Source organism: Silurus meridionalis, chromosome 15, assembly GCF_014805685.1.
Source record: "Silurus meridionalis isolate SWU-2019-XX chromosome 15, ASM1480568v1, whole genome shotgun sequence".
Lineage (NCBI taxonomy): Eukaryota > Metazoa > Chordata > Actinopteri > Siluriformes > Siluridae > Silurus > Silurus meridionalis.
In genome coordinates, this window is record NC_060898.1 from 20,564,498 (window position 1) to 20,635,762 (window position 71,265).

Below are 71,265 nucleotides of genomic sequence, written 5' to 3' on the forward strand. Positions count from 1 at the left end.
TTTGTAAACCATAATTAAATAATCATTACTCATTATTATACGCATTCAATATATATATATATCTCTCTATCGTCAATAAGCCCCGCCCACATGGCAGTAAGCCCCGCCCACACGGACGCGCCCCCTCCCATAAACCGCTAGTATCTTGGTGATGAAAAACATGACGAAAACCTCGTGAAATGTAATAAAACACTACTACTACTACTAGTAGTAATAATAATAATAATAATAATAATAATTTAAAAAATTATCATAATTATAATAATATTTAAAGTTTTGCGAGTTAACGTACAAACCGCAAACTTTTCTGATAAACAGAACTCGCTAAAAACATTTTATCTGTCCCGAACACATCCTGAATTTAATTTCATCGTAACAAACACTATATTCATATTCCAAGCTTTTTTTGTATTACAATTATTCTTCCGAGTGTGTAGGTGCTGCCAGTGTGTTGGGAGTCATGTGAGCGGTGATGCATATGGTAGACTGTGATGTAACAAAGAGCTATGTAAATGTGCCTCTATTTAACCATGGACGCCTGCATTCTCATCAGTTTATCGATAACCACCGCTGTGAACGGACACAATAGTCCAGAGAAGCAGTGACTGGCAGTGAATAAGAGTGATTATTATCTTGTCTGTTTTACTTTGGTTCATTATACACTAGTAAGTAGCCTTTCACACTTTCACACAAAGTTTCACACTTAGTGTTTCTGATTTATGAGAAAAAAAAATTATTTTAAAGTTTAGTCTCATCATACTGATTTTTTTTCTTCACTACAGAGAGTTAAATCTTTTAAAATATTTTTTTTAGGTGGGATGAATTTCTGTCTTTCAACACTGTACGTGGGTGATCTACACCCCGAAGTGACAGAGTCCATGCTGAAAGATATATTCAGCCATGCTGGTGATGTTCACTCCATCTGGGTCTGCAGAGACTGGAACACCGACACTTCACATGGCCATGCATATGTCAACTTTTACAACCAATTCGATGGTAATTCAAATCATACAAAACTCCATACAATATTACTGCATTTTATATAGTTTACAGCCTAGTCAGTGCTGCAGGTGTAATTTATTTATATTGTATTATGTTACTGTTTAATTACATTCTATGAGTTATTTCTTTCCTTTGAATCAATATTTCAGTCAAAGATGAGATTCATTTAAAAAACCCAACCCAACTACCAAACCCCTTTTTATTACCCATCTTTACCAAGGGTGCCAATAATTCTGAATCTGACCAGGCTTTTTTTTTATTGAATTAAATTATCTGTAATGAATTTCGTTCCCACAGCTGAGCGAGCGTTGGCAACACTTAATAGTGAGCTCCTTATGGGGCAACCGATGAAAGTCATGCAGTGTCAGAGGGATTCCATCATGCCTATGAATAACGACACAAGCTTATTCATCAAAAACTTGGACATGGAGACAATTGACAGCATGGCCGTTTACGACCTCTTTTCGTGTTTTGGGAAAATCCTGTCATGCAAGGTTTGAGCTTTGTTTCGAATGTGTTTGTTTGAATAACATCGGTATAGCATGATTAGCATGTTTTTTTTTAAATACTAACGTCCTGTATTAGATCTGTTTGATATAAATTGTGTGTGTTAACATGACGTGTCTTTCCTGAAGGTTGTCGCCTATAAGACAGGGACAAAAGGGTACGGTTGTGTCCAGTTTGAGTCTCAAGAAGCGGCGAATTTGGCAAAGGAGAGGCTCAATGGCAAATACTTCAACGACAATAAAGTGTAAGCTTTCGATAGAAAGGGTGTTTTTGGTCATATTGGGGGTGTTTCTGTCAATATCAGGAGGTCATTTTGTTGGTTAGGCATAAAGACAAACAGCAGTGTCTAAGAGCAGTGTCTCTGTTGTGTTGCAGGCTCATCGAACACTTCAAGTCCCTTGAGGAGCGCCAGGCTGAGGCGAACGGCCGCTTACAGGTCTTACACACACACACACACACACACACACACACACACACACACACACACTTACAGTGCCCTGCGAAAGTATTCGGCCCCCTTGAACTTTGTGACCTTTTGCCACATTTCAGGCTTCAAACATAAAGATACAAAACTGTATTTTTTTGTGAAGAATCAACAACAAGTGGGACACAATCATGAAGTGGAATGAAATTTATTGGATATTTCAAACTTTAACAAATAAAAAACTGAAAAATTGGGCGTGCAAAATTATTCAGCCCCCTTAAGTTAATACTTTGTAGCGCCACCTTTTGCTGCGATTACAGCTGTAAGTCGCTTGGGGTATGTCTCTATCAGTTTTGCACATCGAGAGACTGAACTTTTTGCCCATTCCTCCTTGCAAAACAGCTCGAGCTCAGTGAGGTTGGATGGAGAGTATTTGTGAACAGCAGTTTTCAGTTCTTTCCACAGATTCTCGATTGGATTCAGGTCTGGACTTTGACTTGGCCATTCTAACACCTGGGTATGTTTATTTGAGAACCATTCCATTGTAGATTTTGCTTTATGTTTTGGATCATTGTCTTGTTGGAAGACAAATCTCCGTCTCAGTCTCAGGTTTTTTGCAGACTATATCAGGTTTTCTTCCAGAATGGTCCTGTATTTGGCTCCATCCATCGTCCCATCAATTTTAACCATCTTCCCTGTCCCTGCTGAAGAAAAGCAGGCCCAAACCATGATGCTGCCACCACCATGTTTGACAGTGGGGATGGTGTGTTCAGGGTGATGAGCTGTGTTGCTTTTACGCCAAACATAACGTTTTGCATTGTTGCCAAAAAGTTCGATTTTGGTTTCATCTGACCAGAGCACCTTCTTCCACATGTTTGGTGTGTCTCCCAGGTGGCTTGTGGCAAACTTTAAACGACACTTTTTATGGATATCTTTAAGAAATGGCTTTCTTCTTGCCACTCTTCCATAAAGGCCAGATTTGTGCAGTATACGACTGATTGTTGTCCTATGGACAGAGTCTCCCACCTCAGCTGTAGATCTCTGCAGTTCATCCAGAGTGATCATGGGCCTCTTGGCTGCATCTCTGATCAGTCTTCTCCTTGTATGAGCTGAAAGTTTAGAGGGACGGCCAGGTCTTGGTAGATTTGCAGTGGTCTGATACTCCTTCCATTTCAATATTATCGCTTGCACAGTGCTCCTTGGGATGTTTAAAGCTTGGGAAATCTTTTTGTATCCAAATCCAGCTTTAAACTTCTCCACAACAGTATCTCGGACCTGCCTGGTGTGTTCCTTGTTCTTCATGATGCTCTCTGCACTTTAAACGGACCTCTGAGACTATCACAGTGCAGGTGCATTTATACGGAGACTTGATTACACACAGGTGGATTCTATTTATCATCATTAGTCATTTAGGTCAACATCGGATCATTCAGAGATCCTCACTGAACTTCTGGAGAGAGTTTGCCGCACTGAAAGGGGCTGAATAATTTTGCAGGCCCAATTCTTCAGTTTTTTATTTGTTAAAAAAGTTTGAAATATCCAATAAATTTCGTTCCACTTCATGATTGTGTCCCACTTGTTGTTAATTCTTCACAAAAAATTACAGTTTCATATCTTTATGTTTGAAGCCTAAAATGGGGCAAAAGGTCGCAAAGTTCAAGGGGGCCGAATACTTTCGAAAGGCACTGTATACATACAGCATGCTGACTTTGCCTTCTCTTCTCCAGAAAGAGATTGTGGACCTCTGTGTGAAGAACCTGGATAAGACTATAAATGTTGAGTGGCTGCGAATGGAGTTCTCCAAATTTGGAACAGTCACCAAAGCAAAGGTCACTAATAATCTCTAATTATTATTATTTTTTAAATCTAATAACCAGTGTCCATTTCCTCTTAATATCTCTGGAGTTTATGTGCAGCCAGTCCCAATGTGTCCCCTCTCGGTCTCCTACAGATCATAACTAATAACGGCCGCTCCAGAGGATTTGGCTTTGTGCGATTTTCATCTTCTGAGGAAGCCATGCAAGCGAAAAGCGAGCTAAATGGCCAGATGTTGGGCCAAAAGAAAGTCTCCATAGACGTGGCACACCAGAGAGAAAAACGTCGTCGTAATGTGCAGAGGATAGAGGACAATCAGGTGAAGACCATACCAGTGCTTCCAAAGGGGCAGTTCAATATTGCAGATAAGGCGTATCTAACTTCTAGCTGTGAGGATAAATGGAAGGAAATAGGACGGAATGAAGCGTGTTAATGGTTGTGTGTTAATCTGTGTTACAGACTCAGGACCAGACTGACACGTTTACACTCAGACAGAGGATCGAGCAACACTGTACCAATGCCATGTGAGTCTCATACTTATAGCAACACACACACACACACACACACACACACACACACACACACACACACACACACATTATGACTTGTGTTTCATTGCTCCATGTTTCATCTCCACTTACTTTTAATAATTTGTAATAAGTGTATATGTAAAGAGCCTTGAGCCTGAAGCATTCTTTATCTCTCTCTCTCTCCCTCTCTCTCTCTCTATGCAGATGATCACCTGTTACCTATGGTTAAGGAAATCTACCCAGCTAAGGCAGATCAAATCACCTCAAGGCTGGTTCAAAGTGAAAGAGTATGAGATAATTAAAATGATTGGAGATCCTATTTTCCTGTATGCCATTTCCTGTCATTTTATTAGAACTTAAAGAGAGAATTTTATCCATTGATTGTGATACACATGCACGCCCAACTTTCTACAACTCAATTTGGCCAAGACAAGGAAGCTGGTTGTGGACTTGAGAAAAGGAAGGCACCTGTGACTCCTGTCTTCATTCATGGCATTTGGTGTGGAAATGGTGGAGGACTACAAATACCTTGGGGTTTACATAGACAATAAACTAGAATGGACCAAAAACAATGAGGTACTCTACAGGAAGGGACAGAGCCGCCTCTATTTTTTGAGGAGGCAGAGATCCTTCAACATCTCAGCACAAGGATGTTTTCAGGCTGAGATGTTGTCAGCGATGTTGTTGGGGAAGAGCTGGACTCTCTGACGATAGTGTCTGAAAGGAGGATGCTGTCCATTCCATCTTGGACAATTCCTCCCATCCACTACATCAAACACTAGTCAGTCTAAACAGTAGGTTGAGTAACAGATTCATACAACCGTGATGCACCACAAAGCGCCACAGGAGATCATTTCTGCCTGCAGCCATTAAACTAAATATCTCCTCCCACTGAGGGTTAAACAGCTGCTCCACAATAAAGATGTTATACAATATAGCGAATGTAGGTATAGTTATATGTATATATTTTCATGCCATACTTATATATTGTTGATACCTTGGACAATCATGTGCATTAATCACAGTGCAATAATAATAGTTAGTTACCTGTGCAATAACCTTTATAACTATTATTGTAGTCTGTCTTTTCTACCATCTGTTTTTCACTGCTGCTACAAATTCCATTTAATGCTGCAAGACATTTAATTTCTCTTAATACTTTTACTGTGAGGAACTGCAACCAAACCATTTCTCAATGGGATATTTCTTGAATAAGTATTTTCTTGAAACCGGTGAGAGTTCATGTCACAGCGTGAAAATTACATTCTGTTACAGAGATCAGGTTAGATAAAGAAGAGATCCAGAAGCAGGCTAGTTATCTCAAAAATCAGAAATGATCTTACATTTTCATGTTTTATCCTCATATCTCATATATCATTAGTATAAACACTGAACACAGTACATTTACATTTGTATAGCTTACATTCTCCACACAGTTTGTGCCTTACACACATCTTGCACTAATATAGTCTGTCTGTCTGTCTGTCTGTCTGTCTGTCTGTCTATCTATCTATCTATCTATCTATCTATCTATCTATCTATCTATCTATCTATCTATCTATCTATCTATCTATCTATCTATCTAATCTGAGCAGGACCTAGTTTGCTAAATACATTAAGTAAACAATTGTTACCCTCTGGTTTCTCTGTTAGAATGTGTGATGGGTGGCTCGAAGGCCAATGGGTTGCAATTCTTCCTTTGTCCTGATGCTGGCAGTAAATTTGTTCATTCAATTAGCAACAAATCTAAGGAACTAACCCCGGCCACTCTTAGTGCCGGTCCCAGGCCCGGATAAATGGGGAGAGTTGCGTTAGGAAGGGCATCCAGCGTAAAAATCTAAGCGTGCCAAATCAAACATGCGGATGATCCGCTGTGGTGACCCCTAATGGAAAAGCCGAAAGAATTTTTTTAAATTTAGACGTCCAATACAATTGTGTGCCTTTAACGTTTGGGTAACAGTTTGGGGAAGAACCACAAATGGCTGGAGAAGTTGGTGTTCCAATACTTTTGTCCATATTGTGCATATCTAGTATGTACCTAAGAGAAATTTGCTGCTGTCAGTTGATAGACTTGAAGTCAGACACTTGCAGTCTATCTTTAGGTCCATTTTCCTGTTTTTTTTTTTTCGCATTCTTTGCCAATCAGATTAGTTGTTCTTGAGATTTCAGCCACTTGTGTGCTATTTTAACTCTTTAGGCATGATGGTAAATCACACAGTTTACTAGAAGCAGTAATGATTAACAGCATTAGCTTGCATTCCTACATGTACGAATAAAAAGCTTTTCCATTACACATCACAACATAATCATGTTGTGTCTCTTAGGGTTAGCAATAAGCTAGTAAAACATGTATGTATGTGTGTGTATATTTGGCTAATGGTGAGTCACGTCTATGTTTAATTGAGCACTGGAATGAACTCAGATGCAGTTTTGGGAAGGGGTGTGTTATATGGCAAAAGTAAAACATCATCGCTTCAAGGCGAGTTTTACGACACGTGTTATATATACCGTGATGTTTAGGGTGGCTGAGTGCCAGGATTAGCAACAGTAAATGCCACATTTGGGCTCAGCTGGTGCAAGGACAGAAAAGACGAGAGTAAACAAATATTTTTCAGAATATTATAAACATAATATAGAGTTTAGATGTAGCTGAAGCCAAGAAACTGCTGAAACCAAAATTCACACGAAGTGCTGACAAAGTGTCCAAAGGCTTATATACTATACAGCCAAAAGTTTGTGGACAACCAGACAATCACACCCATATATTTAGGATTTTCCTAAGGAGTTGGTGCAGTGTAGTATTAGCATCACAATTCTTACTGAAACTTAGAAGAACCTATGAACACATGGTTTGCCAGGATTGGTATGGAAATTCTTAAGTGACCTACTCAGAACCCTGACCTCAACCCCACTAAAATCCTTTGGGAGGAACTGGAACATTGCAGCCCAGTACTCCTCAACCAACATCACTGCCTGGAATTATTAATAAGCTAGTAGACAGTGGTGTAGAGCAGTGGTCCCCAACCTCCAGGCCACACAGAAAGAATACAAAACGTACATTATTTCGTTTTATTTATTATCTGATTCTGAGCGATGTTTTATTTTGGAAAATGACCGGATTCTCTCCGCCACATCTGTCTATGACTCACTCTTGATGCATGTCATGATGCCTCGGTCACATGTCTTACCTCCATCCTCTACCTCCTTAAAGGGGCTGCTCCGGCCACTAACACGTAATACATTACCACTAAATTCAAACCCCCAAGTGAGCAAAATGAAGAAAAAAAAAACACAGTGGATTTACGTTTATTATTATATTTAGAAAATACCAGTTTTTATGCTGATCATATCATTTTATTTTGTGGTATTTACCCGCCACACCTTAAAGGCCGGTCCATGAAAATATTGTTTTACGTTAATCCGATCCATGTCGCAAAAATTTTTGGGGACCACTGGGTTAAAGTATTTGAGTAAATGTACTTTGTTACTGTACTTACGAAATATTTGGCTACTTTCTAGTTTTACTGACTATCAAAGTTCTATTTTTACTCTTTACTCTACTCTCTACTACTACATTTATCATTAAATAGATGTACTTTATACTCCACTTCGTTTTGATTTAAAATGACCATTACTAATTACATTTTGCACCTCTGTTAAAAATGCTATTAAGCCTCAACACTCCCCTCACTGCTGCCTATGAGAGACTTTATAACACTGCTGGCCTCATTTTCAGTCCAAAAAGAGCTTGAATAAATTCTAAAAACTTTAAGAACTATATATATATATATATATATATATATATATATATATATATATATACACACACACACACACACACACACACACACACACACACACACACACATATATATAAAGTACACTATATGGACAAAAGTCAATATTGTAAACACATGACCATAAAATACCTATGTGTTTTCTGAACATCCCATTCGACATTTAGTCCCCATATGCTGTTGTAATAACCTTCACTCTTCTGAGAAGATGTTCCACTACATTCTGGAGTGTGTTTGTGTAAATGTGTAAACATTCAGTCACAAGTGTATTTGTAAAGTCAAAAACAACATTAATTGTTGAATCTTCTCAAATTTCTCACACTAATAGTAACCTTTCTTGTACAGTATTTCCCAAAAACTAATCTTGCCATCATCCCTTTTACAACATTCAGAACAATTAAACATCACAGTACAAATGAAAACAGTAATGAAATTGAAATTCATCATGAAAAAACCTCTGAGTGTAGCATCCAGCTTGTTATCTGCCCTGCTTCTATGCTGTCTGTCAGACTGCAGAGGGCAGAAGCAGTTTGTTGCTTGTGTGTAAAAGAGAGAGAGAGAGAGAGAGAGAGAGAGAGAGAGAGAGAGCAAACCGTTTTAGTGTGGACTATAAAAAGAGTAAAATTCAGGAAAAAAAAGAGATTGTGGAAATATATTTTCAAAATTCCTTTTACATGTATTTTTGTTTTCACTTAGAGAAAAGAGAAGCAAAGCCTGTTTACCTCACCAGTCTGCTACAGAGGCATTTTCAATTTCCATGACTGGCATGTCATTAAAATGTAGACATGATGAAGTGTGTGGGTGTGTGTTTGCTTAAAATCAGTGTGTGTGGGTGTTTGCGTGGGGTGGTGGGGGGCTTATTTCATTTTCTGAAGAGCCTCAGCCTTAGCACATGAATGGCATGAGTCAGGTATTTCGGTACAATGGAAGATGAAAGCTTTCAGCATTAATTAGAATTTCCTCCGAAGTGGCCATGGGATTGAATCTCACACACACACACACACACACACACACACACACACACACACACAAACACACACATTGTGAGCAGTGTGACTCCATCAGTGTCCTGACAGATGCTTTGACTAAATGTTGAGTATGTAAACATGTTTGTTTTTGAGCCGGCTGTCATGTCGTCATCTGTTCAGGATGCATCTTAAAATTGGAGCCAAATGGAATAAAAACTGAAAAACCACTTGTTGCTTGTTTCTCAGGTACCTCGTAGGCTTCGGTTCAATCCTGAGCTAAAGTTACAATCTTCTGTTTGTGTGGGCTTTCAGGTCAGTGGTGGACGAAGTACACAATCCATGTATTGAGTTAAACTAACGATCCTTTTAAACTGTCACTTGAAAAAAGAAGTGTTTGCCATCAAATGTACTCAAGTATCCAAAGTACTGTGAATTATTATGGCTATAATGTTTCAATTATCATTTTCAGCACAAGACTTTTTGCTTAGTCAACTCAGTTTATGTGAAAAGACTCGAATGTGAATCTTAACACAACAATTAAAATGATCATGAGCTCAAAACCTTCTTTTAAACTATTCCAAAAAAATGTGTAAATAAATCCACGGGTGTTGCGGCGAGTTCGAGTCAGGAGCTTCTTCCATCATTTATTCCTCTCAAAATGTTCTGCTGAACTGAAGTTTTTATTCGCTCATAAATAAAAGGAACGACTGATTTAGCAAAATGTAGTTGAATAAAAAAGTACGATATTTTACTTTAAAATGTAGTGAAGTTAAATAAAAGTCTCCCCAAATAAGACAAAGTACAGATATGTAAAAAAAAAAAAAAAAGCTACTTAAATACAGTAGCGAATTACATTTACTTCATTACCATCCACCACTGCTTCAGGTTCTCCGAGTGTATGAATGTTATCCTGCGATGCACCTCCTATCAAAGGTGATAGGAGGTGCAAATATTTACAGGATTTGCTAGAGATCCATCACAACCTTGACCAGGATAAAGCGAAAAGGGTTAAGTCATTCTCTATTGGTTTTACCATGAAGCCTTTTTCATCTATTCATAAAGGTGTCCATTTCTTTGCCTCCTTAAGGAGAGACACTTCAGTGAGACTGCACTGTGATGGCCTTCACGACAGATCAGTCCTACTAAAGCGCCCAGATTTGATGGCATGTGTAAAGTCTAGTCGGTCAGACTATTCCTTCTTCCAAATGAAGTGAGCCGCTTTCATCAGGATCAATACATCCACAACATCCCTGCCAGGCCAAGGAACATAAATCTTATCTATAAACAGAGAGAGAGAGAGGCACGGACGGAAAACAGTCAGGAAAACGAAAGCAAGAGAGAAAAGTGAGAGAGAGTGAGAGAGAGAGTCTCCTCTTAGCTAATGGAGAACAGTTCAAAAGTTTAACATGGCAGCCACCAGCTCCTGTCTTTATAACCTCTTTGAGTCATTGCGTGCGGGTGAGGGCCGATCATGTCGATGGCCATTAAAACAAATGCTAGATGGCGGCTCGGGGAGCGAGGGCAGGGGGATGGGGTGGGTACGGGAGGGGTGGATGCATTAGGGAAATTGGTCCTGCTTGCCTGAAATGGCGTACTGTACCAAAGTAATTATAGCTGCTGAAGGGATGCTGAGGCCAGACCTTGGCTTACGGAGTGTGTACGTATGCTGCAGAGACAGCGCCCGCCCCGCCCTTATATCTCCCCCAGCACAGACTGCAAAAGGGGTAGAGCTGGATCTTTATTGATGAGATGGATGGATGGATGGATGGATGGATGGGGAGGGAAATGTAAGGAATTAGACGAATAGAGCGACAGTTGAGCTGAAACCATGGCAGTGCTAGAGAGTCGGCGCTTGGGAACGCCACCGGCACGGCCAGTTTGTTTTCCAACAACTCCAACGTCGCCGTCATGTATAGAATGAGAAGCCCCAAGCGAGGACTGGAGATCTGGCAAAGCAAGGGCGCCGCATGAGAAACACCTGCAGCATGGGACTCACCTGTTTTAAATCCTGGAAGTTTGACAGCGTCACGCAGAAGGGTGAGTGCACCGTCTTCGTGCAGCTTTTGCCGGAATGCAACAGCTCGATGGTGTACTGTGTGGTGACCTTGAGCACAGAAATGCACTGCATGTTGTCTTTGAGGTCACCGCTGCTGAAAGACTCCTTATTGCATTAGGTTGCAATTACTTAGACTGTACACTATTTTACTAACTAAATTCAAACTCAACTCGATACCTGGTGTGAGCTTTGACCTATTCATTTGGTTTGCATGATAATGCAGAGCGCTTCAATAGTCACTTGTCCATCACTTTAGGTAGTCTTATCAATTCGGTCTGGACCAGCATTGGCAGCTTCAGAAATGCCCTGGATACAGTTGCTTGGCTAGACCTTGATTTGGATTCTGTTTGATTGCTCAGAGACATAAAAGCTCATGAAGAAGAATCTGAAGTGGCGTTAACAGTTTTGTGATTTGTGGGTTTGATGGATGCCTGAGTGACGGGTAGAGTGTTGCTGAAGACGCCACTTTATATAATGAACTGGAGGTCTTGTACTTTTTCTCCAGACATTAAAGAGGACTGTAAGGTTTAACAATGGAACCTGGTTAGAATCATTCCTTTGACAGGAGCTGTTGTTATAGTTACAGCAACACTATTCAACAATACGTTTGATTTTCTGGAAAGAATTCTCACAAGAAAGTGAATCCTATTACAAATGATTTTTCCCAATTTCTTTTACAGAGTATTCTATTATTACAGGAAATGTAGTAATCTTTTTCAATGTAATGATCATGTTTGCATAAAGTGTATTAATTCCTGTAAACATTATCGTTTATTTGACAATTTTCATCGGAAATACAGTATATTACAATTTAAGTCATGTTAATGCATTAGAACTTTATATACTCAAATAATTATTTCAAAATACATATAAAAATTATTGCACGTCCGTTAATATGTGTAATTACATTAGGAATTGTGAGATTTGCTAATCCGCTTCGATGCACTGGTTTAAAAGTTAACGATGTCATGCATCGAGTTTTAAAAAGTGGGCATCGGTTATAAGTTGACATTTGTATCGCGATGCATCGTTTTTTAACGTATTAGCCTTATTAAAAAAACAATTTATTTACATATAATTATTAGTAGATGTGCTATATTTTTTGTATTTAGAAAGTGACTAATAATTTGTGAACAATATTTTGTGTAGATTGATTCCTTCTCGCGTTTCTCGGGCGCGTTCTCTCTGATCACACTGCATCGTAACAGGGGCAAATCGCATCACATCACAAGTACCTGCTTCATATGTATCTTTAATGTATCATATCGTTGAATATGCAAATAGGGATGCAAATCGCCCTCAGTTATGGAGATGCACTTCCAATAGATCTATAGATCTACATTAAATTCCCAGCTGGTGTGTAAATAGACGGTGCCCTCCACTAACATTGGCGTCCTTGTTAAATATGAGCAATGAAGGCTGTGTTTTTATAGTTTTTTGATATTCTATTAAAATGTAAAAATGGTTAAGCAATAGATTTTTCATCGCCTTCTTTGCTCATAGTTACGGAGGGTGCCAATATTAGTGGCGGACACGTATACATGTGTGTGTACATGGTGCACTGTAAAGGATTGGCATCCCATCCAAACTGTATTCCTGCTTTGTTCCTTTCCCGGGATGGACTGTGGATCTACCACTATCCCTGACCAGGATCAAGAGCTTACAGAAGATGAATGAATAAAGGTATATTTGTAGTATAAACCCTGAAAGCATATGTTGATATAATCAGTGTGGACATATTACATTATATACCAAGATAAAAAAATATAGGAGTTATGGAATTATGGAGTGTTTCTTTGTATGTGGAAAATTATCCCTTTGTTGAAAATATCCTTCAAGGTTTGAACAGAAGGTTTCTTTTTCCAAAACTGAAAGCAAGATGTTGTGAGGAATCTAAGAAGCCTTTCGGAGCTGTTCTCAATACTTACATTTTATTCTTTTATTGTTTTACTTGTCTACTTGCTTCAGCCTATAAAAATTGATTACATTTTGTAACGGTCTTTAAGAAATATGAAAAATATATAACAGCTTTATACAGAATGATTAAAACGAGGATTCGTTGAAGTGTCCTTATGCTTGTAGCAATTGTAGGATCTGAAATTCATAAGTAGTACAATAAGCATTTGGTGACTAATTTATATATCTCCATCTCAGCATATAAACTACAGTAGTAAGAATATGTGAACTAAACCTTCTCATAAGCATTAACATATCTGGTTATGAACCACACCCATGTATGGTCTCAACATCAGCCTATTAATGCTTGACTTCTACCACCATTTAACACCACTATCTAGTCATCAGGCTTACTGAGTGATTGGACTCATTGCAACCTATATTTCATTTTTAATCAGCTACAGCACACACACCATACAAGAACACAATATTCAATATGGGTCTGAGTGTTTTACTTCTAATTGTACAGCCAATCTGCTTCATCCCATCCATCACTGGAGAGCAGAGCACCACAGCTAGACAGATTTTTTATAGTTTAGAAAAGTGGACCATTGTCACAGTGTACACTTACTGCTCTGGCTTGTGTTGTGTAGAGTTAGCACCCACAACTCATCTTCGTCCAAGCTCAAAGTAGGTTTAACATGCTCTAACCTTTCATCAGTAGCTGTTTAAAGTGTTCGTTGGCTATTTTTAGGCCCCTGACTGGTCTTAACACAATTCCTACTGTATCTCTGATACACTGCTAAGAGTCAAGCACAGTCAAATTAATATTCACATAGTGGTGGCACTTTTTTATCTGCTGACACACTGCCAATAGATGAGATACAGTCTGTAATTATACGGCTGTAAATTGCATCTACTATACATGGTAGGTATACCTAATAAACTGGCAACTTAGTCATATTTAGCTAGGTTTAGACAGCAGCTTAGCAATCAAATGTAATTTTTTTCTGATTTTATTGATATTTATATTAGAAGGTCTTGGTAATATAAGTTACATTTCTATGGTTCCAATAAAGCTCAAACAAACAAGAAGCCATAGAATTTATAAAATAAAGAAGAAATATAGATATTGATTGTGACCTACAACAGTCAACCAATTAGAAAAAAGCAAAGTCTCTACTTCCCTGTTAATCATCAGCTTCTTGTCACTTGTTACTTGTCAGTTCAGAAACTTCTACCTGTTTTGCTTGCATTTGGGAGGCTTTAGTTCTGAATGGATTCTGGTGGTATATGGATTTTTTTTATTGAGTTCCAAACAGATGGCCAATAACTTCAGTGTGGCACAGTCTTTGTACTGATTCAAATCAATAAAATTGTATCTGTATAGTACTTTTTTAGAATGGACCTTCTTCCAACGAAGTTTTACAGAAATAAACAGGTTATAAAAAGGAATGTATGTTAGTGCCTACAGGTTTAACCCATAAGTTTATCTCTAATGAGCAAGTCAGTGGTAACACTGGCAGGGAAAAACCTCCCTAAAATGGTATGAGTAAAAAACCTTGAGAGGAACCAGACTCAAAAGAGAACCGAATGTCTATTTGTTATAGATATAATATTATTAAGGTGTGCATTTCAGTAATGGGATAGGAACAGAAAAGGGACAGAATCACCGGTCAGTGGTACCTTAGAAGCATGTTTAACTCGACAGGAAGAGAGAAATAAGGATTATAAGGTATCCGATGACATATGAACAAAGCACAAATAGTTGCAGATTGTTCACCAAACAAGTTAGTTTTTTTACTACTAGTTATAAACTACTAGTCACTTTCATGAAATTGTTGATAAGACTGAAAAAACTGTAGCCTGGTGCAGAGAAGCAACAAAACAAACGTAAATTTTACACTTTGGAAAAAGCTTTAGCTGTAAATGATACAAAGTGCAGATACGTCAGTAAAAATACATCTCCTTACAGACTTTAGCAAGACTGACAAGTAAACACCTGTTTCTGTTAAATCACATATATATATAATTTGGTCTATTAGTAGGTTTGGATTGATGAAAACTTGACGAATGCGATGTTAATAAAGAAGTGATAAAATATTAGAATGAGCACATTAATATAATCCTGTGGTATTAATTAGAGCCGTATAACACTTTATTATAAACACTCTAATAGCCAAAGACTACTTATTACTTGGTATAACTATTATATTACCTTATACCTGTACATATAAAAAGGTAGTTAGCAATGAAAAAATGGAAGTCATATAAGAGGAATAAAGCACAACCTGTTGCACCATTCCAGCACCATCAAGCTGCTGCTCCTGGGCCCTTGACCAGGGCCCCTAACCCTCACCTGCTCAGTGTACATCTCATTTATCGTAATTAATATAAAAAGTAGTGGACCTTATTCTGTAAAATTGTATTAAATACGATCTCTCCAAGCTTAATCACATAAACTCAGTAATGCTTTTGGATGTTCTCCCTTCCAATCTAAAAACAGTTGCCAACTTAATTATCTAAGTTTTGCATTCATTACTACAAAGTTCTTCATATCAAACCCAGCAGTTTTCAAACTGTAGTCTTTACAAATTCTCTTACACTAATCCATTTAAAGCTAGATTCTCCAACCAGCATGTCCTATGTTCTGTTATCTCTTCATGCCAGATAGAGAATTCGGGGGCCTCGTTTTAAAGAATGAGCGTGGGGGGTGTGGGGGCGAAAGCAGTCTCAATTCATGCCATTGAGACAGCTCTAAATGTTCACTTAGATTAAATTCAATTTAAGCTTGCAGCAGTCGCTCTCTTTAGCCTTTTAGGGATGTCCACGATCTCCTTTTAATATCATTAGGCGATGGTAGGTCTTACTATCAATGCCTTGGAACAAAAGAGCTATTGATAAACCACTTAGCTGGATTTTTTACTGCTCTCTGTAGGTGAACTAAAGTGTCTCTATGAAATTAATTACCACGCTCTCTCAGCAAATGTGAGTGGAATGTAGAGTGCAGTGTACAGTAATCGTAGCCAAAATCCTTTCTGTGATTAATAGCCTTCTCCAAGGAGCATATAGGAAGGAAAAAACAGGCAGAATTTTTTTTTTTATTAAATTATGAAAATCAATGCTGTGCTCTTCCGCTTTTTAACTTTCGTCATAATTAAGGATAAGAAATAGTCACCCGATTGTCCTCAGGCCATTATCTCGATATGAGACCAGAGTTAAAAAAACAGTTTGACCGTGACTCTTATAGGATCTTCTTAATTTAGCTCATTTAACTTGTATTGCGAGAGTTCATGTCTGATTTTCTTCTCAGGATTCAGGGTGGTTCGATTTTCTTGTCATGTGGGGAAGTTCATAAAAATGAATGAGAATAATCCCAGCCTTGAGACTGAATTTGTTTCCAAGACAATATATAGTGCTCTATAGTGTCCATTTATACATACAGGGACTCACAGAGACAAAGCAACTAGAGACAATAGTTTACAATGTTATGCAAATATGGTTCGACTTGGTGCAGTGACTGGGAGTAAAAAAGTACACTGATCCACATGATCTGTCGTTGGCAAAAGTGAAAAATAATGTCCTATAAGAGCCATGCTTTTATCTGGATGGGCCAACACAGGACAGGAACGGACAACATAGACGTTTATAAGTGTATGAATCAATCATATCTAGCTGGTATGGACAAACCCCAAGCTTAGAATATTTTTTGTACTTTCTCTTTAAATTAATACGATGAAAAACTCCCGCAGCTCACATGGTTACCAAGAAGCCACAAAGTCCTCCATCCAGGACATTCCTCTGCCCGAAACCTTAGTAACAGCTTTATCTCTGACTGCTACATATGCTGACGCAGAAGACCACAAAAAAAAAAAATGTATGCAATTTGGCAGACGGCCTTATCCAGAACGACTTACGGTTATCTCGGTTATACAGCTGAGAAATTACGTGTTAAGGGCCCAGCAGTAGCAGCTCGGTGGTGCTGGGATTGGAACCCATGAAGTCCAGCATCCACTGAGCTACCAGTTCCCTGATTAAATCTGATTATCTGGAGTGTCCTTATACAAGTCCATGGGTATTGTGAACCGATAAACTTGCCTGGAGTGTTCTTTGAAACACTGTATTTACATTTATGACATTTGGCAGTAGTTCTTCAATTTTCGATCTGATCAAAGACTTCTACAGACAAACTTGCCCTCAATAACCCCCCTCGCTTTTTGTCTGACAGGAAACAGAGATGTGTTAGTAAGCCCAGGATCATACTTCTTCCTGTCTAACAGCTGTGGTCAAGGAGAAGAATGGCTGAAGAGTCTAAACAAAGGTGTTTGGATACCTTTCACAGGTAATCATACACACTGTAACACATGGGTATGTCTTTGGGAAATTCTGCAGGAGTTTCCCTGATGCTGTATCTGATAAAAAAAAACATACTGTGATAAGAATGTTTAGACGGCGTAACAGCCCGCGAAGGATTCAAGTTATAACACATTCCACCAACACAATGCCTGACACTATAGCCATGTTATCAGCATGTGTTTTCAGGGTATCTGCAGTTTTCACACAGTCAAATGTAAGACTTTACTTTACAGACCTTTTAAAGACTATTAAGAATGAAATTGAAGCCCTATATTACAACAATAAAAATACACACAAATACGTTGTTAGCAACGTTTGGCCTTAACCGAGCCCTAAATTTCTTTTTTTAGCCAAGTATCGCTAAACTTGCATTTCCCCATAGCTGAAAAATCACTGCCTACATACAACAAACTTCTTTAAAAAATAAAATAAAATAAAATAAAATAAAGCATATATCTTGTTAGTAATTTCAAGCTGTATTGAAAACAAAAAGCATAAAAATATCTAAACTGAAGAGGTAGGGAAAGTTTGAGCCTGGCTACTTTAGGTGAATATATATACTTCACACACTTCAAGCCTCTCACTCTTTGCCTGATATAAACCTCCAGGAATAAACAGATGCTGGATTGCAGTTTCTCCACATGCCCTTCATGAACTATTTCAGCTCAAGCTCATGTCCAGACAGATCAGTGCACAAAATCCCTGTCTGGCCTCCTGGCTGGAAGAGAACGAAAGAGAGAGATGGAGCATAAGCGAAAGACAGAAAACTAGAGATGGCTAATTCTTTATTCTACCTGATGTCTCTCAAGCAGTTTTGGACAGTAATGAAGTAAATGTCACTGGTTACTGTACTTCCGTAGGTTTATCACGTATCTGTACTTTACTGCAGTCGTTTCATTTGGAGAGACTATATCTTTACTACATTTCATATATTAGTGGATAAAAACTTAACTGGTCAAGCACACAGCAGGCCGCCAATCAGGGTAGAACTTGTTTTGATAGCTGCTTGGTGATACTTAACACCAACATACAGTTCAGCATCAGTTTAACAGCAAGCAGAACATTTTAAAAGTAATTTGAACACTGATTCAAACTTGCCACAACACCTGTAGCCTTATTTACACGATTTGTCTTAATTTTATACTTTAGTACATTTAAAGTACAAATACTTTTGTACTTTTACTGAGGTGAAAGTTTAAAGGGAGCACTTTTATTTTACTGGAGTATTATTTTACCTAGTGTAGCGCTACTTTTACTCAAGTACATGGTTTGTGTTCTTCATCCACCAAGTGGGCTGTCAGCTCAATATCATATCGCATCACATCACTACAGTTCATGAAGAGTACAACACCACCACCATCATTGACGTACCAGTCCGGAATGAGCTCCAGCACAAAGGCAACAGTGAGCTGTGATCCACTTTCGTATGATCCTATTCATAGAACAGGTTCCATGTTCTACAATAACTGCGCAATGCCTTGGGGAGCTGTTTAAAAGACCGGTGGTCCTCGATTGCATGCTGCCGAGTCCACACTGCACAGTTCCCAGGAGAGATTAACATTCCCAAATGAATTCCCCACATGACCTCCTTGCCATAAGTGCTCACCAGCCAGGGGCACCTACAAGGATAAAGATTTCGCTAAAAGATAACACACACACACACACACACACACACACACACACACACACACACTCTCTCTCACTCAAGTTGCCTGCATGCTAAGTTAGTGTCTCAGGAGCCATTTTGGATTTTTCATCAGGGACCAAGTTACTCAAACCGGACAGCTTTAAAAAGGAGTTGAAGGAGTGCCCAATGGAAAGTGATTTGAGACAGGGTCACTATGTTAAGTAAGTAAGCATGGGTGAAGGTGGGGGCGGTAGCGGAAGGGGGGTAGGGTTTGTGAGACAAGGTGACAAACAGGCGAGAGAGGCAAAAATACCTGTTGGAACCAGTGAAGGAGGGCAGGAAAAAGGCTGTTCTAGCTCATTTATTTTTGCCAATATGTGACAGTGGTGTTCGTTGTTAATGATTCACGGAGAGACGAGAAGGATAGGGAAGGAGGTAGAGGGAGTCAGAAACCACTTGGCCGAGCTCCAAGGAGCCTGCAGTGGTGTAGTTTGATACAGGGGTGAGGAAAGGACAGAGGAGGACAGAGATAGAAGGAGAAAGAGAGAGAAAGAGAGCAAAGAGATAGAGCGAGTGCGAGTGAGAAGGCAGAGCGAAGAAAAAGACAGGTAAGGCAAAAGAAACATAAGGTATACGTCTGAATATGTAGCGTGGGGGAGCTAAGAAATTCCAAAGGTATTCCTGCCTTGAATAACTCACCAGTGAACGAAAGAGGTCCCAGTTTGACTCACTGGAAACTCCTTAAGGCACGAATTCTTACAGACCAAGCTACAGGAGCTGGACTTTTAAAAGTGGGTGGAAGAAAACCTCAAGAAACTAAAAAGAAATAGAACATGTGGATGGTCTTTTGCTTTACCAAAGTTGATTGGGCTTAAAGAGGATATACACAAGGAGGTGCTGGACGCTGCAAGAGGACCAGACAAGTCTGAGCTAGTGGGACATTTATAAAAATCTCCTATTGTTCTATTCCATGGCAAAAATATCCTGCTGAAAAGCCGTAATTCTCTTCTGCAACACTTATAAAGTGTCGCTATTAGTATGGAAACGGCTCAGGCAGGTTAATAAAAACCTACATGCTCTGGACATGCTGCAGTGGAACAATGCCTCCTCTTTAAAGGACAATGATTTGTTTTTGCCGTCGGAATGTTGATATATCTGATTAGCAGGCATATTTGAGCCTTAGGGTCAGTGCACATAAACAGGACAAGACAAGGACTGCCTTTTCTCAGTTTCAAGATTAACCAAGCACTGGGGTTTATCCATTTACCTGCACACGGGATAGTGGGAGACGAAGAAGAAGCCGGAGTAAGAGAAGCAAGACACATAGAAAAAAATCTCAGAAAAAGGAAGGATTTTTTTGCCTTTGTGCAGCCCTTTGTTCCAGCCTCGGATAATAATTTATTTGAAGATGCTGTGGTTTTAAAACTCAGGGAGGGGGTGCATCTGAGAAACGAAGCCACGAGCCAGAAGCAAGGAGGAGAACAAAGATGCCCGAGAGCAAGCAGGCAGTCCACCGGACGGGAAGCTATCTCTCTAACTCTGCTTACAGAAAAATCAAAAGGGTGCTGAGCTTTCGAAGACGTGAGTATTACAAGCTCTTTGAGAAAAAGACGTGCCGAGATTTTGGTGCAATGCTGCAGTATCACTGTGCTCAAGTTAGGGTTTCATAAACCTCTGTCTAAACTGCATGCATGCTGATTATGCTACAGCTACTGCACATTTCTGGAATGATCACTGCAGCATAACCGTATTTTATTACGGTCAAGTAGGAACCCAGAGTTTGATCAATCACACCCCTGACTGTTTCCCAAAGGTGTGTTCGGGCAGCGGTTGGAGGAGACCGTTTTGTATGAGCGTCGGTATGGAGACCACATGGCTCCTCTTGTGGTGGAGCAGTGTGTGGACTTCATAAGGGACCAGGGGCTGATGGAAGTCGGGCTTTTCAGGCAACCCGGCCAGGCCACACTTGTCAAAGAGCTCCAAGAGGCTTTTGATGCTGGCGAAAAACCTTCCTTTGATAGGTAAGTGTTAATTTTTCATAACATGCAAATTTGGTAATCAGATAAATCATATTATTCACACCTTTAGCATGCCAAGGGGTCAAAAATCTCTATAGAAAGGCAACTATGTAGACAAGATATAGTGCAAATTACAGTATGTCTATTCTCTGTGTGCCTTGTATTTTTTTGTATCTCAGCAGCACAGATGTCCATACAGTGGCCTCTCTGCTGAAACTGTACCTCAGAGAGCTGCCTGAACCATTAGTACCCTTCTCCCGCTATCAAGAGTTTCTGATATGTGGCAAAAAAATTCCCTCAGACAGGGAACAGGTAATCAGCCCCTATTCTCGTAAATCAGGGGTCCCCAAGGTACGGCCGAACACATTTGGAACGGCAAAAATCCATACCAATAGTTTTTCCCACATTCATTCAACTGTTAATTTGAGAGCAGCCTCTAGAGTCAAATCACTGCCACCACGCACTGTTTGTTTTAGCGCTATATTACACTGCCCGTCCAAAAAAAAAAAAAGAATCACACACTCTAATATTTCGTTGGACCACATTTAGCTATGGCATGATTAAGATTAAGGCATGCATTCGCCGTGGCATCGTTTCAATAAGCTTCTGCAATGTCAAAACATTTATTTCCGTCCAGAGATGCAGTAATTTTTCACCAAGATATTGTATTATATTGTAAAATTGACGATGATCGGACTGCTGCGCAAAGTCTTCTCCAGCACACCCCAAAGATTCTCAACGGGATTAAGGTCTGGTGGCCAATCCATGTGTGAAAATTATGTCTCATGCTTCCTGAACAAACTCTTTCATAACTTGAGCCCGATGAATCCTGGCACTGTCATCTTGGAATATGACCATGCCATCAGAGAAGAAAAAATCCATTGATAAATTAACCTGGTCATTCAGTATATTCAGGTAGTCAGCTGACCTCATTCTTTGGGCAAATAACGTTGCTGAACGGAGACCTGACCAACTGCAGCAACCACAGATCATAGCACTGCCCCCACAGGCTTGATGGATGCATCAGTTTATCCGCCTCACATCTTACCCTGATGCGCCCATCACTCTGGAACAGAGTAAATCTCGACTCATCAAACCACATGACCTTCTTCAATTGCTCCAGAGTCCAATCTTTATGCTTCCTAGCAAAAGATATTTTTCGATTATCCTCACTGATAAGTGGTTTTCCTAAGACTACACAGCTGTTTAGTCCCAATTCATTGACTTCCCTTCACATTGTGCATGTGGAAATGCTCTTACCTTCACTATCGATCATTCAAGATTTTTTCCCAACCGTGATGAAGGATCCCCACTATCCTTCCAGTTTTTAATAATGTGTTGGACACTTCTTAACCCAATTTTAGTTGTTTCAGCAATCTCCTTAGATGTTTTCTTTGCTTGATGCATGCTTGTAATTTGACACTTCTGAAACATCTCTTCCACGACCACAGGATGTGTCTTCCGACATGGTTGTTTAAGAAATAGGAAGCTCCTCACCTCATCAGTTAAGAGTTAAATAACTTCATTTGCTTAGTTAAATCCAGGTGCTGACTTTTTATTTATTATTTATAATTTATTCGTAATATAATTACATTTATTAATGAATATATTCATATTTATTTCATTTAATAAATGTTCATGATTCAGTACTGTTATTTCATATTGCAATAAAGCTCAGTACTATTTTACATAAAGTGTTATGTTTTTTTTTTGTTTGTTTTTTTGTTTTTATTTAGTATCCATTTAAAAAAAAAATAGGGGATGATTCATCAAGTGCAATCCAACCTAGCTATTTGTATCAGTAAAATCCAAATCAGTTGACCACTATTTATTAACAAAGCCTGATTATTTGTTAAACAAATCTACCAACAATTTGCATATGCATAAGCAAGTATGTATATGCAAATATGTAAAAAGCAAAAAAGTAAAAGCATGTTTTGATTTCAATAACAATGATAATGAAAAAAAATTCATTATAATAGTAATAATGGGCTGTATATCATTTAAAAATCCATGCTCATACGCCGTCTGTATGGTGCAGAACAAAATAATAAACTAATCTAGCATGTGGAGGCATAATAAATACATCTCTAATCATAATAAAATCTTCATAATAATATTGGAAGTCACTCCGGCCCATGGAATTTTCTGTTACAGACTGACCCGACCCCCCATTAAAGAAAGGCAAAGTTATGTGGCCTTCACAGAAAAAGGTTTCGGGACCCCTGTCTTAAATTGTAGTATATTAAATATATTGTTTTATTCTATACTTATTTACAATGTTTCTATGGTAAAATACATATAAGGTTTTGTATAACCTTCTTCCTGTCTGGCTTCAGGGATTGCTGGAATTAAGAAACCTTCTTCACGAGCTCCCTGTAGCTAATTTTAAACTGCTGAAGTACATCTGTCAGTAAGTGCCAGATTTCATAATGTAATAATAGTTCCTATGTGTTCATTAAATTCACCCATGGACAAATGCTCTTGTTGCAGGTTCTTGAATGAGGTCCAGTCTTTCTCTAGCACCAATAAGATGAGTATTCAAAACCTAGCAACTGTTTTTGGACCAAATATTCTTCGACCTAAAGCTGAAGACCCAGAAAGTATAATTGGGGGTAAGACCTTTAAATAATAATCATTTAAAATAAGTGTATGTAACAAAAAAAACGCAAGAAATAGAAGGGACCCACCTAAAACCTGAAAAGCATCCCATTCCTGATGGTGTAAGTAGTTTAGAATAATAAATAGCTTGACCTGCACTATATGTTTGAGAACAGAGAAAATGATTATTGAGAGAAAAATCATTAGTAGCTTATAGAAGAAACATTTACAAAAAATATCTAAAAAATCAGAAATGTCACCACTTTTACTGACCTTTCTCTCTAATGATGGTTCATTCATGAACTAGTCGTTCATTTTAAATGAGTCTTCAATGTGACTCAGAAGAACGAGTAGTTTTAAAGAGTGATTTAAAGAGTTTTCTACTGGACGCACATGAACAAAGCATTGTAAAATCTTAGTAGGTCATGTACAGGAAACAAAATTGAGAAGGTTACCTCTTAACTCTTCTAATCGAAAGTTATTCGTTCTTTTATCATGCGACTCCAATAGACGCTATGCAGTGCATTCCGCAGGAAACAGAATTGAGTAGTTTATCGCACCAGTCCTCTGGTCTGAGTCGTTCGTTCTTTTGTCATGTGACTCCCATATACACTATGGTGTTATATATACATATATAAATTATTGAAAAAAATGTGTATGTAGACAAGTTGGAGGATCTGCTTAATGAAAATGTAACATTTTCTTTCATTTCTGATCAAAGGAACAAAATAAACTAAAACACAAAAGAAAAGGGGATTTGTTAATTTTTATGAACGAGATTCAAAGAATCAAGTCACTAAAATTATCCAATTTTTCCCTCACTACTCTCTAGGTGCTGCTATAGTGCAACATCTGATGTCGGAGCTGATCAGAGAGCATGTTATGCTCTTTTCTAGAGAAAACAATCGCAAGGCACCAGGAAGCCCTGGACCTGCTTTTGCCTCCACACACAGACAAGCCAGCCATGTAGAATGGGTGTGCACCAAGCCTACAACTCCTCCGAGCGAGCCTCAGCTTGATCTAAGCCATGTACCACAACCAGCTCAGACGTTCAAGCCATGCGTAAGGAAATTCTCTCTACCTCTTACGAACGAACTGAGATTTTCTTCCCAAAGTTATCACACTCCGCATCACCAACCTGAATTACATCTGCAAAGTCTGGAAGTCTCTTCTCAGGCAAGCTCTGCTCTTCTTTATGAAAACCACAGACCAGTCCCTTTGCCACAGGAGTCTAATCACTCTGGACTTTTGCCTCCCCCAATCACATCACCTACTGCCTCCTCCTCAACAACTACAGTAACAGAAGAAGGGCAAGAGGGATGTTTGCAATCCACAAGTTGGCCAGGCCTGGGGCAATGTGGCTGGGAGACGGAGAGGGCTCTAGGGTGTAGTGGCGGGAGCAGTGATGCCCAAGACAGCATGATATCTGTGTATGACAACATGTTACCTGGAATTCAGTTGGATGACTGTTTAGAAGAAGGGGAAGCTGGCACTGGGATAGTAGACTTGGAGGGTGGTACTGCTAGAATGGCCGATAGCACCGGCTCCTGGTCCTCCTGTGAGATCCTGCTTGGTGATAGAGGCTCTGGTAGCGGTGGAACTGCTAGCCCTTGCCACAGCTCTGTATGTTTCCCTTCTGTCAGGTCAGACCTTGGAGAAAGTGACTTGCATCCAAACTCCCCTGCTTCTTCCTCTGCCCCGACTGATGCCCCATTGAGTACAGGGAGCAGTGAGGTCTTTCTTCCAAATGCTCCTTCAGATTTAAAAGACCCTCCAGCCTCTCAAGCGATACAGTGCCTTGTGGTTGGCCTGCGGCAGCAAATGGCCAGGCAGAGGGCTGAGTTTGAAGCCAAGATCAACAAGTAAGAATATGCTCCATGTTTGGTCCAAGTTTTCCATAATGCTGACTGAAGATAAAAGTTTCACTTCCTCATGCAGATGACCAACATAATATATTTTTGTTATGCTGTAAAATATCCTTGTATGTGTTTTGTTTCTTTGTTATTTTAGAGAAGATAGAAAAATCACCATATGTTTAATCCATCTGTTAAGGTTGGAGCAGCGTAACGAGGCCCTCCAGGGGCAGGTAGCAGGACTGCGTGCCACTCTGGAGCAACAGCGCCGAAGCGTCACCGTTGCTGAAATCAAGATGCGGAACATGGAACGAGCTCGGGCGGATGCAGACCGACGAAACGCCACACTACAACAAGAGATGGAGCAGTTCTTTGACACCTTTGGAGAGCTGAGCTCCGAGGCTCGGAAAACAGAGCGCATCATTCAAAGCTTCTGAGACTCCCAAGACTGAGACTGACTTTTGGGGAACAGATACGATTTCTACTGGCATGAACACATGCTACAAGCCTACTGGACCAAGCAGGAGACAGAGGACTCGAGAACTGAAAAAAATGACATGCATGTTTGAAAAATATGCCTTTTGCTATACAGCTAAAGAAAGACAATGAAATGATTCAAAAGCGGGGCAGGAGACAACGTTAGCAAGCATGGTATTATAAAATAAACGAGGATGCGTTAATTCCAATGCACTCTTGAGAAACTGCTTAAACACTTTAACTAACACGGGGTGATTTAAATGTAATTCAAATGAAAAACAATTATATTTACAAACTTTAATAAACAGTCACACGGGTCTGTATTAAAGACTTTAGTCACCACTCGAAAAACTGCATTTGTACCGAAATAAAATGTATAAGAAACGTAAAAAAAGCCCATCATTTAAAGTGTTTTATTTGGCAATTTGTTACAGATTGGTTTTTTCTTTTTTTTCTCCCCCCATTCATACAAATGAATGGAGGAACACTCGATTGCAGCAGACTACACTCCCGGTTGAGGTTTTGCATATGTTTTTTCGACAGGGTTGAATGACGGAAACTCGAGGGGATTCCATTTGCAACAACCCACAAAAGATCACATCCATACTTGACACGACAATAGAACCCACAAAGAAGCGGTAAGAGGATTATTCATACATAGCAGTTAATATATTGATTTTTCAGAAAGGTTTTTTTTTTTTGCGATGAAGTGTTCGAAAAAAGAAAAGAAAAAAAGAAAACGTTCGTTTGAAACTTGTTCAGATACAATGCAGCTTGCTCAAGTGACAAAAATGTCAGAAATATACCTTTTTAAAACACCAGTAAGCCCTTCCAAAAAGTTAATGGCTGGCATCTGGGATACCACAAAGCTCACATTTGCTCACAAAAAGTGCTTGCAGAATTGTCTCTTAACAAAACTTACGAAAGGGGAAGAAAATCAGAAACACAGTGCACTAGTGCAATAAATAATGCATCATTATACATTATTACTGTGGTACTATTATGTAATGAAGGACCGTGTGAGGTCACTTGGATCGCGCTCGTTTTTTTTGTTGTTTGTTACAGAAATGCTGTGTATGTGTAGTTCATAAATGTCAAAGCTGTTGTGCAAAAGCAAACAATGCTTTTCTTCCACCATTCAGTCCATCCAAATAAAGCTCCAAAAAAAACCAAAAAAAAACAAACGTGAAGATATTAAGGCATGAAGATCAGGCGTGATGCTGAGGCTGTACTTCTGTGTTCAGTGAAGGTAAGTTCTTCGGAATGCCGATCCGAGGAAGCCTCTACGCACCGCATGAAGATGAGGTTCCTCTTCAGATGAGTCTTATATAGCTGAGGAAAGGATCTTCTAAAGACGTTTTATGAAGCAACATTCCCTGGTCTGCACTTATAATTGCACTGAACGAAAGCTTTCATGCATTTTTTTGTAAAATAATAGCTATATTACACGATGGAATTGTTTATTTTGTTCACAAGTCTCAGCACAGACGGTGTTTAGTCTCGGTTTAACGAAAAAGTAAATAAAAAAAAAAAGGAGGGGCGGGTGAGAGAGAGGGAGAGAGAGAGAAAAAAAAAAAAAAAAACTGGACAGTCAAGTAACAATGGAGTGCAATGTGAAGAACATTCCATTGTGTTAACAGGACAAGAGATTTATAATACAATGCTACTCGCTGTGTTTAGTCACAGCATGCCAACTAGTAAATGCAGTCACAATGGAGACCCTGGGGGAATAATCACCCTATGGGTGAGTTCAGGTTAAAATAAGCCCCCCCACTCCCCCCCACCCCTTTACGAGGGCACTGGTTTTCGATGAGGAATTAAAAACTACAGATCCGTTCAAAAAAAAATAAAAAATAGAATCGTACACACCTTGAGCTCGTATGTACAATTCTGTTCGGATGATTTCTAAACACTGCAGGGTCTTGTACAATTCCGTTTGATATGATAAAGGAAGGAGGTTTTGTGCGCTGCTTCCGCGGCCGCTTTTGCCGGCAACAAATACAATTTCCGGCAATGCACACGATTTTAAAATAAAAAGTGTATGGCATACACAGTACTTTCGCAACACCACGTTCAGAGAAGCTGTAAAGTCATGACACAAACATTTGTCTTTTTTTTTTTTTACACACATTTTCTCTATATATGTATATATACATGGCTACACCCTATATGAGTGAGATGCATTATCGAGTTCTCCGACTGAAAACATGGTTGTATCGTGTCTATATACAGGGGCAGGCACTACCATTTCGCAAGTGTGTTCAGGCATAATTGGGGGTGGTCTTGGTGGGACTGTAAACGTATGGTTTAAGAGTTCGAGATCAGTGGCATGCAATACTTTGAACACAAATTCAAGAACTTAAAACGTTTCCAGAGCAGGTAACTCGCTGTCCAGTAGCTCGTTCCCGGAGTGTCTGTGCTTCTTGAGAGAGAATATGAAATGTAAGATCAGCCACATAGAACGCAGACAAGGAGAGAAGAAGAAGGTAAATGGTAGCAATGAAGAAAAGTACCATGAACTTCAAAGTTAATAATTCCAGCTAGAAGTTTATTATACTTAACACCATATTGACTATAATCTGGAAAGCCTACACGTAAGAGGTGGTATCCAAACGTTTCGAGACTGGCTCTGTTTACAAGAAAGGACTTTATTTATCAATGTTTAAACGCTATCACCTTCAAAATAGTCCCCTTGCACAGCAATACAGCGCCCCCTGCGTTCCTGCAACTTCTGGAATGTGTCCTGGAAGTCTTCTTTTCGAAGCGTGTCAAGCACCTTCTGCGATACGTGCTGGATCTCCGCAACGGTGTCGAATCGACGACCGTCGAGACAAATCTTAATCTTCGGGAAGAAAGCGAGGTACGCAGGAGCCAAATCTGGAGAGTACGGCGGGTGCGGAAGTGAGATCAAGTTGGCGAGAAACTAATGTGTGAGGAGAGCTCGGTAACAGTTGTCGTTGTTCTAACGTGATGAAATCGCAGACGTGACACGTGCTCAGAATAGCACCGGCTTCCGATGTACACTGGACGATCTCTTTTGGGACACTGACTTATGAAGTTCGGTGGTCCCTGTGACTGTGCATGCAGCCTTGTGCTGCCATCTGTTGGTGTGTTACAAAACTAGTCTTGAAACGTTTTGATACCTCGAACATAAATAAATGGGAAAGGTCAATTTGGAAAGATGATTTTTTTTTTTTTCTTAAACTTCCATGGCAGGAATCGTTTAAGGAACTCTTTAGGCACATTTCCATTAAAGAAACCAAAAGGAAAGAATAGATATTAGAGCCTGTAGCTATAGGAACTGTTTTACTTCCTGCTCTAAAATATGTAAAGACTTAGTCTCAAATGATCTAGGGTATAAAATGCAACTGAATGCAAAGAAACCAGGTGTAAAATGACAGAAGAACCCTGGAGTGTCACAGCCTGGCTGTCTGGAACAAGTCAGGGCCCACACTGCCATCTGGAAAAAATGTGTGGAGGAGGAATAAAGAGAAAGAGAGAGACAGAGAGAGGAAAAAGAGAAAAGATTGAAAGAGAGCGCTATGGTGCGAGAGGCTCACGGTCACTCCTCTAATCCTCCGGCGATGGTGTCGATGCAGGAACTATCCGTGTCTGATGCCAGGGTCTGCTCGGTGGACATGGACGAGATGTCGTTAATGGAAGAGGACTGAGAAGCTGTGGCACTGCTGTTTACCGCTCCATCTAAATAGCGTACACACACACACACAAAACGTTAACCCCAATTTAACTCCGAAGTAAAAACCCAGGTCACCCGGGTCGACTCACCTAAGCACTCGTCTTTTAGGAGGCCGTTTTTGTTCCTCTCTTCCCAGTCCATCACCTCTTTATAGATCAGCTCTAGTGAAAGGCAGATGGAGAAAATGAATCATCTTGTCAATGGAACACGTTCTTACTAATCTTTAGACGAATAAGCCTCTTTTCTGGCAACGGCTTCTACCTTTCCACTGTTCTATGCTGTGCTCCCTCTCTTCCAACTGTTTGTCTGAGATTTGAGGTGGAGGCTGCAAAAAATACAAATAAGCTGTTACAAAACTGGACATAAGAAAAAAACCTGGGTTTTGAATGGAACAGTTAGGCAAAAACTTATTTTGTGCACAATTTTTCAACGAATCTCATAGCTTTTATAAAAAGCAAAATATTCAAATCTAACATTATGCATAAAAACAAATAGATTGCAAACACAGAAAAAAAATCAATCAGTCATAAACATTGAAATAACTATGAAAATTATTTGAATTCTCATTATGACATAATAACATTATGAGCGGTGAAGTGAACGACACTGATTATCTCTTCATCATGGCACCTGTTAGTGGGTGGACATATTCATTATGCAGCAAGTGAACATTTAGTCCTCAAAATTAATGTTAGAAGTTGAATTTATAAATGGACGAGCGTAAGGATTTGAGCGAGTTTGACAAATTGTGACGTCTAACCAACTGGGTCAGAGCATCTCCAAAACTGCAGCTCTTGTGGTATGTTCCTGGTCTGCAGTGGTCAGAATCTATTAAAAGTGCTCCAAGAAAGGAACAGCGGTAAATCGGCGACAGGGTCGTGGGCGAGGTGGGGCACGTGTGGTCCGTTCCAACAGACGAGCTCCTGTAGCTACTGTCAGAACTGTTTTGGCAGCAATGGGGCGACCAACACAATATTAAGCAGGAGGTCATGTTATGCCTGATCAGTGTACAGTTTGTGTGTGAGTGTCTGTTCATTTAGCCAATTAAGTCGGTTATTGATATAGGGTGAGGAGGCCTGGGGTGAATTCCTCCTAAAGGTGTACAATAATGTTGAGGTCAGAGCTTTTTATCAGAAGATCTTCCACTCAAACCCATGTGAACCATATCTCAATGAAGAATGCATTGTCATGCTGGAACAGGTTTGGCTCTTCTAGTTCACGTGTGGAGAAAGTTCCATACTGCTTGATCCAGTGACATCCTGAACAGCTGTGTGCCTCCAACGGTTTGCGGAAGAACCACATATGGCAGGAAAAGTCAAGTGTCTCATACTTTTGACCATGTAATGTATTCATTGATGAGATTTTTGGGTGAGATAGACTTGGATTTGGCAGATGAACGGATTATTTGTGAAATGGAAAAAGAGCGTGTGCACACACCGCATCCGCCTCAGCCGGGTCGTACCACACGTGGATATAGGGATGATTCAGAGCGTCCTGCACAGAGATGCGCGACTCTGGATCGATTACCAGCATCTTCGACAACAGATCCCGAGCTTGACTTGCTGCAGAAGATGCAAAAGAAAATTATATCAAGGCTTGAGATTTTTTTTTCTTAAAAAACAAGCTTTTGACAAGAAATCTAGCAATCATATAAGAATAATCATATAGTCATCTTACTCTTAAGTTTGTCGTGCTCGGTCTCTGAGGGGAAAGCCCAGTCTGGGAAGAGCTCGCTAAAACTGACTCCTGGGAAATGTGGCTTGTTCATCACGTAGTTCCTCACTGTCTCCATCAAACGGTTCATGAACTCTAGAGAAGGAGTTCCTAGCACCTCGATAACCTTATTCCACTGGTCAATGTCTAGTGACAGCCACGTTAAGGGTTAAAAAAAAACACTAATTCATACATGCAGAACTGTTTTCCATTAGACGGCTGTTAGTTCGGTGAGCTACGCTGCTACTTGCAATACTGAATGAAGAATAGGAAGTGAGTGATCCTAACAGTGTGCACTGACAGCCAGCTGGTAAATGTTTTCCAATGAAAAGCAAGCAGCAGCTTTTTTTTTAATCTAAACAAGTCATGCCATCTGCTGTTTATTCGGCTGCAAGTTAAAACAACTGTGACATGACAACAATTGGCAAATTGGGGCATAAATAAATTGATGAAATCGTTAAAAAAAGTCTCATGCACAGATATTAAGGCAGAGCTGAAGATGAATTGCTGATCGTATAATAATCATCATTCTGCTTAATAAATCTCCATTTTTACACAATGTGCAAAATGTAAATAAAAAAAACAGAATGGGATTAATTGCAAATCTCATAAATCCGCATTCAATTCACAATTTCAAGCAACAGGTCTCAAAATTGTTGGGACGGGGCCATGTTTACTACTTGGTGTTGGATCTGAGAACTGAGGAGACCAGTTGACGAGGTTTTGGAAGAGGAATGTTGTCTCATATGGGTTGGATGCAGGATTCTAGCTGCTCAACAGGCTTTTTGAATTGGGTGCTGATAACACGCCAGATGCTCCCTCTCCTCTTTAGGACAGAATATGTGGTGTCCATAGTTACACAAAAAAATACAAAATTTTATTGGTCTGACCACAATTCAATTTTCCACTTTGCCTCAGTACATTTCAAACGAGCTTTGGCCCAGAAAGATGGCGGCATTTCTGGATCATGCCTTCTTTGTCGCGTGACGGAGATTCAACCCGGATTTGTGGATGTTCACAGACAATGATGTCTGGAGGTGTTAATGAGCCCATGCAGTGATTTCCATTACAGAATCATGCCGGTTTTAAATGCAGTGCCGCCCTAAGGCATGAAGATCACGACCATCCAATACTGATTTTCACACCTGTACCTTGTGCACAGAGATTTCTCCACATTCTTTTAAACTTTTAATGATATTATGTGCTGTAAATGATGAACTATTCAAATGTTGTGCAATTTGAAGACTTTTACAGATTGGTGAAGCTCCGCCCATATTTACTTCTGAGAGACTCTACAAGATACACTATTAATACGCAATCATCTTACTGACCTTTTTTCAATTACCGAATTAGTTGCAAAATGTTTGTCGAACTGTTTGTAATTGTAATAACACAACTTTCTCCAGACTTGTGGTGCCCTGACCCAACTTTTTTCGAACGTGTTGCGGCGATGAACTTCAAAATGACCTAAATTTCCTCAACATTTGATATGTTTTCTATGTTCTATTGTTAATAAAAAATGGGTTTCTAAGATCATTGCCTTGTTTTTTGTTTACATTTTACACAGTGTCCAAACTTTTTTGGATTTTATTCTTTAAAATAGTCATTCAAGCAAATTTGAAAAGAAATATCTCAGCACAGTGCACATCCTTAAAAATAACCGTGACACGTGGCTTTGGGAGCTCATGATATAATTCACGAGTCACAAAATTCTACAAATATTAATTTTAAAAAAAGTAAAAAAAAGGCTAATTATTAGCCCTCTGATGAATATATTTTATTTACAGCCACATTTTATTTTTACTTGCCAATAATTAAATATGTTGACTGCGATGTATTCAGGCTTGGCACACAGACGGCAGGCCAAGGCCGGCAAAGGAAATGAAATTCTTCGCATTACTAAGCGCAGTCTGTTTGAAGATGCCAAAACATTTAAAAATTGTACTGCACCAAAAAGAAACAGAGACGTCTAGACAGATCCAAAGAACAGACTCTGTCCTCCCAGGGGAGCCGATGCCTCGCAAATGCGTTCTTCTGTCATCTGTGTGTGCAGCAAAGCATGGCGTGGTATCCCAAGAAGTTAATGGAAAGGAGCTGCTAACACGGATTGTGGGAAACGAAGGAAACATGTCACCTTACAAAACACTGTAAAACAAAACACTTTGGAGCGAGTTGAAACCAGCGGCTAGGATACGATCGGTGCCTTGGAATATGACGCTGCCTTTGACCATTTCCCCCATGATGCAGCCCACTGACCAAATATCCACTGCGAAAGCAAACACACAAGAAATATACAACATTCAAAACTCCAATAAGCGTCCGAGGTGACCACGTTTCATTAAGATCATGAGTGGAACCACACCGTTCTCCTTGTACTTCATGCCTAAAATGACCTCCGGTGCTCTGTAGTATCTGGTCACCACGTACGGCGTCATCATGAAGTTGGTGCAGGCGGTCCTGGCCAGGCCAAAGTCGAGGATTTTTAAAGTGCAGTCCGATTTCACCACAATGTTACTGGGCTTCAGGTCCTGAAAAGCAGGGAAAAAGAGAAGGATCATATCCATGGTGATTTGTAGCTAATCGTACAATCATGACATGTCTAACCAAAGCTGTGCTTGGGCAACATTTCTGGGTTCCTGCACAACCAGACCCACACAATAGGCTGTATATAAAAATCCAGCATATTGCATCATTTGTTATGAGGCTCTGGATTCGATGTCTGCGTATCGACTGCAGCAAGCTGCCGAGTGTAACGAACATTGAAACTTAACCAAGGCTTCAGTCATTCAGGTTTCTTGCTGATTAGGAAGTTCAGAGGAGCACATATGAGAATATTCAGTAAAGTAAAGAGGACAAGATCATATTGTCATATTGAATTCATTCTCATTCATTTTATATTGAGATCAATCAGCGTCAATCTGGATCAGGACTCTACCAAAAATAACCATGAATGTAAAAACAATATGATTAAATAACGCAAGGCTGTTTTTCAGTACAGGTCTCAGAGGTAGGTTTAACGTAGGTTTTTCGATCTTACGATGGTGATAGCGATATGACAAAATTGTGCCCTCTGCCGCATGCATATATACTCAAAATCAGATTTAAGGCATTTCAAAAAGAAAATTTGTTGCAGTGGTGAAAAGCAGTGGGGTCCAACCCCCGGGCCGGGGACCGGCACCGGTCCATGGGTCAATTGGTACCGGGAAGAAAGAATACATAACTTACATTATTTCCGTTTTTATTTATTATCTGATTCTGAGCGATGTTTTATTTTGGAAAATGACCGGATTCTCTCCGCCACATCTGTCTATGACTCACTCTTGATGCATGTCATGATGCATCAGTCACATGTCTTACCTCCATCCGATACCTTCTTAAAGGGGCTCCGGCCGCTAACACATAATACATTATCACTTAATTGAAACCAACAAGCGAGCAAAATAAACAAAAAAAACACAGTGGATTCATGATTATTATTATATTTAGAAAATATCAGTTTTTATGGTCATATCATTTTATTTTGTTGTATTTATCCGCCACACCATAAAGGCCGGTCTGTGGAAATATTGTCTGATAAAAAGTTTGGGGACCGCTGGGTTAAAGTATTTGAGTAAATGCACTGCGTTAATGTACTTAAGTAATTTTTTGGTTACGTTCCAGTTTCACTGAGTATTAAAGATATAAGCAACTTTTAGTCTTCACTCAACTACATTTATTATTCAATATACGTGCGTTTTTTCTCCACTATATTTTGACAATTACTGTTACATTTTGCACCTTTGTTAAAGATGTCATTCGGCTCAAAACCTGAGCTGCATCGAATCAGGCAGCTCTGAATATGTGCTTTAACTTTATCTTAAATCATTTACTTTCATTTTATATCTATTAAATACTAAGGGTTCTTCTGCTTTATGAAATTATACTATAATTTGATTTGTTAATTAAAGATCCCTTTTTGGAAAGATTGCTTTACTACTTTACAACTACTGTCTAGTTTTACTGAGTATTTAAGATATAAGCAATTTTTAGTCTCTACTTAACTACATTTATAATTCAATGGATGTCATTTTTACTTCACTATATTTTACTTGACAATGACTATAACCAATTACTTTTGCACCTGTCGTGCTGCAGAACAGGCCATTTTCTTCTCCTTTGTGACATAATACTGTAATTGTATTTGTTATTTAGAGATTGTTTGATGAAAGATCGCTTTACCACTTTTTTCGACTTGTTTGATCTTTGTTTCATTCTGGCATAATGAACAGGCTGTTGTGTTGATGGTTAATGCAGTGTTGATGTGTACAATTTAATTTGTATTTTAGGAAATAAAACCTCACAAATCGACTGTTTTTGGCTTTTCAAAAAAAAAAAAAAAGTTCTGAGGACTAGTGTAATCTTTGATCAATACGAGTGAAATGCTCAAGAACTGATCAAATCAGATTTCATAAGACTTTTCCATTTTGAACTTGTGATGGAGTACGTTTTGCACTAATGTGTCTATACTTCTACTCGAGTATGATTAATACGTCAGGAGCAAATCATCCTAATGAAAATAGGAACTGGAGGCACATTTTGGCAGTGTTTCCTATTTTGAAAATATACTGCATTGAGATGCCACTGCACGCAGCGTTACGTTAATGCGTATATCGCAAATTCTTCCTACACGTTACCCTGTGAATGATTCCGGCAGAATGGAGATGTCGGATGCCACACAGGATTTGGTAAAGCAAGTAGGACATCCTCTCATGGTCCAGGTCCATGTGGATCACCTGACACAAGCTGGCATCCATCAGCTCCATAACCAGATACCTAGGAGGCAGCAGGTTATTTATCTCCGCCCACGCGGGGAGTATTACGACCTCGGCGAAGCTATGAATAATAATAGCTTGGCCCGCTAACAAATCAATTCCCTGAAGCAGTAAATTGAGCCAGCATCAATATAAAAGCATCATAGGAAGAAAGATTGGAGAGAAGAAGAAAAAAAAAATAAAAACATGTTGCTTACAAATCCTGAAACTCCTCCAGGGACTTCTGAGGTGTAAAGACGTTGAGTAAACGAATGATCTGTGGAGGGAGACATGGATGATTGAGTCAGCCTGGATGATAAGCATGATGAGTAAACGTGGGAGAAGAGTGTGGTGGTGGAGAACGTGACGTACGTTCTTGTGATTGACGCATTTGAGCAGCACCAGCTCTCTGTAGGCTCGCTTGGCGTGCGTCTGGTTCTGAAAAGGTCGGCTGAGCTTTTTCACAGCTACTGGGATGCCCAGGACAGTGTCCAGAGCAGAGCTTAACGCAGTGGGACGAGAAAGAAGCCGTTATTATTATTATTATACTCATCAGCATTGATAGCATGGCAGCAAATGTTTCTAAAAAGAGAAAAAACATGATAGTGTAACCACGAGAGACGAGGTATACAAGTGTTTAACACTGCCCCTGGTGGTCAGTTGGGGTAAAACAGCAGAGGTATGCAAATATATTCTAGGGATGATGAGATTGACTAAAAATTGACTGAAAGCATTCAGACCCCATTTTTTTACTAATCAGATTGATTTTTTTTCTTATTGATCAACATGCAGTACCCCACAATGACAACGTGAAATCTAGAAATGTCTGTAAAACTATTAAAAAGGAAACAAATGATCACATAGACATAAGTATTTAGACATTTTGCAACAATAATTATTTTCTTTCTCGTGAGCGTTGTTGAGATGTTTGATGTTTCTGCACCCACCTGTTGTACAATAAACCGTTTGGACATTATTTGGAAAGGCACACACCTTTCTATATGACAATGCATATCAGAGCCCAAGACTCTGGAGATCCCTTAAAGTGGTTGTCCACCGACGAGCCCCATCCAACTTGATATATACATATATACCATTGGCGGGCGGTCAGGGCCAGCAAAGCCTTCTCTGCTGGCCTAAACACAATCAGAAGCACTGACCTACATTTACACCCTAATGTCTAATATTTGTTCCATGAAATTGTATTAATTTATTCCCAACAGTTTATTCTCTTCATTTCATAGTGTTTCTCTTGGCTGCACTGCTTCCAGTACGTGTTTGTGGATTTTTTGTCCAATCAGATTTCAGCCTCTATGTGCTGCCGTCACTCTAATCTGCCCAGGGCCTTCAGAATCAGTATTGCTCTTTCTTTAACCAATCAGATTTCATATTCTCCTCACAGGGCAGCTAGCTGGCTCAGGATAGCGTCAGCATTTTTCCGTTCTCTGATTGGTTGGTCAGAAGGAAACTGTTACCACCAAGTTCGACTGGCAAAACATGTGTGTAGTTCTGCACACATTAATACATCAGAGTTAGACATTATGCGAAGGAGGAAGAGAAATTGATTTGGTCTCAGACATACTTAAAAATCAATTTTCAGGAAAAGCTAGACATTGTGAGGAGGTCAGCTAGCCCCGAAGCTAGCTAGCGTGTCTCAGCCCGGGGGAAAGGGTTTGTTCTCCACTTCCAGACCAGTGAACACGAGCGGTACCACTGGATTAGAGACTCTGAGGAGCAGTGCAAATGATGAGTCTGCATCTCTGGTGAGTAGGTTGTATTTTATTTACATTTTATATGTTTTTGTCATGTTATTAGACAAATATTGATTCTGTACTGCTCCAGATGATGTAGGTGCACAGTTGTGGTTGTAGTGTAGAGGTTTGGAGTCTTAACTGGGTTTCTTGCTTTAGTAAAATGGTGTTCACCCTCCATATGTGTAATGCCTCTCTCTCTCTCTGTAATACCACGTGTTGTTATATTGCGTTTGGTATTGTATTGATAGTTTCTCCAATTGTGATGTGATAGTGGTGGTAGTAAGAGGTGGATTAGGTTGGGTAAGTCCTCACTGAAGGCCCAGGTACCAAATGCACGGCCCGCCACTGATATATATACCGTATTTTTTCGGACTATAAGCCGCTACTTTTTTCCCAAGTTTTGAACCCCTTGGCTTAAACAATGAAGTGGCTTATTTATGAATTTTTCCGGGGGGTTTCCCGGTTTCACAAAGTTTAAGCCAAAAAACTGAACCCCATAACATTAGATCAATGAAAAAAAAACAATGAAAAACGCACCTAACCTGTGTTCTGAGCTGCACGGCATCGGTAGAAAAAATGTGTTTTTTTAAACGCACGACGATGCCAAAAGATAAACTCCCAAGAGAAATTGTTGTGAAAGGAAGGAGGAAGACAGTGAACAATTACTTTCTTGGTAGGCTACTGTTTAGATACAAGCCGTTGTAGCGCATAGAGTCAGGGTTAACCAAAATAGAACTTTTGGGTCATAATTCCACTAAACGTGTTTGGAGGAAGAAGAATGATGAGTACCATCCCAAGAACACCATCCCTACTGTGAAGCATGGGGGTGGTAGCATCATGCTTTGGGGGTGTTTTTCTGCACATGGGACAGGGCAACTGCACTGTATTAGGGAGAGGATGACCAGGGCCATGTATTGCGAGATTTTGGGGAACAACCTCCTTTCCTCAGTTAGAGCATTGAAGATGGGTCGAGGCTGGGTCTTCCAACATGACAATGACCTGAAGCACACAGCCAGGATAACCAAGGAGTGGCTCTGTAAGAAGCATATCAAGGTTCTGGCGTGGCCTAGCCAGTCTCCAGACCTAAACCCAATAGAGAATCTTTGGAGGGAGCTCATGCTCCGTGTTTCTCAGCGACAGGCCAGAAACCTGACTGATCTAGACAAGATCTGTGTGGAGGAGTGGGTCAAAATCCCTCCTGCAGTGTGTGCAAACCTGGTGAAAAACTACAGGAAACGTTTGACCTCTGTAATTGCAAACTAAGGCTACTGTACCAAATATTAACATTGACTTTCTCAGGTGTTCAAATACTTATTTGCAGCTGTATCATACAAATAAATAGTTAAAAAATCATACATTGTGATTTCTGGATTTTTTTTTAGATTATGTCTCTCACAGTGGACATGCACCTACGATGACAATTTCAGACCCCTCCATGATTTTTAAGTGGGAGAACTTGCAAAATAGCAGGGTGTTCAAATACTTATTTTCCTCACTGTATATTGACAGTAGTAAATATTTAAAGTGTCCCAGTGTGATTGTGATCCATAAACCACTAGTCAACTCAGATAATGCTTTTCAAAAGGACATATTTAAGGCGTAATAGGATTACGTTTCGCTCAACAACACAGTACATTCAAAAACTCTACCGGTTGTTCATCTATACCAATACACGTGAAAATGGCGTGACGGTGGCACTCACCAGACGATACCCTGCGCCCCGGAGCCAATAGCACGGAGCTGCTGGTAGCGCCGCAGTACGGTGAAGGTAGAGTCCCCCACCTGCACACTGTAGAAATGTCCTTCCGCTTCAGTCATGGTTCCTCTATCTGAGCGGACAATTCAAACCTGAAAAAGGTTGAGGGGCGAAAAAAACAAGAGAGAGAGATAGGGTGGGTGGGAGGGAAAGAGTGAGAGTGTGAGCGAGGGAGAGGGTGATGCGCTCGGCTGAGAAATATTACGCCAAGTCATCGCTTAGCGTGCACGCTCATTCCTCACCAGCTTTACTGTCTCAGAGCAGTGTGTGTGGGAGACGACTCTCTGAATGACTCATACAAGGAGAACCAGACATAAAGCTTCATTAGAACCACGCAGACGAATGTCCATTGTCCAAACAAAAAAAAACATTAACAATGACGCAGCAAAAATAGGCATCAATCCCGCTGATCAGGATAAAAACTGACTTTTTAATCAGTATCTGATCAGGAGCTTTTATCACATCCTGGAGTTAATACACGGCTGAAAAACTGATCTCGATCAACGAGACCCTCCCGAAATGTCCATCATTCTGATTCCTTATTACATATTGATTACACGTTAGCTAATACATGTCGAATTGGCGGGGAGGAGGAATAAATAAATAGAGCAAATCCAAGCAAGTTAATCATCGTTAGCATAACTACACTCGCTAAGGCTTCGACACTATTAGCGGAGGCTTTGCTGAGGTTGGAACGTCTTAATAAGGCCTTTGGATCTCCGGTGTGGAAACGGATGAACGTAATCAGTTTAAAGAGAGCTCTATAATCCAATATCTTAATGGAGCTACTTCGGAGAGCATCCAGCCACGGGAGCAGTGGCACCGCTTTTACGGTAAGAAAGGAACGCAATCGTAAAGCGTTTTGCAGAATCTGACTACCATGCCTGGTTTATATAAAGGGGCTTTTTACTTGTTGCATCTACGTTACAGCACTGTGAAATTCTTTCTTCGTAACATCCCTAGGGTGAGATCAGAGCACAGCGTCAGCCATAAAACAGTGACTCTGGAGAACAGAGGGTTAAGAGCCTTGCTCAAGGGCCTGAGAGTGGCAGCTTGGGCTTGAACACCTGACCTTCTGATCAGTAACCCAGAGCTGACCACTTTCCCATATGACATGAATACATAACGACCAAAAACTGCATATGCAATTATGTTTGAGTTACACTGACCAGGCATAACATTATGACCACCCGCCTAATATTGTGTTTGCCCCCTTTTCACTGCCGAAACACTCATGACCCGTCAATCATTAACAGCAAGAACTTCTTCAGCAGTCTGAGCTACAGGAGTTCGTCTGTTGGATCGGACCACACGGGCCAGCCTTCGCTCCCCAAGTGCATCAATGAGCCTCGACCCTGTCGCGGGTTCACCACTGTTCCTTCTTGGAGCGCTTTTGATCGATTCTGACCACTGCAGACCAGGAACATCCCACAAGAGCTGCAGTTTTGGAGATGCTCTGACCCAGTCGTCTAGACGTCACTCGCTCAAATCCTTACGCCCATTTTTCCTGCTTTTAACACGTCAATTTTGAGGACTAAATATTCACTTGCTGCATAATGAATATATCCAACAGGCTAACAGGCGCCATGATGAAGAGATAATTAGTGTTGTTCACTCATAATGTTATAATGTCATAGCGTTATGCCTGATCGCTGCATGCCTTTGCTTCTTTGTAGGATCCTCAAACAGCACACAATTTATATATCCCCAAGTTATAGATGTTACTTTTTACATTCTAAACTCCTCGAGCGTGCATACGGTGTTCCTGCAAAACCTCCGAAATATCACCGCTGTCACTGCCGAGTGCCAGAATGATACTAATCAGGCTTACGTTACGCCAAAACAAATTAATACGACCTTTAGAAAGGCATTAATCTCATTTCCAAGACACTGTACTTACAACTAAGTACCAACAGGACACACACACAAACACACACACACACACACACACACACTAAAATGTCAGTACAAGAAAAAAACAGCTCATACCCGACCTTAGACAGGTTCCTGGTTTCGAACAAGACCAAAAAAGAATCATAGGGAAGTGATAGCTAAAATATGACTCTCTCTCTATCTCTCTCTCTCTCTCTCTCTCTCTCTCTCTCTCTCTCTCTCTCTTTGTGTGTGTTAAACACATCCGCTGGTTTAGTGCTAAATCACAGAAGCGCACGGAGGTCGCACTCGCCTCGGCGTTCTCTCTCCTGGAGCTTTATTTCCCCGACTGTGTGAGAGAGGGACGGATACTGCAATCTGTTCGATAATAACGTTGCTAAAGCATGATAGGGAAAGCAATTCAAATCAGGACGAGGTGACGTGCTGAATCACGAGCAAGACAAGGACGTAAAAAGCTGACATCCCGAAGCAAACTGACAAATCCGCACAGAAAAAAGGACGCATGTGTCAAAAGGCTCTGATGATATGTAAATAGTCTGGTGACCTAGAAAGGCAAAACAGCCCTGCAGACTAAAGGGGAGGGGGTGGTGGTGGTGGTGGTGGTGGGGGGGGTCTTATCTTACTTATCATAGCATGTTATTCCTCTATTTGTCTTTTACAAGCCGTGGGTTAAATTCGACTCCGTTCTTAACCTCATGAGTTATAGTTCCTGTCAAAATGCGAGTCCAAGCTCTGCATAAAAAGGTCCACGATGATCCCTATTGCCAATGATCTCTTTAATCATGCCCCTGAGATTCAATACGATGACATCATATGTCCCCTTCCGAAAAACGTTTTATTCCCTTTGCATCAGGACCAGGACGATCTTTTCAGTGCCGATCCAATATCGAGTGGCACCGTCGGGACGGATGTTGATCTGAAACTCCAAATCAATCGATATCAGATCAGATCGGACACTTTTTTCCAGTAATCCTGGACCCTTTTGAAATATCGAACGCCATCATGACGTGTTAAAGCCACTGTCTCTTGCATAGACTTTTATAACCTGCCTACAGGAGCTTTAGAAAGTCTGGGTGTTTAACCGGAGTTGGCGTGAGGGATGTGAGTGCAAGAATCGGATCAGTACCAAATCATCACTCATCAACCTCTGGATTTGTACTGGAATTTCACATTATTATATACATTTTCTCAATATATTACCAAATACCTATTCAAACAACAAACATAGATCAATCTGACCTGCAAAAATACTGAAAGAAAATGCCCTTAATAACAAAACAGCTGGAATGCTAGTTAGAAGTGCAGCTACGCCACTGCCCAAGGAAAGGTAGTGCATACTTCCGTACTGTGTAGTACGCAAAACAGCAGCACGGTAGGTCCAGCCATCCTGACACACTCACACACTCCTGAGTATTCAAGTACGCATTCAGAAGTGGACAGAACCTCCTTTTCCACTCCTTCTTAATCAATTACGCTTTTATAACCAAACCCAAACGACCCACAATGTCTTAGAACAGTTCTTATATCACATCTGCTTAGAATAAATATATGATATTTTATTTTATTCGAAGAAAAAACGCCGCTTTGTTATGATGCAGGTTTTAGTGGTTACCTGACCAACCTAATGGCTGTACATAGCATGCTAACTTGTATAGGGAGGAACACAGCTAGCATCCGGGTAACACACACACACACACACACACACACACACACACATGCGCGCGCGCGCCTGTCCTAAACAGTGACTCGAAGGCAAACTCGAAGCAAACTGACACCCAGGAGCGGTGGTATGTGTGCGGCGTGTGTGTGTGTGAGAAAGCCGTGTAAGAAGCGCTGGTAACCGGCGAACATTTCTCATGAGCCGGCCTGTCTTCTTACCTTCCTGTTGTATAGACAGATGGATTGATGGAAGCTTACCTCCTCCTCCTCAGCTCCTTGGTTGCTCCTTGCTTTTCTCCAGCTCACTCCCATACACTCCACTCCAGCTAACGGCTACACACACCCCGACACACAGCGTCTGGACTGCGGAAGTGCCCCTGCCGCGTTATGGTGTGTCCGTGGCGGCGAGCGCGGTCCGGCTTTTCTCCGTCTTCTCTTTCCACCTCCTTCCTAGGGGTGATCGGGGTCAAATCCGAGCTGCTGCCCGTGTTTCGGCGGCATGGCTGCAGGGGCGTAGGTCTCTATGGTGTGTGTGTGTGTGTGTGTGTGTTAGAGAGAGAGAGAGAGAGAGAGAGAGAGAGAGAGACGGAATGACGTCATGGCGCTGCCCCCGGCTCCAAGCTGGAAGTTGGCGGCCAGGCTCCGGGCTCCGGGCCGCGCTTGAGTGCGTGCTCGCCGCAGCCACGCGACAGCCGCCGCGTCTCCCTTCCATACTACGTAGAACGGAAGTACGGACTGAAGGACGTGGACATGTCCATCATTAGAAGGCTAACAAAGAAGGCTGAAGTTAACTTTTTTTATTAGATATAGTACAGGACATAGTTTGAAATGCAGGATACAAATGAATTTCATCAAATAAAATGGAGTTTAATAAACGTTTACATCTACACTACATCTGGCCTCGTTTGGGGATGGATTACATTTTATTACTTTACACTTTGCACCACAAAAATAGTGTTCAAATAACAACAAACGAAAACTAATTTACTAACTATTACTTATAATAATAATAATTGTTTTTTTTTATTATTATAAATGTTGCTCTTATTCGTCTTCTTGTGAGTAGTAGTATTGGTAGTAGTAATAGTAATGGTGGTATTAGTAATAGTAATGGTGGTATTAGTAATAGTAGGAATAGTAATGGTGGTATTAGTAATAGTAATAGTAATGGTGGTATTAGTAATAGTGGTATTAGTAATAGTAGCAATAGTAATGGTGGTAATTAGTAATAATAGTAATAATAGTAATGGTGGTATTAGTAATAATAGTAATAATGGTGGTATTAGCAATAGTAGTAATAGTAATAATTGGTATTAGTAATAGCAGTAATAGTAATAGTAATGGCATTAGTAATAGTAATAGTAATGGTATTAGTAATAATAGTAATGGTGGCATTAGCAATAGCAGGAATAGTAATGGTGGTATTAGTAATAATAGTAATGGTGGCAATTAGCAATAGTAATGGTGGTATTAGTAATGGTGGTATTAGCAATAGTAGTAATAGTAATGGTGGCATTAGTAACAGTAATGGTGGCATTAGTAATAGCAGGAACAGTAATGGTGGTATTAGTAATAGTAATAATGGTGGTATTAGCAACAGCAGCAATAGCAATGGTGGTATTAGCAACAGCAACGGCATTAGCAATAGTAGTAATAATAATGGTGGTATTAGTAACAGTAACGGTGGCATTAGCAACAGCAGGAACAGTAATGGTGGTATTAGCAATAGTAGGAATAGTAATGGTGGCATTAGTAACAGTAATGGTGGTATTAGCAATAGTAGGAATAGTAATAATTAATTAGTAATAGTAATAGTAATGGTGGTATTAGCAATAGTAGTAATAATAATGGTGGTATTAGCAATAGCAGGAACAGTAACGGTGGCATTAGTAATAGTAGCAATAGTAATGGCATTAGCAATAGCAGCAATAGTAATGGTGGCATTAGCAACAGCAGCAACAGCAATGGTGGCATTAGTAACAGCAGGAACAGCAACGGTGGCATTAGTAACAGTAATGGTGGCATTAGTAACAGCAGGAACAGCAACGGTGGCAATTAGCAATAGCAACGGTGGCATTAGTAACAGCAGGAACAGTAATGGTGGCATTAGCAATAGCAACGGTGGCATTAGCAACAGCAGCAACAGCAACGGCATTAGCAACAGCAGGAACAGCAACGGTGGCAATTAGCAATAGCAGGAACAGCAACGGCGGCAATTAGCAACAGCAGCAACAGCAACGGCGGCAATTAGCAACAGCAATGGTGGCATTAGCAACAGCAGTAATAGCAATGGTGGTATTAGTAACAGTAGTAATAGTAATAGTAATGGTGGCATTAGCAACAGCAATGGTGGCATTAGTAATAGTAATGGTAATTAGTAATAGTAATGGTATTAGTAATAGCAATGGTGGTATTAGCAATAGCAATGGTGGTATTAGTAACAGTAACGGTGGCAATTAGCAATAGCAGGAACAGCAACGGTGGTATTAGTAATAGTAATGGTGGTAATAGTAATAGTAATGGTGGCAATTAGCAACAGCAACGGTGGCAATTAGTAATAGTAGGAATAGTAATGGTGGTATTAGTAATAGTAGTAATAGTAATGGTGGTATTAGTAATAGTAATGGTGGTATTAGTAATAGTAGTAATAGTAATGGTGGTAGTACCGGGGCCTTTTATTTATCACATGTGCAGCACAGTGAAATTCGTTACATATCCAGGTGACGTTAGGAAGCTGGAGTAAGCGCAGAGAGTCAGCCATGATACAGCAGTTTAAGGAGCCTTGCTGAAGAGTCCAAGAGTAGCAGCTTGGATATACTGGGGCTTAAACTCCTGACCAGCAACCCAGAGCCGGATTGAGCTGGAACCTTTGAGTAATAATAGAAATAGTAGAAACAGTAATTGTATAAGTATTAGTAGTTAGTAGTAGTAATAGTAGTAGTAGTGGTAGTTTTAGAAGTATTTGTAGTAAGTAGTAGTAGCAGTGGTAGTATTGGTGGTGGTAGTAGTAGTAATAAGAGTAGTATTGGTAGTAGAAGCAGTAGTAGTAGTATTGGTAGTTAGTAGTAGTAATAGTAGCAGTAGTAGTAGAAGTATTGGTAGTTAGTAGTAGTAGCAGTGGTAGTACTGGTTGTTGTAGTAACAGTAGTAGTGGTAGTAGTAAAAGCATCGGTAGTTAATAGTAGTAGCAGTGGTAGTATTAGTAGTTAGTAGTAGTAATAGTAGTAGTAGTGGTAGTTTTAGAAGTATTTGTAGTAAGTAGTAGTAGCAGTGGTAGTATTGGTAGTAGTAGTAGTATTCAATATTCTGTTTACATTTTTGCTACTGTTCACTTTATCTCGTTACAACAGGTTTACTGGTGGAGCTATTTTGTGTTATGTGTGTTGTCTTGCACTGTTTGCACCAGGTTGCACACATGCACTTTATGTGGCGAGGACACTTACTAGTCCTTCGCCCTGTGTTTTCTGTTTCTGTGATCATTGTCTTATGTTGTTTTATGTCGCATCAGGGTTCTGGAGGAACGTTGTTCAATTTCACCGTTTACTGCGTCAGCTATATATGGTTGAAATGACAAAAAAAGCTTTTTGACTTGACTTGACTTGACCTATTGGTAGTTAGTAGTAGTAGCAATGGTACTAGTAGTAGTTTTAGTAGTAGTAATGGCACAAAAAATTTTGTATGCAGTGCATAGAGGCGTGAAAATAGTTATAGTAGAAGTAGTATTAGAAGTGATATAAAAAGTAATTGTAGTAGTAGTGGTATTTGTAGTAGTAGTAGCAATAGCAACCCTAAACCTAGCAATAGTATTAGTAGTGGTATTAGTAATAGAAGTAGAACTGGTACTAGTGATAGAAGTAGTAATTGTGGTAGTAATAGCATCCCTAACACTAGTAAAAGTTGTAGTGGTAGGTATTGGAAGTTGAATCTGTTTATACATTTGACAAAATGAATTAGGTTTCTCTTTTAATTTTATTTTGTAAAAGCATTGACTTTGAATAAGAAGGTCATGAGTTCAAATCGCAGCAACACCAAGCCACCATTGCTGGGCCCTTGTGCTAAGCCTCTACCCTCACCCACTCAGTTCTAAGTCGCTCAGGATAAGATAGATAGATACATTTTACATTTACATTTGCGGCATTTAGCAGACGCCCTTATCCAGAGCGACGTACAAACGTGCTTTAAATCTCTAGTAGTGAATAAATCTACACTGGTACGCAAGAATACAAACTCAATATAAATATAACTCAAATTCTACAAACTTGGAAAGTGCTAATTTAGGTATTTCAGGAAGAGGTAGGTCTTCAGATAATCAGGGACTCTGCTGTACGGACATCTAGGGGAAGTTCATTCCACCACCTCGGTGCCAGAACAGAGAAGAGCCTTGAATTGTACTTACCTCTCAGTCTGAGAGAAGGAGGTACCAGTCGAGCAGTGCTGGAGGATCTCAGACAGCGTGGTGCAGTGCGAGATGTGATGAGGTCACTGAGGTAAGATGGTGCTGGTCCATTTTTGGCCTTGTAGGCAAGCATCAGTGTTTTGAATCTGATACGTGCAGCTACTGGAAGCCAGTGAAGGGAGCGCAGCAGTGGGGTGGTGTGGGAAAACTTGGGCTGATTGAACACAAGTCGTGCAGCTGCGTGCAGATACAGCTTTAGTGCCATTGCATAGTACAGGTACACAACAACGAAATGCTGTTTAGCATCTAGCAGAAGTGCACACAGTAGCAAGATGTGTTTAAGGCACAATATATGTAGAGATATGTACATTATATGTACAATGGTACAAAGATGATACACTGTTTATATATAAAATGCATATGCATAATGATAATGATAATATGCAAATGCATAATGATTACTGCCAGTAAAATCAGTAAAGCATTAGTGAGCCATCAGTGTCCTTGAGGTGCAGTGTAGAGTTCAATAAGGGCTTGTGGCAAATGTCTTCAATGTAAATAAAAGGATAAAATTTATTACGAATGAAGTGAAATGTGTGTGTGTGTGTGTGTGTGTGTGTGTGTGTGTGTTAGTCAGTATTATTTATTTTTAAATTCCTTTTTCCCCGCTGTTATCCTTTTATTACCCACTAGATGTCGCCACTTTGTTTCATTACTCAGAAGGTAATTGTTTTGATCTGTATTTAATTTTGTTTTTCTCGGTTTGTGGTGTGATTGTGTTTATTTCCTTGTGCGTATTACCCTTTGTAAGTTTTTTTTGTTGTTTTTTTTAATTTGCAAATTTTTCTGCATTTTTTTGGATGCTTGTTTTTGTTTCCAAAGACCCTGGAAATTATTAACATTTGCCTTTTTCCATCTTTTTTTTTATTTTTCATAAATACTGGAACTTTCATCCTGTCCGAGTTCATCTGTGTGCTTGGGTTCACACATTTCAAAAGTGTTTTCCCCACACTGTCGACCCTGGATCGAAATCCTGGCCTTGACACCTTTAGAATGTCATATGCGTTTCAAATCAAATCAAAATCAAATCGAATCAAATTTTATTCATCACACACACAAGGGAAAAAAAGAAGGCAGATAAATAAAAACAATAAACTATGTAAAATATAAAAATATATAAAGATAAAGATATATATATAGGAAAAATAGGGAAAATTGTATATACAGGGTATGTTTATAGATACAGGGTATGCTTATGTACAGTAGATAATTATCACATAAGGTGGTTGATGTGATTGTTAAAGTGAACGTGTGCGGTATGGTGTGGTTTGATTGTTTTTGTATCTTTATGGAAACCATGGTGTGACGATCTACAGTGCAAATAAGTTTTATTAAATTTTTTACATTTATTTTATTATTGTCTGTCTACTTGACTTGCTTCTTTGCTTTTGTTCGACGACGTTTTTCCTTCTGGTGAGCCACGTCTACAAACATTTGCTTTTGGCCCAACATCTGGCCATTTAGCTCGCTTTTCGCTTGCATGGCTTCCTCAAACGATGAAAATCGCACAAAGCCAAATCCTTTGGAGCGGCCGTTATTAGTTATGATCTGTAGGAGACAGAGAGGGGACACATTAGGACTGGCTGCACATAAACTTCAGAGAATTCATGGATGCGGGTTTTTGGATTGAAAAGGAATCAATTGAAGAGATTAGTGACCTTTGCATTGGTGACCGTTCCGAATTTGGAGAACTCCACGCGCAGACATTCGTCATCTATATTCCTATCCAGGTTCGTCACAAAGAGGTCCACAGTCTCTTTCTGGAGAAGAGAAGGCAAAGTCAGCATGCTGTATGTGTGTGTGTGTGTGTGTGTGTGTGTGTGTGTGTGTGTGTGTGTGTGTGTGTGTTGCATATCATTTAAATATCTAAAATATCATCTGTGTGAAATAAGGAATAGGTGGGTGGGGTTTTGTTTTCGTGTCCAAGTGAAATTTTAATAACGACCGTTCATCAGAAATGAATTCGAATATACACTCATTACTACAACCGCGTATTACTAAACATTTTTCCTATACATGTTATTAATAATTAAGTGTGTGTGTGTGTGTGTGTGTGTGTGTGTGTGTGTGTGTGTGTGTGTGTGTGTAAGACCTGTAAGCGGCCGTTCGTCTCAGCCTGGCGTGCCTCAAAGGGCTTAAAGTGTTCGATGAACCTGCAACACAACAGAGACACTGCTCTTAGACACTGCTGTTTGTCTTTATGCCTAACCAACAAAATTTCCTCCTGATATTGACAGAAACACCCCCAATATGACCAAAAACACCCTTTCTATCGAAAGCTTACACTTTATTGTCGTTGAAGAATTTGCCATCGAGCTTCTCCTTTGCCAAATTCGCCGCTTCTTGAGACTCAAACTGGACACAACCGTACCCTTTTGTCCCTGTCTTATAGGCGACAACCTTCAGGAAAGACACGTCATGTTAACACACACAATTTATATCAAACAGATCTAACACAGGACGTTAGTATTTAAAAAAAAACATGCTAATCATGCTATACCGATGTTATTCAAACAAACACATTCGAAACAAAGCTCAAACCTTGCATGACAGGATTCTCCCAAAGTTTAAAAAGAGGTCATAGAGGGCCATGCTGTCGATTGTCTCCATGTCCAATTTCTTGATAAATAAGCTTCCAGTGCTGCTCTTTTTCATGCTGGAAACCTTTTGAGACCACCTAACTCTCATTGGCTGCCCCATAAGGAGCTCACTATCAAGTGTCGCCAAAGCGCGTTCAGCTGCATGAACAAAATTCATTACAGGTCATTAATTTCAATTAAAAAAAGCCTGGATAATGTCGGATTCAGAATTATTGGCACCCTTGGTAGAGATGGGTACTAAAAAGGTGGTTGGTAGTTCATTAAACAAATTCCAGCTTTAACTAAAGAATTTATCCCAAGGAAATAAATCACTCAGTCAATGTAATTAAACAGTAAATTAATACATAAATTACACTTGTAGCACTAAATAGGCTATAAACTGTATACAATGGGCAAATAGTGAATGGATTTTGGTGTTTGAATTACCATCTTCCTGTTGGTAAAAGTTGACATATGCATAGCCGAGTGAAGTGCCGGTGTTCCAGTCCCTGCAGACACTGACAGAGTGAATGTCTCCTGCAAGGCTGAATACATCCATCAGCATGGACTCTGTTACTTCATGCTGCAGATCACCCACGTACAGTGTTGTGGGAGAAAAATTCATTTCACCTAAAAAAAATATATAAACAAAACAATCTAACTTGCTGTGGTAAAGAAAAGCAAAAACACCAGTCAGTTTTAAAGACAAACATCAGTTTATGGGAACTATATAAACCTTTTTCTCCTCAGAAATAAGAAAACCAAACTGTGAAACATTTACAAGCCCACTTACTAGCTGTATAATAAACAAGAGTCAAATGAATAATCACTGTTTTTTATAACTGCTGCTTATTATCGCTCCTGTTCGATTCATCGGTTGTTGGTGAACTGAAGTTTAGATGCTGGGATTCTACGGTTATATTGTAGAGCTCATTTGCATATTCCCTGTTACATCACAGTGGTCTGTACGGATCATTCTCCCCAGCGTAAACACACGCTGAAGCGCTATTTTAATACAAAACAAAGTTTAGAATAATAACAATATATGGGGGAAACGGCATTGAATCTTACAAGCGCAAAAAAAACACGTAATTGTTTTGTGATTATACAGTAAGCGTGTAAGGTCCAATTCCCGACAACCAACACGGCTTTCCAACATGGCCGACACACACTGAATCGACGCGATTCGTCTCCTAGCAAAGTATCACGTGTCGTGCGGGAAAGATCGGATAGTTTTAGTGACTTGCTTCTTTGAAATTTCATTTCAATTTCATTTCAATTTGTCATTAGTTCATTTAGTTGATCTGAAATGAAACGAAAATATTACGCAGATATACGTCTACATCATACACGCACTTTGACTATAGTTCCAATCATTTATATGTATTTATATATAACTACATAGTGTATATGAGAGTCACGTGACAACAACAACAACAACAACAACAACAACAAACCCAATAGATAAACTGCTCAATTATGTTTCCTAAGTAACACACAGCATAGCGTCTCTGGGGGTCACGTGATAAAAGAACGCACGACTTTGGACTAGAAGAGTGTAGAGAAGTAAACGTAAAATATAGTTGCACACACACACACACACACTATAAACAAAGTGTTCAGTACAGCACCAGGCTGAGGAGCACTGACCCGAGCCTGGTTGAGCAGCACGCAGCCCCGAGCCGCAGCTGCTTTAATTCCCATACCGGCGGGGTCGCATCTCAACCGCGGTATGCTCCAGAGCTCCGTACCATAGCAGCTAAAACGTGACTTAATGCGATCAGACAGCGTTTCTGAAAGTCGAAACTCAAGAAAATCATTAATAATAACATATACTATGTACAAACACGCAGATTGGTTGAGTTTTACCAGTTTTCTGTTTTAGAAACGCGTAATAAAACGTGTTCAGCGTCCGTATTCTGGACACGTTTGCTTCTACATATGATGCTTTATTATTCACGTGTTTACCGAGTTTGGGCTTTTAAAAACACTGCACATCCGCTTTAAGTCACGTTCAGCTCTTTTCCTGAATGAAGGTCTATGGGAAGAAAACGTTTAACGTGAACTGTAATTATTTAACACGTTACATGCGTGTTTCTGGACTCATCTGCGTGTCTGTACAACAACCTTCTCATCGTCCCTCTGGAATGAACCCACCCAGACCCCAGCTTCTGAGCAAGAACAGATTTCACTGGGCTGTAAGGTATCTGTAACAAATAAAGGCTATTCTATTCTATTCTATTCTATTCTATTCTATTCTATTCTATTCTATTCTATTCTATTTATATTCTATTCTACTCTGTTTGTATTCTATTCCAATTTATTCTATTCTATTCTATTTGTATTCTATTCTATTCTATTCTATTTATATTCTATTCTACTCTGTATTCTATTCCAATGTATTCTATTCTATTCTATTTATATTCTATTCGATTTCATTCTATTTTTATTCTATTCTATTCTATTCTATTCTTCTCTATTTGTATTCTATTCTATTCTATTCTACTCTATTCTACTCTATTTTAATTTATTCTATTCTATTCTATTCTATTCTATTCTATTTGTATTCTATTCTATTCTGAAAAACCTGCATTTCACAATCTAACTCCTCCTCGAATTCGCGGATCTGCTTCTGCTAGATTGCAGAGCTCTTGGTTAGCAGACTTCTTAAATCTACTCTCTCTGTGACCATAGCAGTGGAAAATCCAAAGCCCCATAACACTGCAGTGAGTCCACCAGAGTTCATCTTTTATCATGCTTTCACTGTAAAAAAGTATAGTGAAATACTCCTGAAGATCTCTTGTTTCAACATATACAAATACTTTTACCTTCTCCCTCTGATTAACTCAGCATTAGAAGAACTCCTCCAGGTGAGGTGGAGGATTTTCACTAAGCTAGATCTTTGTAGTGCCTACAATTCGGTCTAATCAGGGAGAGAGATTAATAGAAAACGACCTTCAGCACTGCCACTTGTCATTATGAGCACCATGTCATGGCATGTGGGCTCTCTAGCAACTTGTCAGTTTTCAGTTTCATTAATGATTTTTTGGGGGACATTCTGGATATTTTGATCTACTCTCCATCTCTACTCTAGTCATGTAATGCATGTGTGCCAAGTAATACTATGACTCAAAGACAACCAACTATACATACGGGGAGAAATTAGAATTCCATGTAAGGATCATAGCTTCCCTTAGGTGCATTATCGGCCAGGACAAGATTTTTTGCTTTGGGGATTTGGCCAGTTCCCAAAATGATCAAGAAATTACAGCAGCTTCTTTGTTTCTCAAATTTTTATCAGCGCTTAGATCAGAGGTTTCAGCTCAACTGCAACACCTACTTACTATGTTGTTGAAGCGTAGGTCTAAAACCTTGAAATTGATAAATGAGGCCAATGAAGCCTTCATGAAATGAAAAGCCTCTTTCACAAGCACCCGGACCCCACAAAACCTTTGTTATTAGAGATTTCAGATTTCTCTTGTGCACCTTGTGGTTCTGTTTCTCATCGCCTGATCTTTGTCTGTTTTCTGACCACGATTCCAGTCTGATGTTTTGAATTTGATTGCAATTGATCAGACACATTTGCAGCAATTTTGCATGTTAATTTGCTGTATGTTTTTTTTATGCATTCATTTATGTTTTTTTTATTATAAATTTTATTACTGTTATCAATAATAATTAATTGCTTGAACTATTGGCAAAAATCCATAGTTTTATTTTTGGGTTGCGTTATACAATACGATAGCGGCCTCTAGAGGCGAATCACTGACGCCACATGCTGTTTATTTAAAGTTTTTTAATTCCCCATTTTGGCTGTAACTGTTTTTATTTATTTTATTATTTATTTATAACTAATATATGCACTTATTTGATTTAGCATAATTTAATGACTAAGTACTCTTTCACGACTCAGTACAGCTTTGTATCTCATGAATCTGAAACAGGTGTGGAAAGTCACGTGGGGTGATGTGTATGTGGTGTCCTGTGAAACTTACTTTAAAACTTACTTTTTACATTTACACTAATATTTTATGCTGTATGTTGAGGATAGTTTCACTAATAATAAACATACATTTGCATAAAGCATCCATATCTGTTCATGCACATGTTTATTAGAGTATTAAAACCTTGAAAAGTATTAAAGTATTGTGTGTGTGTGTGTGTGTGTGTGTGTGTGTGTATATATATTTTACTGATACTAGCCATAGGCAAACTATGCGATCGCCCACACAATTATTATGATTATTATAATGATGATTATTATTAAATGCAAAGGTCTATTTGTTTTAGTCCTTGTAGTTGTTTACATTTGAACATGGACATGCAGTTATTTTATTAAAAACTGGGAACTGTCCAGTATTGTATAATAGTTTTTGTATAATAGTTTTTGTATAATAGTTTTTGCTTTCAAATTATTTACCAGTTTTTCTCCAGTTTGATATTTACATACATGCAGGATATATTTACATACTGAAACCCAGGCAATATTGCAATTATTTTTTTATTTAAGTTTAATAAATTGTATGCTGGGAGGGTGGACAATTGTGTCATGAGGGTGGAGTATTGTGGTGGGATGGTGATGCCATGGGCGGGCGATAACAGGAATCTCGCCTAGGGTTTAATTTAAAAACAAATCACATCCAAAACTTATGAAGGCGTTTTAGGGCTAATATGTGGGAGAAAACTCAGAAGATAGCAAGAAAAGACTTTATGAGAAATAAACTTGAAGTTTTGTGTTTAAAACTCAAACATTTGTGGGGGTTTCTTTCTATTGGTGAAGAAAACCGCATATACACTTTGAGGGTTGGGCAGACATCACTTGTTTTGCATTAGGCCTGGAGTGGAAGATCTAATCAAACTTTACTTTACTCTTGGATGTAGAAACAAGGAAATACTTATTTTAGCCCGGAATCTCCAGATCATCATACTGGACATTTTCGAGTTTTAAACTTAAAGATTTCTATTTTCTTCTTGTAAATTTGTGAGGGTTTTTTTCTCGCAATTTTTTTCTCGCATATTGGCCCTAATACGCCGTTGTAAAAAAAACTTCTGAAAGCGGTGTACTTTATAAATCATTGTGGGAATGAATTCAGATTGTCCTGGAATTGAAACATCACAATGGTTCAGCGGTTAAACATCGACGTCTGATCACAACCAACTCTCCAACAAATCCCATTATACACGATTTATTCATTAGTCTCATTACAAGTGATCACAGTTACAAATAAAAAACATTTCCAAATTTCATATGCAAACATTCCTCCATGATCCCGTATTTGAAAAAATAAAGTATAATAAAAACTGATTTGCATTCATGAATATAAACATAGAACGTAAAAGTAGAATATATAATAGAAAGAATATAGAAGATTAAGCTCAAGCCCAGAAAAGTATAAAATAACTTATCTATTTCTACACAACATAAATAGATGGAATCACTTAAATCATGTTTATCTAAAAAAAAAAAAAAAAAAGAATGTACAATAACACAATGGAGTGTATTTAGAATTCCACAGTGAAATCATGATGTCATGAATCTGGCTCTATAGTTTCCAATTTTTCTGACAAACTATTAAAAAAAATGTATTCGCTTAAAGAAATACTATTAAAGGTGTCAAATGAGATGGGTAGGTGGCGTTACAGTGTTTTTCTGTGCTTTCGATATCAACTAATCAACTTTCACTTCAGCTAAGCATCATCATGGGTTTTTTCCTCAACTCGACCTGTGAAGGTCTTTTCGGTTCCCGTTAGCTTCTAAATATTGCACTTTGGTATGAAAACAGTAAACATTCGACCTGGCTGAGGTTCTCTGGAATCAACTTCTCCACAGCTCAGCACTTTTAAGGCACAGTTTAGGGTTTCCCTTAACTTTAGGCGCTTAGGAATGAAAGACTGAATGCACATAATGCACAGACCACATTCACATTGGTTTAGTTGGTTTTGGTTATAATTCATAAATATGCTCAAGTTTCCGCACATACATTCATACACACTCATACATGCACATACACACACGTCTCTCACACGTAAACACGCACACTTGTAATTGCACTAGGATGGGAGATGTTCTCCATTTTGTTGCTACTCGGGACATGTGCTTTTCCTGTCACTGGTTACTCCACTGTCACCGACTTGGCCAGGTTCCTTGGACAGTCCACCTAAAAGAAAAGACAGGACGAGATTAGTACGCACACACAAAATTTTTTTAAAAAGACACGCTCAAGCATGTGCGTTATGACGCTTATGAAACTTCTGAATGCATCAGCGATACTTCTGTCATGGTCTGATAACCCAGATGTCCAATGGTGCTGACGGATTCTCAAATGTGATGCAGAAGATTGGACTAGGTGTGAATTTAGATTCGATTCGATTAAACTTTATAGTCATTGTACAGAGTAAAAGTACAGGGCCAATGACATGCGTTTAGCATCTATTCAGAAGTGCAAATATCAATGTAAATAAATACATTATAAATATATAAATATACAAATATACAATAAACGTATAATGGGAGAGCAAAAGTACAATACTGTATGTATTACAATAATACTGTATAAGGTGCAAATGTGAGGAGAAACACAGAAAAGTATTATTTAAAAGTGAAAATACATTTTATCCCACTGTAGCTTCGCCATTTTTTTTTCTCGAAAACTTTCTCTCTCAAGCCTACTTCACATTTTTGCATCAACACGAAACGATTCTGAATAAATCCTGATTGATACGAACACCAAATCGCAAAAGATACTGATATATCAACTCACATCGTATCCTCTGAGTACAGCCAGGTGGAAGGACAAGAGCTGCAGGGGAATGACGCAGAGGATCCCCTGCAGGCAGTCTACTGTGTGGGGCAGCTCGATGGTCTTGTAAGCCATTTTGCTAGTCTCTGAGTCGTTTGCAGCACAGAATGATGGGACGACCCTACAAAAAAAAAAAATGTTAATCCTTTTGTGCACTAAAAAATGTATGTGAAATATAAAATCGGTTATTCTGATTGTCAGCGAAGTAGAAGGTGGAGTTTCTCATGTTGAACAACATTGTGCCACTTCATTCATTTTTTATTGTGTGTTGGTGTTACCTGTCTGGCTGTGACCTGCTGCAGGGCGTTGTGACACTTGGTGTAGCAGGCATCTCTCATGATCACCATGATGACAGGCATGTGATAGTCAATCAGAGCCAAGGGGCCGTGTTTCAGCTCTCCGGCCAGAATCCCTTCAGAGTGCATGTACGTGATCTCCTTAATTTTCTGCAAAAAAAGATCATGAGTGACGTCTAAATGGCTTCTGGTATCTCGTCTACAAGCTACTGCATTATCAGGAAGGCTTCTGAATGTCTCTCTAAATGACCTCGACTTTACATGGTATGTATTTACACTGTATTTTCCATCTCATAAATTAAACATCATTTATACTCTTAATAATTTAGAGTGTACTCACCAGCGCCCCCTCTAGGCAGGTTGCGTAGTTGTAACCACGGCCCATGACTAGTAGAGATTTCTGCTGGAACAGCTCATCTGCGATACTTTTGATCTTGTCATCAAGAGCCAACACCTCTTTGATCATCTCTGAATAGGGACAAAAAGAAAAGTTGAATGATGTGAACTAGTAAAAAAAAGGCACCCTAAATAATCACGCACAAACCTTGAAGGAAATTATGACAATACTGGAGGTTAACGGATTAATCGGCACCGATAGTCGATTGCTGGAACTATAGGCTTTCGGCAAAACTCTATACGGCTTCCTTACTTCTCTGTCATTATGAGAGTGGCCTCTATATGCGAATCACTGACGCCACATGCTGTTTGTTTTTACGCGGGTGACTGTGTGCTGCACAGAGAGCGCTACATTATATTTATTATTCATAATTTATTAATTGTATAATTATATTTATTAATAAATATATACCTATTTATTTCCTTTACCACATTTTATGATTCAGTGCTGTTTTTTTTTTTTTAATAAAGTTTAGAACAATTTTACATGGAGTGTTGTGTTTTTTGTTTATTTTTTTCCTGTATCAGGAAATGTATCATTTGGGACTAGGAGTGACTTGTTGATGTCGACGTCGCTGTCTGCGTATGTCTGTGTTTATTTAGTGTCTCTAATATTCCTGTCTGCACCTGAATCAGTATTTGGGCTTATCTCCAAAGTGGGCGTGTCATACACGTTCACATAATCTCCTTATGCACACATTTGGTTTTGCAGTTAATAGTGTATTATAAAGTATAAGAATAAATAATGCAAATAATGCACAATGCTGCACGTTCTCTTACATATCAGCAAGATTTTGCCTAGTAGCTCCAGAAAATAAAATAAAAAATGTAAAATGTATCCACAAAAAACCTTTGGATGATTAAATTGCATCAGGGTAAAGTTGATAATGAAATGTTCTTCTTGTACCTGGCAGTCTGCGAAGGCTTTCGATGATCTCCAGTCTCCTCGGCTGCAGCGAGAGTCTGTCCTCACTCATCATCAGACCAAACATGATCAGAGACACAAACTGACTAGTGTAGGCCTGGACAGGAGCACAAGACAAAATCATTACTCATTTACAGAAACTAAAAAAGACAAGGAGAAGGACAGAACCTGTGATAGATGTTTTATTGCACCTTGGTGCTGGCTACGCCAATCTCAGGCCCAGCGTTGATGTGGACTCCGCAGTCAGTTTCTCTGGAAATGGAGCTGCCCACTGTGTTGGTGATGCCCACGGTGAGAGCCCCTTTCTGTTTACAGTAGCGCAGAGCCATCAGAGTGTCAGCTGTTTCACCTACACACACACACACACACACACACACAGGATTATTTCACTAATACCATTATAACTGCAAGTATAATCCACTTAGTAAAACTCTTTTTTTTGCCCTGGTGCTATGAGGCTAAAGCAACAAAATGCCTGTCGAACAAAAAAATTTCTTTGAATACATTGCTAATCTTCTAGCTCAACTCTCTGGTAAAAAAAAAAGTAAATAAGATGCTCCATGGACAGTCCAAAAACCTCGAATCCAACCAGCACATGACTATATCAAATCAACATGGCTGCTCACAGTCAACAGAATTAATACAGAACTACAGCACTTTAAATACGTTTATAGTAGTATTACGTTTCAATGTTAACACAGACACAGCAGGTGATTAAATCTAGAACACTGTACACATCACAGTATTGAGAAAGCAATATCATAAACTTATGATTATTAATATCAGCTGGCTTGTAAACTACTTTTGCTTTCGTGACACATCCATGTTTTTTCCCACTTTGAGGCGTGAACGCGTAATTTAGTGGACATTAATGAACTTTACGTGTATAGCGCTTTTAATAATTGTCAAAAACAGCTTTGAGGATATCAATGAAATGCATTTAAAATCCATATGGAGCTTTTTTTTACTAAATTGCAGAAATCGGACATTTCTGTATTAATTTTTTAATTTTGTCTTATTTTAGACACACATGCATGTCCCTTTTGTTTCTATGCAACAATCGAGGGTAAAAACCTCAAAACACAAGAACTGAACAGTGAATGATTGGAAGAAAGTTCTGTAAAGAGATGAGTCCAACGTCAACAGACTGCCTCACCCCCAACAATCAAACATGGAAGTGGAAGCTTAATGGTTTGGGGTTGTTTTAGAACAGGGAAGGTTGGAGACTTATTCTGGATGAAAAGAACCAACCTGGCAACCATTCCATACAACCAACACCATGCAATTCCGTCCGGACTGCGGCTCATCCGAACCGATTTCACAGTACAAGGAAACGATGAGCCGACGCGTATTATTATTTAGAAAGCGAACGGTCGTCTGGAGAGATATCTATCATGGAATGACCTGCCCAGTCATTGCACCTCAAGCCTATTGAACTGCTCTGGGATAAACTGGTTCGTAAAGAAATCTCCAACTAGTGAAGAACACCTGCGGCAAGTTTTATAAGAGGAAAAGAGGCAAAGTATTTCAGATGAATGTTTGGACAAACGAACTGTTGCCAAGAGTGTATAAAGCTGTTGTTGATGCTGAGGGAGGAATTTACAATACAAATAATGTGTAACAGTTGTATGTTTATATATTTGTTTAGTTAAAATAAATATTTGACTCTTTTTAATGACCTGCGTTTCCAAACTGTTCCTTCAAGCAAATTTAATAAAGTGCTTTACCTGATTGACTGATAAAAAAGCAAACATCATCTCTGTAGACTGGAGTGGTGCGGTCCAGAAAGTCGCTGGCCAACTCCACCATTACGGGGAGCTCTGTTAGTTCCTCCAGGACCTGACGTGTCTGAGTACACACACACACAAACACACACACACACACAAGCACACTGACGTCAGTTCAGTCAAACAAAAGATTTTTAATCCGCCCAAAAAAATCTTCCACTGATCATTCAGACCGATGAACATAACTCACTGCAATTCCTGCGTGAAAGCTGGTGCCACAGCCGATTATAATGAGGCGCCGGCATCTCTTGATCTCCTTCAGATGATCCTTCAAACCACCAAGCACCACTGCACATACACACACACACACACACACACACACACAGGGCATGGATTATTAAGAAACCTTTCCCTACTATCCCTGTCTGAATTCCAAACATTTCCTGTGAGAAAACCATAATAAGTATCAGACAGTGTTTAAAACCGGCGTCCGTCTGTACAAGCCGCTCTAAATCACTGTGGCGTTTTTAGAGCTAGAGGAGGCGCAGTGTGAGTGTGCTTCCACAGCTGGTGGGGGGGAACTGGGGTCAAACGATACCTGCTTTGGCGTCGAAGCAGATCCGGCCTCTCATGGTGTTGAAGATAGACTCGGGCTGCTCGAAGATTTCCTTCTGCATGAAGGCTTTGAAGTTGCCTGAGGGAGAAAACATTTACATTTAGAGCATTTGCCCTTATCTAGAGCAACTGAGCAGTTGAGGGTTTAGGGCCATGCTTAAGGGCCCAGCAGTGGCAGCTTGGGGGTTCTAGGATTTGAACTCTTCACCTTCTGACCAGAGTCCAATGCCTTAACCACTGAGCACTAAGTCCCTTTTTACATGAATGGTAAGGGGAACTATCATTTCCTTCACTGTAATTAAAATATACAGTCCATTTTATACCCAGGAAACTTTACATTAATTATTCTTTGTGTGCTTGAATCAGTAACACTGGAATAATAATAATAATAATAATAATAATAATAATAATAATAATAATAGAGTGCTTAAAAAGATCTCACTGATGTATAGCTGTGTGTGTCTGTGTGCGTTGTGCGTATTGCTGACCTTTCATAATCTGCTGTAGCTCCATCTGCAGGGTCTGGATGACTCGGACCGGGTCCTCTCCGACACTACGGTTCATGCGGTGCAGAGACAGCTTCCCCTCGGCCACAGCCGCGATGTCATCATCCTCCAGATAGATCACCTTATTGGTGTGTTCAATGATGGCACTGAGAACCGAAGAAAGACAAAAAATTCATTATTGTTTATGCAACAAACTAAAGCAAAAGTAGGGCAATAGGGCAATGCAATGTTTCTGAGTTGCAGTAAGAACTGATAGCCACACAGTGGCAGCACTGAGCTTCCCAGCATGATTTGGGTAAAAGTGAATTTCCTGTGTGCGAATTTCGTCTGCGAGTTATTCTAGCTATTTTACGCAGAGAGGCTCGTGACTCAATTCTTACATCTCCTATGATAGCTTTGTGTGTTTTTGTGCATATATATGTGTGTGTATGTGTGTTACCTGGCATCGGAGGCGAAGTAAAACTCCACAGCCATCCTGTCATTCACAGAGTGCAGCGCATTACTGCTGTCTATACTGTTGATTAGGTTCTTACTCACACCTCTTGTTTCCCCTGTAAATAAAACATTACAATTACAAAAAACAAAGAAGCCTTTAGAACCTTTAGAGTGGCAGAACATGTTCTATACACTGTATGGACATGTTGGGGAGGAGGTAGCTCGTTATGTTTACTGATCAGAAGGTTGGGGGTTCCAGCCCTTGTATTTCCAAACTGTGACTCTTGGGAACTCTGTGACCCTGTGCTCTGACCACAGCTTCCTTACATCGCTGGGATATGCAAAGAAAAAATTTCACTGTGCACAAAGCCAGGAGCATGAAGATATGTTTTACATGGTTTGGAGCGGACAACTTTTGACATTGTCTCCATACACACACTCCACAATCTAGTGGGAACATCTTCTCAAAAGAGTGGAGATCAGTATAACAGTAAACGAGGAATAAATGCGGATGGGATGTTCAAAAACCACGTTCCAATCTTACGGTTAGGTCCGTTTGCATTTGGAAATACACACACACACCACACACACACGCACTACACGCACGCACACACAAGAATAAACAAGGCCACGCAATATATTTGCTACACAAACACTAAGCTGTTACAGTAAAGGAGGATGTTGATGGACTTGGCCGTGGATTTACTTTTACGCCTTTCCTTGAACAATACACCTCAAATCCACTGTTCAAACTCGTCCTGTTTTAAAGAGATTACGAGAAGAAATCCTGGTGATTCACAGAAACGAGTGGCATCATGTGACTGTAAATGTACTTTGCATGCTCGAAAGTGTGTGTGTGTGTGTGCGGTTCGAAGAGAATGCTTGTTATATCCGGGAAGAATATCATTTATTCATAAAATTAATCTCAGACTCAAAAGATTTGATTGAGTTTCTAAATCAAGGTTTTAATGGGTAGAACTCAATATCTCATGGTGAAGAATTTGTGGTGACGTGTTGCCAAACCCATTTTCCAGTCTGCCAACCTGCTCATAATAACAAGTTCAATAGATTGTTATTTGTTAAGGGCTTTAAACAATAGACACATGAATGGTAATATAAACGTCATAACATATATGATGGTAATAAAAGAATGTATAAGTTCGTTCCTTATAATTGTAAGTTTGTCTCTAATGAGTGAGCGAGTGGTGACTGTGGTGAGGAGAAACTCCATGAAATGGTTTGAGGAAGAAACCAGAATCACAGGGAATCAATCCTCATCTTTCTTTCCCTCTCTCTCTCTCTCCCTTCCTTCTTTCTTTTAATAGACACACCTCCTTATGACCTATTGCTCATTGTTATTTTGCTTTTCTAATACTTCTTTATCATTTTCGCCATTACTGAATGCGCACGTTTCTGCCGTGTCCTGTGCTATGACATGCCTGAGGTTACGGTTTTTCTCTCGTCATAATGCCGTGGGTGTGACAGAAGTAGAGCACTATGAAAAAAGTGAAACTGGTTTGGCGACTCATGGTTAGGTGCGTGTGTGTGGGTGTGTGTGTGTGTTTGGATCATATATCTCTCAAGGACACTGAAAACTCACCATTGTACTGAATGTTGATCTGCTCAGTCGAGAGCTTGTACTGGCTTCGGACACCGATGAGCAGAGGACTTCCTCTCCTAAGAGAGAAAAAAATACAGAATTATTAATTATTCCGGATTATACAGGATTCAGACGACGCAGACAGACTGCAGGTGCTCCTTGACCCCTCCGTCTGAAGCCGTAGCCTTCAGTCTGCAAACTAATTACGCTAATCATTATGAAAGAAACTCGTATACAAACGTTAACAATAAACACCTGGTGTCTGGGGAATGCTACACGTCACACACTTCTCTTTTTCTTTATGATGGAGATTGTTTTAGTTTTAGTTCATAGTTTTAATACATTTTAGAAATTCCTAAATCCTGATATTCTGAATGCTATCAGTCACACACACGACTCAGTTTACACAGAAATTATTATACGGATTGTGTTTTAGTTTTAACTCATAGTTCAGAGTTTTGAAAAACTTCTGGAAGCCCTGATATCCAGAGTGCTGACTCAGGGTTTAACTACAACCCACAATACAAGCTGTTTGACTTCCTTCCAACATCCGTGTTTAGATCCTTCCAGCCATGTCAAGACAAATGAAGTCTGCCACCTGGATACGGGTTTCTAAAAAATGTGTGACTGTTAGGAGATTTGTTCCTGGGTACACATTCTCACTATCCGACTTGATTGAGCCAGACGTAGACTCGGATTAGAATGCGTTCGGCCGAACGAAGCGAAATCAAATCACGCTAACGAATTCTATAATTCAGGACGATCCATAATACACTTCAGTTCAGATACAGCGAAAAGAGACCAGCAGTGAAAGAGAAAGAGCTGTGCATTCAAATGAAGTCAAATGACAGCAGGCTTATGCAGATAGACAGGAAAGAACATTGAAGAAAGATCTTTCCATGAGTCCAGAAGGAGAGTCAGAATCGAAAGAGCCTATTCTTTGAACAGATTTGGCTGGTTTTTTATTCCGATTAAATGTTCCAGAAAGCAACTTCAATTTCCCACTAGTATTTTTTTTTCTTTCATTTTTTATAAAAGAATAAAACAGATTATTCATGCACTGACTTGCACAAAGCCCTGATCCGTAGAAAACGTGTGACCACGACCGAGCACGTTCGTTCGGAGTAAAACAAAGGCAGATGGGAGCCATTAAGTCTGTACGTGGTCTCACTGAGCTCACTTCCATATGTATAAATCAACATTACGCCGTTTCTAAAGAGTTACAGCGCAACTCGAGTAAGACATATCGGTCACATGTCCGGATCTTTCCTATGGCTGTGAATGGAAACACATTCACTGTGATGAAGGGAACGGCAAGTTCAAGTGATGCTTTTATTTTATTTTCTGCCAGCTTGAATAGAATTCATGCTCCTTGTGTCAATATTGTTCTGCTGCATTAATTAAACCAGTTTATTTCCTACTCCACATTTAATGCATTCCCTGAAATACTACAGAGATCTGAAGAGGTTAAAGGTGTAGTCAGTGACATTTGATACCAGTCCATTTCTCTCTCTCTCTCTCTCTCTCTCTCTCTCTCTCTCTAGTTCTATGAAAGCCACGCCTACAAAACACACACGCTGCTCAGAAATCCTGAACGCTGGTACGACATGATTGAAAGGCGTACAGAGCCGCTCCTCTGTCCTGATTGGTTGGATCTTTTGTGGTTTACATTATTTGATTTTTTCCTCCTGTTTTACCGAGTCGAACCAAAAGCTGGCCATGTGATTTGACTCAGCTGACAAAAAAGCCAGAAGAATTTTTTTCTGAGGTTGTGCTTGAGGTGAAACATAATACAGTGAGAGTGATATATAAAAAAAAAAGTCTTAGACACTGGATTTTGCTACAAACCTGGTGACGATAGCCTGTCCTGGGAAGTGAACACTCTTGAAAACGAGAGCGAAAGACCCCTCCTGTAGACACACACATACACAAATACATGTTATTAGTACACTCGGAGAAATGAGACTCGGTTTCATCAGCATAGAAAAATCGAAATGTGTCTCTGAAGATTCTAGCATTCTAGCATAACTCTAACTTCATGTGCAGGAGTGAGTGGGTCAGGGGCCGAGTGAGAGGGGCTGAGAGAACAAAAAGCCACAGTGAGGAATAAGGGAAGGAAAGAAGGACGAATAGATCAAGCCTGTGTGCTGGATTCTGCTTCTACTCTAAACCTGTGTATTCACTAAGACAGAAATCTCCAAGTGCAATAACACACACACACACATCAACATTTTTTACGATATGCCTAATTGTGCTATAAATGTTTCTTTTCCATAACCATACGGCGTTTCTTTTTTGAGCTTCTAAAGTGTATAATTCCGTGAGTGTTGCAATGAATTGAATTACTGAAATGCATTTTAGATATGTGAGCGAAAGTACAAATATCGAAGTGATGCCCAAGTGTACTGTAGAAGTGTCATATGACTTTGGGCTTTCTATGTTAAAACAAACCAATAGCCTGGTTCTATCCTTTTGTCACTTAACCTACCTGCTGACTTGAGTCTTTTTAAATTGTCCGAAAATAAACACCTATTAAAATAAACGCCCTGTAACGCGTTATAAGAGAATCTGCCTGAATATACTATAACCACACCAGTTTATTTGTGTTTTACTTCCTGTACTACCTAACGTAACATCTTACATTTGGCAGATGCCCTTATACGCTCATTCATAAAACTGAGCCTTTGGGGTTAAGGGCCTTGATCAGGGGCCCAGGAGTGGCCGCTTGGCATGGCTGGGATTTAAACTCACAACTTTCAAAACCAAATTTCAATGCTTTAATCCAGGGGTGTACAATCTTTTTCACAAAGGGGCTGTTGTGTGTCCCAACCAAGCAAGTCCACTCTGAATTCTACCAGTTTAAATCTAATGATTTTTTATTTTTAATTACTATCATGTATGGCCCTTGATTTGTTGGTATAAAAAAACCTGTGTCCTCTTTGCAGAAAAGATCGGAGACCCCTCCCTCAAGCACTAAGTAACCACCTCCCTATCGTCTGTAAGTGTCTCATAAAGTGTTTAGTTTTCAGAACACTTAATCAGGACGTTTTTGACATATTATCCTAATTGTGCCGTCTCCTTCCCATTCTCCTGATGAAACCCAGGAGGATCAAGCTAACACATATTCTTGGAAGTACATCAAGACAATGAAACGTGCATCTTTGCAGACTTTTGCTTACAGCCGGGATTAACATGTGATTGATAGCTGAGAGTGTAAAGTACAGCAATTTTACCAGGGATCAGGGTTTTAAACTTCCCTGAATCTGAGAACAGTTGGCCCGATAGAAACATGGAATAAAATACAGCTATATTTCTGGTAATATTATATTATTGTGAAAAACTTTTAAACCTACAGAAGGCACACACACACACACACACACACACACACACACACACACATAAACCACTAGAAAAATAAAAACACCAAATTTGCTCAAACATGAACAGTGAAGTTACAGTCTGTTTCTACTCAGACCAAATGATATTTTTTTCCTCTCTGTCTCTCTCTCTCACTCCCTCTGGCCCCTCTAATGCCACAGAGTCCTCCCTGAGCTCAGCTTGCTTCAAGAAAGAGACCTACAGTATAACCTTCAACCATCATAATACAAGACGCAAGAAACCCGACAGCTCAAAACCCTTATCGCTCGTCCATATGACCGAATATAAACTCGGCCGAATGCAATATAGATAATGAATCCAATTTTATAGAAGAAACCATAAAGCGAAATGAGCCTCAGCTGATAGCGAAAAGCGCTCTATATAAACTAATGATAAACTCCAGATTCCCGGTAGAAAGGATAACGAGGACACGGATATGACGGCGCCGTGGTTAAACGCTGTTTTCGCACAGACGTTTACTTAGATACGTGGACTCTGGAACCTTCAGGAGGGAAAAAAAATGTTATGGGTCCTGAAGACTGTTCAAAGGTACGGTAGTAGTCGTGACTGATAAAGCCGTACATGCTTATTACAGTACAGAATTTAAAATAAAAATGATAGGAGGGTAGATTTCAGTCATTTTTGGGCTAAGTGGATGGATTGGAAAAAGAAACGACAGATATGATGACATTTTTAGAAAGTTTGATAATGTCGACACAATATGCATCAATGTAGTCGACTGTAAATTCGTATAGCCTTAAGATTATACAACGGGTTGTAAACCTGAATTAAAGGGTTGTTGCAAAAATGAACTTTTGCCTCATAAACACACACACACACACACACACACACACACACACACACACACACACACACAGAAACCGAGCAACAACTGGACTTCGTTCCAATATTATGAGCAACGAGTCCCTGAAGATTCTGATTAAGTTTTATACACACTCTCTCTCACACACACACACACACACACACACACACACACATTCACACATACACGCATCCACCCACAGTCGTACTGCTCACCAGCTGCTTGATGACAAGCTCCACTAGGGTGGAGAAGGACACACTATCGCTCTCACGGTTGTCATAAAGATACTTGATCAGCTTGGGGATAACTTCAGTGTCCGTCTCTGACTCAAATTCGTAGCCGTGGTCGGTCTGTCAAAAGGGTGGGATCCGACATTGCCATGGTTACACACAAATACACACACACGCAAAAACAATGTACACAAATGAATAATCCGAAAACAGATTTAACTCTCAAACTATAACCACATATCAACAGCATTAATCAGATTAAACTCACACCCCTAGAGAGAATGAGGTGTGTCCATTGTGCATTACGACTTTGTTTTGTGTTACTACATTCTCTGTACTTAAATTTGTGTTAAGAAATGAAGAAAGAGCCAAATGGCTTGCTGGATTAATCATCTATTCAACTTGCAGGCCAAGTCTGCCATCATTTTACCCACAGGAAATAAAAAAACATCAGGATGACTACAGCTGTAGTGTTTTATTCTCTTTCACAATTTTTTTTATTTCACAACTTTCTGCGTTAAGTTTGGGCTTTGTACAGCATTTTTTGCAATTCGAAAACAGCTCACTTGGAGGAGCCTTGGCTGTAATGGTTTCCTGCAGGATTAATTCAAAGCATGTGTGTAAATTTCACTCACCAGATACTTCCTCAGCTCCTTGTAGTTAGTGATGATGCCATTGTGGATCACCACAAACTCTGTGAAAAAATACATTATTGATGAATGAATCGAATATAAGCTTTCAGTGCTTGTTTTTTTCCAATACGTAACACAAAATGCGTAGCACAAAACCCGACAAAAAACACGATCGTAAACCGAGTCGCTCATATTTCTCAGTTCTGATACATTGTACTATTTAGTCAAGTAAGCCTTGATTGTCACGTCAGCTATATACCGTTTAGTACACAGTACAATATAACGCAAAAACACACAACTTACTATTTGGAAAAGAACCACATATAGGTGACCCAATACTTTTGGCAATATAGTGTATATATATTACATGCTGTACACATATTTGCATATTTATCTGGATTTGCACAATTTATACTATCTATCTTTTATACTATCTAAATACGTTTACACAGACTTTCCTGTACTCATTCTATCTCCAAAAACCTGGATGTAATGGCCCTCATCAGGCGTTCCTGTCCTGACTCATTCCAGGACAGGATTTTAGGCCTATTGGGAAAACTGACTACCAAGAAAATAAACTTTCTTGAAATCACATTAGAACAGAAACATAACATTAAATGTTTTAACTGGGGGGGGATGTGGGAGCTCAGCGGTTAAGGCTCCTGGGTTACTGATCAGAAGGTCGGGGGTTCAAGCCCTGTTATTGTCAAGCTACCACCCTTGGGGCCCTTAAACAAGGCCCTTAAAACACAGTGCTCCAGGGGTGTTGTTTAATGGCTGACCCTGTGCTCTCAGAAAATGTCACCGTGCTATAAAAGTACATGTGATGAAAGTAAAGCACTGTACTTAAACCACTATTTAAACTAAGATCATCCTTCTGGAACAATTAAAATCGAGTAAAAAAAAAAATCCGGTTTGTCATCGACCATTACGTTTTCCTACTCCTTGGTCAAACACAAAATATTCTCGTTTGTCAATATGATCGACACTGTGTGCCGAGTAAATATCCTGCAGACAGGTGAATTTCAGGCGTTTCTTTTACACTGAATATGACATTCCTTTTTTACTACAATATTCATGCATTAGAGTGTGGAGCTTTACTCGTGTGCTTTCTAGCTCCAGCTAAGTAAATAACTCCTGCACGGGTTGCCAGATTATAATAAACGCGTTTTGGAAATAAACGTGTGAAAGCTGTTTTTGAAACCTCAATGCGCTTTTAACTTCACTTCACCCTCTTAAGGCAATCTGAATGAATGACTGGACACACCCTCTCTCTGTAGTGATGACTCCCAAAACACTGGTGCTGGAATTGCAGGTTAAGCAGGACCGCTGATGTTCGCCTTATTATTACACCACCAATACTTTACATACTGTTCTACAAGGTGGAGCACAGACACACAGATACTGTAAATCTATCTGTCTGTCTGTCTCTGTCTGCTCGTTTATCTATCCACAAATGGATACACTATATTTCCAAAAGTATTGGGTCACCTGAACTTTCCTTCTATATGCGGTTCTTTTCCAAACTGTTACCACAAAGCTGAAGGCGCTCAATTGTACAGGACGTCTTTAGATGCGCTGTAATGACATTTTGCTTTTACTTGAGCTTGGAAACCCCAAATCTGTTCCAGCATGGAAATGCCACTGTGCACAAAGTGAGCTCCTCGAAGATCTGGTTTACATGCTTTGGAGAGGAAGATCTTGCTGCTATAGAGCTCTGATCTCATCCCTACTGAACACCTTTGGGATGAATGTGAACGCTGACTGCACCCCAGGTCTCCTCACCTACATCAGTACCTGCCTTTCGTAACACCCTTGTGGCTGATGAACACAAATATCCATAAGCACACTCCAAAATCTAGTGGAACATCTTCCCAGAAGAGTGGAGGATATTATAAGAGCAAATTGGGACTAAATGTGGAATGCAATACTCAGAAATCAAATACGATATTTATGACCATAATGACATATGACTATAATTCATTAACTGCCTTCAGACTTAAACAAGTTTGAATTTTCTTTGAGTTTTTCTTCATTAGTCTGGACAGCGAAATAGAACTGCTATATTATGGGATGTTCGGTAAAGACAGATTAGGTTAGATTAGGTTAAATTAGAGACGCATGAAGCTTTGAAGCTATTTGGATGCTTACGATCTTCACGTCAGCCTAGCTTCGAAGTTTTATTGAGATGTGTTGCTTGGGAAAGTAGTTAAAGGCTGTTAAATCAGCAGCTCGGAAGGGTCCTTGTGCCCGAGGCAGTCTAATGGACCCTTTCTGTCTGTTTATTTGCTGAGGTCAGCTGTCACATCTGCGCTGAACCAGACGTTCAGCCGTTGCCTTTAATGCTCGCTCTGATCCGTTGAGGACGTGTACGTGTTCATTTCCCTAAGCGACTGCGAGTAGCGTGACCTGACAAACGACTGCGAAATGGCCAGATGTTACACTCCCAGTAATTATTAAGTGACATAATAATCAGGTTACAAGATCAAACAATGTAAAGGTACAACGATGTTTTTTTATACTGCGTGAACCTTGTGCTTATGTGCCTTACCATTGTTCTTGTCGGATCTCTGAGGGTGGCTGTTGACGGCGCTCGGTTCTCCGTGGGTCGCCCAGCGAGTGTGAGCGATGCCAAAGTGTGTGTCGATTTCTGCTTCCAAATCAATCTTATTGTCTTT

General features: G+C 39.7%; 5 protein-coding genes across 8 annotated transcripts in view; 2 read left to right on the forward strand and 3 right to left on the reverse strand.

The window, feature by feature from the left end:
* Window positions 1-568: 568 nt before the first annotated feature.
* Window positions 569-4,597, forward strand: LOC124398148 (polyadenylate-binding protein 1-like 2). The gene is made up of 9 exons (XM_046868201.1): window positions 569-665; window positions 814-996; window positions 1,300-1,496; window positions 1,638-1,753; window positions 1,885-1,945; window positions 3,661-3,762; window positions 3,885-4,067; window positions 4,208-4,272; window positions 4,483-4,597. The coding sequence occupies exons 2-9, from the start codon at window positions 819-821 to the stop codon at window positions 4,484-4,486; spliced, it is 906 nt and encodes a 301-aa protein (XP_046724157.1). The 5' UTR covers window positions 569-665; window positions 814-818; the 3' UTR covers window positions 4,487-4,597.
* A 6,271-nt stretch (window positions 4,598-10,868) lies between these two features.
* si:ch211-247j9.1 (rho GTPase-activating protein 24) lies at window positions 10,869-26,505 on the forward strand. 3 transcript variants are annotated; one of them, XM_046867407.1, is made up of 8 exons: window positions 10,869-11,080; window positions 17,224-17,337; window positions 20,792-20,999; window positions 21,179-21,308; window positions 23,336-23,409; window positions 23,490-23,611; window positions 24,430-25,459; window positions 25,650-26,505. In XM_046867407.1, exons 1-8 carry the CDS (start codon window positions 11,011-11,013, stop codon window positions 25,885-25,887), a joined length of 1,986 nt encoding a protein of 661 aa, XP_046723363.1. In that variant the 5' UTR covers window positions 10,869-11,010; the 3' UTR covers window positions 25,888-26,505. The 3 variants fall into 3 exon arrangements, with proteins under 3 accessions (XP_046723363.1, XP_046723362.1, XP_046723364.1); XM_046867406.1 differs by having other exon boundaries at window positions 10,870-11,080; window positions 21,176-21,308; XM_046867408.1 differs by lacking the exons at window positions 10,869-11,080; window positions 17,224-17,337 and adding an exon at window positions 18,628-20,559 and having other exon boundaries at window positions 21,176-21,308.
* Window positions 26,327-44,029, reverse strand: mapk9 (mitogen-activated protein kinase 9). The gene is made up of 12 exons (XM_046867410.1): window positions 43,448-44,029; window positions 39,584-39,729; window positions 36,500-36,629; window positions 36,346-36,404; window positions 36,011-36,149; window positions 33,700-33,865; window positions 33,532-33,603; window positions 31,302-31,484; window positions 31,062-31,186; window positions 29,886-29,949; window positions 29,714-29,785; window positions 26,327-29,629 (listed from the first exon to the last, which is right to left on the reverse strand). The coding sequence occupies exons 2-12, from the start codon at window positions 39,697-39,699 to the stop codon at window positions 29,490-29,492; spliced, it is 1,266 nt and encodes a 421-aa protein (XP_046723366.1). The 5' UTR covers window positions 39,700-39,729; window positions 43,448-44,029; the 3' UTR covers window positions 26,327-29,489.
* Window positions 44,030-48,956: 4,927 nt separating this feature from the next.
* On the reverse strand, window positions 48,957-51,142 carry LOC124398130 (polyadenylate-binding protein 1-like). 2 transcript variants are annotated; one of them, XM_046868167.1, is made up of 7 exons: window positions 51,018-51,142; window positions 50,672-50,854; window positions 50,187-50,383; window positions 49,930-50,045; window positions 49,738-49,798; window positions 49,304-49,405; window positions 48,957-49,193 (listed from the first exon to the last, which is right to left on the reverse strand). In XM_046868167.1, exons 2-7 carry the CDS (start codon window positions 50,847-50,849, stop codon window positions 49,011-49,013), a joined length of 837 nt encoding a protein of 278 aa, XP_046724123.1. In that variant the 5' UTR covers window positions 50,850-50,854; window positions 51,018-51,142; the 3' UTR covers window positions 48,957-49,010. The 2 variants fall into 2 exon arrangements, with proteins under 2 accessions (XP_046724123.1, XP_046724124.1); XM_046868168.1 differs by having other exon boundaries at window positions 50,961-51,122.
* A 4,252-nt stretch (window positions 51,143-55,394) lies between these two features.
* Window positions 55,395-71,265, reverse strand: part of gfpt2 (glutamine-fructose-6-phosphate transaminase 2) — a 19,891-nt gene continuing 4,020 nt past the window's right edge. Inside the window, 17 exon segments of the mRNA XM_046867889.1 lie at window positions 55,395-56,382; window positions 56,986-57,118; window positions 57,120-57,145; window positions 57,303-57,470; window positions 57,661-57,788; window positions 58,624-58,738; window positions 58,833-58,990; window positions 60,369-60,489; window positions 60,619-60,716; window positions 60,967-61,062; window positions 61,472-61,635; window positions 61,929-62,040; window positions 63,525-63,601; window positions 65,373-65,434; window positions 67,941-68,075; window positions 68,591-68,649; window positions 71,139-71,265. The exon segment at window positions 71,139-71,265 is cut by the window's right edge and continues 2 nt beyond it. Coding sequence (XP_046723845.1) covers window positions 56,338-56,382; window positions 56,986-57,118; window positions 57,120-57,145; window positions 57,303-57,470; window positions 57,661-57,788; window positions 58,624-58,738; window positions 58,833-58,990; window positions 60,369-60,489; window positions 60,619-60,716; window positions 60,967-61,062; window positions 61,472-61,635; window positions 61,929-62,040; window positions 63,525-63,601; window positions 65,373-65,434; window positions 67,941-68,075; window positions 68,591-68,649; window positions 71,139-71,265 — 1,824 coding nt within the window. The 3' untranslated portion in view covers window positions 55,395-56,337.

Bases quoted from the DNA above. Each gene is read 5' to 3' on its own strand.
- LOC124398148 (XM_046868201.1), top strand. From the start codon at position 819: ATGAATTTCTGTCTTTCAACACTGTACGTGGGTGATCTACACCCCGAA. The intron at 1,946-3,660 runs GTCTTACACACA...TCTCTTCTCCAG, and splicing joins AGGCGAACGGCCGCTTACAG to AAAGAGATTGTGGACCTCTG. The intron at 4,068-4,207 runs GTGAAGACCATA...TCTGTGTTACAG, and splicing joins AGAGGATAGAGGACAATCAG to ACTCAGGACCAGACTGACAC.
- si:ch211-247j9.1 (XM_046867406.1), top strand. From the start codon at position 11,011: ATGAGAAACACCTGCAGCATGGGACTCACCTGTTTTAAATCCTGGAAG. The intron at 17,338-20,791 runs GTAATCATACAC...TGTTTCCCAAAG, and splicing joins TGTTTGGATACCTTTCACAG to GTGTGTTCGGGCAGCGGTTG. The intron at 21,000-21,175 runs GTAAGTGTTAAT...TTTGTATCTCAG, and splicing joins GAAAAACCTTCCTTTGATAG to CAGCACAGATGTCCATACAG.
- mapk9 (XM_046867410.1), bottom strand. From the start codon at position 39,699: ATGACTGAAGCGGAAGGACATTTCTACAGTGTGCAGGTGGGGGACTCT. The intron at 33,604-33,699 runs GTGTGGTTCCAC...TTGCTTTCGCAG, and splicing joins CATGAAGTACAAGGAGAACG to TGGATATTTGGTCAGTGGGC. The intron at 31,187-31,301 runs GTAAGATGACTA...CATCTTCTGCAG, and splicing joins CGAGCACGACAAACTTAAGA to CAAGTCAAGCTCGGGATCTG.
- LOC124398130 (XM_046868167.1), bottom strand. From the start codon at position 50,849: ATGAATTTTTCTCCCACAACACTGTACGTGGGTGATCTGCAGCATGAA. The intron at 50,384-50,671 runs GTAATTCAAACA...TTGTTCATGCAG, and splicing joins CTTTTACCAACAGGAAGATG to CTGAACGCGCTTTGGCGACA. The intron at 49,406-49,737 runs GTCTTACACACA...TCTCTTCTCCAG, and splicing joins AGACGAACGGCCGCTTACAG to AAAGAGACTGTGGACCTCTT.